The following is a 52,685-nucleotide window of genomic DNA, read 5'->3' as shown; positions in this document are numbered from 1 at the left end:
ATCTATACCTCAATTTGGACCCTATACAACTAAATTATTATAATGTACATTGCTATATTAATGATCTTAAATCATAAGCTCAAATCTTGTTATAATCAGAGGCGATTCTAGAGGGGGGCTGGCATGGGCCCCGGCTCTTCCTAAATGAAAAATTGTCATCTTCCTAAATGAAAAATTGCCATTTAGGCTCTCTCTGTCTTTTTTTTAAAATTTAAATTAATAAAGGTAAAATTATACTTGACCTTAAAACTATAAAAATTTAATTTAATCTTTTAAAAATTATAAAGATATAGACTATAAAAATTAAAATTTTATTCGGCTCCTAAAAATTATTCGGTTTAGCCCTAGTTATAGTATTAATTTACTATAAAATATGAAAAGATAAAACATCCTTACATTAATTTTTGTTAATATGTAAAATAATGATATTTAGTAATTTTCCTATTGGGCAATTGATTTGTCACCGGCTTAGGATTTTAATATAAGTATATATATTAGATAATGGACCCAACGAAAATAATATAATAAATGAAACTTATTTTAATATTTAAAAATTAAAATTTAATTAATGAATAGTTTTTAATATGAAAATTAAAATAATATTATAATTTATACAATTTTCTTTAGAGTTGGGCATAAATTCAGATCAAACCAAAAAAAAAAAAAGTCTAAAAAGTCAAAAATTCATTAAAAGAAAAAAGAAAATAAAAAGTCCCCAACTCCCGACTCCTCGAGTCCCATTATGATTTCTTGAAAGGTCAACCCTCTCAAATTGTCCCAATCACTGTCTTTTGATTGGTTAAATTTTTATTTTTATTTTTATTTCTGTTTTTACAGTTTATGAGCATTCTTTAACCTTGTTTCTTTTAATTTCGTTAAATTTAATTATATTTAATTAAATTCTTATTGACAGACACACTTAATGTTTTGTAATTGCTGGAGATTGGCAAAACACAATGTTTAGCATAATTCAATAGCTTTAGTTTGTTTTAAACATATTTATGTCTTCTTTCCATTATTCACCATATCAATGCCCCAATATTTTAATATTTTTAATGCTTTTAAGATATTAAGGTTTTTGGTTTAAGATTTTGACTTCTTTGGAATTGTTATTCAAGTTTGGAATTTTTATGTTTAAATCATTAGAGTTTTTATTTTTAATTTTTTCTGATTTTGTTACTTTAAAATGAATAAATGTAAAATTAATTATTTTTATTTAATTTTATATTGTTTTAAAATTTTAATTTTGCAGATTTGGATTCAAATTTTGCATATTCATATATTCAACAAAAGGTTGAAAATGTTAAATTCAGATTTTTTACGGATTTTGGTATCCGACGAATATTGCTATTTAACTTGGATTCAGATTTAGATAGTAAAAGTCAAATATTTTACGGATAATTTGCGGATTCAAATTTTAAGACAATTTTACGGATTCAAATAATCCAGAATTTACAGATATCACTAGCGGTGTTCAATCGATTAACCGAACTGAACTAGTATTAATTGAATTAACCAATTTTTTTATCCTTTAACCGTTAATTGAACTGAAAATTTTTCCAAAAAAAGTTAACTAAACCAAATTTTTTTTGTTAATTCAGTTTAAGTTAATTTGGTTAATCAAAATTTATATATATTTTTTTGTTAAAACAAGTATAAAACATATAAAAATAAATAAATTGATAATGTTTATTTGACGAATTAACTGAATTAGTAATAGCTTAATACATATAATATATAATATTATTTATTAAGTTCGATTAATTCAGTTAATTTGATTAATTACCCAATTTCGAACCAAATTAACTGTTAACCAAAATTTCAAAATACCTTTAATTGGCCTCCAACCGAACTAGATCAGTTAACCGATTGATAATCGAATTAAATCGGTTCAACTGGTTAATTCGGTTTTAACCAAAATTTAAACACCTCTAGATATCAGCCCCGTTGCCATCCCTAAATAGCAAGGATACCAAACTATAATTTTATTTTAATTGTAATTTGCATGTTTAATTTTTTTAATTTATCACATTTTTATACAAAGCTTGTTTCTACTTATAACCCTTTCCCACCCTTAAATTAAAAGAAAAAACATGAATAAATATACTCAAAACCACAGCCTCTTAATTGTTGCAATATCAACTAAGACTCAATTAACAATGAAAATAAACTATTATAAAAATAGAAAAATAGTTATGATAATCCCATCTCAATTAAATAAGTCAAATTTGAAATGATTTATAAAGTTTGTTTTGATATAATTTGGATTTAATTTCAATTTAAAGAAATTGATTGAAACTAGAAAATATATTTAAAATATAAAATTTTAGAAAAATAATTTTAATACTAAAATTTGAAATTTAAAATTAATGTTTTGACATTAAAACTAGAAATTAATAATTAATTTGATAATTTTAATACATTAAAATCATAATTAATTTTATATATATTATTGGTGTACATGAAACACCAATATCAATTCTCAAAATACCTGTTTATTTTATGGAAGTTTATCTTTAATATATTTATATGATTTTTCAAAGCAGAGTTATTGTTTTGTCTTTATTCAAACTAAGTTTAAGTTTTGAAATAAAAGCTTTTTTATTTATAATTATTTTATTATTATATTAAAACTAATTTAATAAAAAATTGAATAGGTCAAGTTTAATGAATATTAAATTATACTTTACAATTAACTTTCAGTTACATTTTTATTGTAATTTAAATTATTTAATTTTATTAATAAACAATATATTATTTTTGAGTTAATATATATGGAAGTATTTAAACTTGGTAATTTGTACGTAAAATTTTTTTGAACCTAATCAGTGCCAACACATGAAAAACATAAACTAACTTGGCGCTTTTTTAGGTGCCTACTAAACCATTAAAATATATGTTAATGTAACACTGATGATTAATAACATGACGACATGTCACCAAAAATAAATTTAAAACTTATAATCTTTTTACATAGTGAAAGAGCTTGAACTAATAACATGATTCAGACTTTTTAGTATTTTTATATTTTTTAAATTTTTATATCATTATTTTGAAATTTAAAACATATAAAATCTAGAAAAGTAAAATTATAAGTTTATAAAATATTAGACATTAGAATGAACCTGGACAATATATTGTCCATATACATTTGAACATCGACAACTATTTGTCCATGTGCGTTTCAGATATGGTTTTTAAGTGATTTTATATATTTTATTTTAATAAATTATTAAATTTAAAAAATTTAAAAATACAGTTGTATAAACAATAAAAACTGAGCTAATAAAGAAAAGTCAAATATTAAAAAAAATCCAGCAATGTCTAAAAGTTGAAAATTGAGCTCAATTTTGAGCTTTTAAGGAAAAATAAAAGATACTCAATTTTGGCTATTTTTCATTTAAAAAATTCAATCTAAAGAAAAGAAATGATAATTCTTTCACTTACTTGCCTCTCCTTTTGCCTCTTTTACTCCAACCCTAACTTAGGCTAAAATACAGCTAATTAAACAAAAAAAAGTCAAATATTGACTTTAGTTATTTAATTTGATTAATTTTTATCTTTATATATTTTAAAATTTAAAAATTAGTCCTTAAATTCTAATAATTAAATTTGTTATATCAAATTTTACTATTAATTTCAGTATTATCGTAAATTACAAATTTAGTACGTATTCTTTACTTCAATTATATTTAATTTTTATATTTTAAGAATTTTAAAATTTCAATGTAATATATACTGATTTATTAACTAAAATAACGTGAATTTATTTGTGAATATTATGTGAAAATAATTCACATGGCACTTGAGATTTTGAAAAATATCAAATTAGGGTACATACATTAAATTAGAAAAGTACTCGTACTAGGCCTACTAATTACAAAATTTCACCTTAAATGAGGGATAAAGTAACATTAGGCTATGAATTTGGTAAATTTTTTAAATTTGGTTCAAATTAGTTTTAAAATTTTACAATTTTTCTCAATTTAGTCCATAAATTTGGATTTTGTTAAGATTATGATGTGTAGCACTTTGAGATTATGTCATATCATCACTTAATTTTTTTTAAAATTATAATTTTTAATAATTTTTAGGTGATTGTATGGTATAATTTCATAATGCGGTTGTGCCACATCATTGGATATTAATAGAATCCAAGTTCAGGGATCAATTTGAAAAAAAGATTGTTAAATTTTAGGACTAATATAAACTAATGGGAAATTTAAAGATCAATTTCAGAAAAAAAAAATCTAAATTTAGTAACTAAATGTTGGTTTATATGAAAAAGAAAGGGAAGGAAAACTAAAACCGGAAGAGAATCTCAGTATCTCACTGTATCTCTCCAGCTCCCCTGTTAGAGCAATGTACGTGAAAGTTGCGATTTGTTTAACATTCGCCATTCTCCTTCTGATTTCATGTTCCATCTACGTCGGCACCATTGATGCCAAATCATACTTCTTCCCTTTACTGCAACCGTCGCCGCTTCGTCTCTCGCTATGTGCAACCGACCGTCCCCTCCGTGTTTACATGTACGATCTCCCTAGGAAATTCAACGCCGGCATGATGGACCGTGGGACGTCCCAGGTGGCGGCTCCGGCCACAGTGGAGAATTTCCCTCCCTGGCCTAAAACTTCCGGTTTAAAGAGGCAACATAGCGTGGAGTATTGGCTGATGGCTTCGCTTCTTTACAACGAAGAAGAAGGGAGCGAGGCGATTAGGGTTTCGGACCCCGAAATGGCGGACGCTTTCTTTGTGCCTTTTTTTTCGTCATTGAGTTTCAATAAGCACGGCCATGTTACAACGGATGCTGAGGCGGATGCGGATCGCCAGTTACAGGTACTTTTTATGTTACTTGGTCGCCGTAATGCATATTTGGCAGTTGCTTTGTCTTCCCCCCTCGCCCCCCTCCCCGGGGAATTTTACTGCAGTTGAACTTTAGGTTTTTCTTTTTTAAATAGTAATGTATGTGATAAATGGTTTACTAGGTGCTTCGAGCTTCAAATATGTTGAATGCCATTTCTTAAGGTGGGGCTAAATGAATCAGTTATGTTAGGTCCTTGCTCAATTCCAATGGATTATATTATTGAAATGATTTCTTCAGTTTTTACTTTAAATCTGCTGACTGTTATTTATCATATTACATGAATAAGCTTCAGTTCAATTTTGGGTACTTTTAGCTATTGATCATATTAATGGAAAAGATGCTTTGTTGGAAATTTGAATCCGAATATGCTAAATGTTATCTCTTAAGGGTGGTTCCATGAATCAACCAAGTTAAGCCCTGGTTCAATTTTGAGTACATTTAGCAATTGATTATGTTAACGGAAATGATGCTTTGCTGGAGCTTTTGACTTTAGGATTAGCATTATGGAATGCTAAAAAGGTTGGGTTTATTTGGGAATTGATTAATAAGATATTGAGATGTTGCTTTCAAACATGCATGTAGCCGTACACATAAAAGAACTTAAGTTAATCTTTTGATTATGATGTATCATCCAATCCTTAGCCAAATGGTTCCATTATTGATGATAATGACTACTAAAGAAAAGAGGACCTACTTGTTCTTTTGATATTTTTTGAAGAGTGTAGATTATTTTTCTGTCAATCTTTCTTTTCTATTGTTAAATTAAACATTTATTTGTTGTCTTTTATCATCTGCAAGCAAGCAACGCACAATGATCAGGACCCGGTTTGCTGGAAATATTATCATGCATCCATCATTGGGATTTTGTTATACTAAAAGTACTAATTTGTGCAAGTAATGTGAAGAAATTATTTTCCTCCATTGCTGTGGATGAGTTTCTCTAGTTTGTAGTTCATGCTTTGAGGTTCTCCTCTACCATGTACTGCCACTTTTATCCAATATTTCAATTTTCCAATGTGAATTGCTTCTCGTTTCAGGTTGAATTACTTGAATTCTTGCGACAATCCAAGTATTATCAAAGATCCGGAGGCAGAGACCATGTAATTCCCATGACACATCCAAATGCTTTCCGATTTCTTCGTCAGGAGTTGAATGCATCTATTCTTATTGTTGTAGATTTCGGTCGCTATCCTAGAAATATGTCGAGTCTAAGCAAAGATGTGGTTGCCCCGTATGTACATGTTGTTGATTCCTTCACAGATGATGACCCTCTGGACCCGTATGGGTCTCGAACTACACTTCTTTTCTTCCGGGGAAATACTGTCAGGAAAGATGTACGGTAGTTCATAAGAGACTTGATAAAACTTCAGTTTAATCAATTAATATTGCTCATTCAACATCATTTTCTATTGCAGGAAGGCAAAATTCGAGTCAAATTGGCCAATATCTTGGCTGGTATCGATGATGTTCATTTCGAAAATAGTGTAGGAACTCCAAAAAGCTTTAAAATGGTATGCTACTTATCAATGCTGCACAACGTTTATGTTTTCTTGACATTCAAATCACAAAGTGGTAATCCTTCTTGCCAACTAACATTTTCGGCGGCTTGCTTGTCAATACCTATGTTGCTTCAAATTTTCATTTTTCTTGAAGGACTGTGTCTGTGTCCAAGACCTGTCCAATACATATCTGAACATGGGTATGAGGATATGATCCTTCAAGAATCTTTCAAATACATAAAAATCTTGGAAAGGATTGAGCATGCCTATGTAGGACACATAACTGTGTTTGACACAACCAAGTTCTAGTAACATAGGTCAATACATGTGGTGGCTTTCAACAACCATGAGCACCAAATTTTAGCTGCCTTTCCTGCTACATATACTCACTATTTGGATGTCTTCAACAGTTTAACATGGTCCGATACTTGTAGTTTCTGAGAATAAATTTGTGAAGAAAATCTATTAATGGAAACTTTTTTCGCTATATTGTGTTTACAGATTGCATTACTTGGACTTGAGTGTGAGTGGCGAATACGAATATGTCTCTGACATGGGCATGCTTAATCTTTTTCCAAGTTTTTTTCTTGTATTTGGAGGATTCTTGGAAGGGTTACTTAAACAAAAATGAAGAGTTTAAATAACATAGGTTGCAGATCCTTTCAAACATTTTCAAAATCTAAAATGAAATAGCCTCTACAAGCTGTAGGGAAAGTTTGCATTTAGTTTAACAATAACTTTTATGCTGTAAACTATACTATTCTCTCATTTTTTCTTCTTATTTTTTGTTAGTCTACGAAAGGGATGCGATTGTCGAAGTTCTGTCTGCACCCTGCAGGGGACACACCATCCTCTTGCCGGCTCTTTGATGCTATTGTGAGCCACTGTGTTCCGGTCATTGTCAGTGACAAAATCGAGCTTCCCTATGAGGATGAAATCGATTACACTGAATTCTCGATTTTCTTCTCTATGAAAGAGGCTTTGGAACCAGGTTATTTGATTGATCAGCTACGTCGATTTCCGAAGGATAGATGGATTATTATGTGGATGCGGCTTAAGAATGTTTCTCATCATTATGAATTCCAATACCCTCCAAAGAAGGAAGACGCGGTCAATATGTTATGGAGACAGGTGAAGCACAAGCTTCCTGGGGTTCGGCTAGCTGTTCATAGAAGTAGAAGGTTGAAAGTTCCGGATTGGTGGCGGCGGAAGAGATGATTCTGGGAACCTTTTTATGACACTGTATATTTATGATCTCTTTTGGTTTTTTCATTCATAGTGACATCTCATGGCAGACACAAGAAGCAAAGGTGCTCGGAAATGGCAACCCCAACATCATGGTGCCAGCTTTACTGAGTTAACTGGGTATAGGTTCTGGTTCCAACGTTTCCTCTCTCTTTTCCAGCATTATATAGAGCAAGAGGCAGTCAGTTAAGATCATTCTCAGTTTTCTTATTTCCTGGCAACAGCTAATTTGCAAAAGCTGTTTTAAAAGATGGTATAGGCATGGAGCGTTGGTATCTAAAATCAACGTTCTTCGAATTTGAGTGTGAATGTCAGACAGGACTATATATCCGACACGGATGTTTTCATTTTTTTAAGAAAAAAAAAAGAGGTTTTTTTCACACATATTTTGAGGGTCATATCTCATATTCTTGTGTTGGACACAAATACTTGAAAGGAAAAAAGAAAAGTCAGCAGTATAGTGCAGAAACATACATGTGAGAGGTGGTTTCATATAGGTTCTAGACTTGTACAAGGTTATTCAAAATGGTTTTTGGAACTTGATGAGTTTGGTTAGATCAGTTTATTTGGTATAATTGAATAAATTATTAAAAATTATAAAAATGTATTTAAAAAATAAAAAATAAAAAAATTAACTGGTTTTAAGTCTAATTTAAACGGTTTGTAGGTTAATTGGTCTAATTTTTACTTCTGAACCGATATCTAGGCTAGTTCTCAAGGTAGGTCAATTTACTGTGGGTCTGAAAACTGTGTTATTCAGTGAACTTAGTTCATATACCCTGTGAAACTTAATACTAATACTATTTTTAATCTCTGCCAATAGAAAGAATGAAGGTGTTTTATATATGAGTATAAATTATTTGAAAGGTTACTTTTTAGGTGAATTTCATATTTTTAAAAGAATTTTATTTAATATTATACTAGATCAATTCTTTTTAACAACATTTAATTTTAATTAGTGTTGATTAATTAAATAAAATTAATATAATTTAGAACTATAATATTTATGATTTTTAGAAAGGGTTAAATTAAGGTTTAGGGCTTTAATATTTAGAATTTAAAGTTACATAAGGTTTTTACTTTTTATTTTCAATTTGGTCCTCAAGCACATATTCAGATTTCAAAAACCAACCAAAAACAGCAAGGAAGCAACGAAAAGCATTTGAATTCTGAAAACTGACCAAGTGAGAAAAGAAAAGCTCCAAACCTTTTTTTTTTTTTTTTGGTAAAGGAAGAAGCAGGAATTAGGAAACACAAAACAGAGTATACCACATCGGATTTAGCCTCAAGCGGGAAGCTCATACATTTGACCCAGATAGGCAGCATTTCCATGCGAGTAAAGTTGGCTTATCCATTTTAGTATTAAAATCTCTCAATATTAGGTCTCATATATATTGATAAAAATTTAGGTCCCTCGGCAGATATGTATTATTATATCATCGAATTATCGATACCAGCAAGCAGGGCGTTTTTATTTTTGGTTAAAAGGTATAATTTTAATTTTAGTCCCTTTTAAATTTTAATATTTCAATTGAATTCTTTTAACCTCTTTATTAAATGAAAACTTTTCAATGAACATCACATCTATAATAAAGGTAATTATATGTTATTATTTACTATCATGGTAGGTTAGCTCAAATTAAAAGATACACTAGTAATTAAGTTCTAATCAATTTCTAATTAATGATGGGTTAATTAAGAATTAGGGCTAATGTGCCAAAGTTATATATATTAGAATTATCCCATCTTTAGAAAAGAGAGAGCCACGTTAGATTAATTGTGTGCTAATTTGGAAGATCAAAACTCCAAGATCCGTAGATTTTAAGAAATCAATGAATTCAAGTACTCTTATGTCATATTGAATCATTGAGAATGAATTGATTTTCTATTATTTTGGATTGATTTGTTTTTAGATTTTATAGATATTATATTTCAATTATATATAAGGTTGAATATTTGAATTTCTAGATAATTTTTTAGGTTTTGTTTAATTATGATTGAATCTTTTAGGTTATTTTTAATTTGATTTTCATTCAATGTTGAATTTTCGGATTAATATGAATTTATCATGGCTTTTCACTTTCGGTCAGAAAACCTAAACTATATAAGTGTTGGTTTTAAAAGGAAAATCTGTTAAAAAAAAAGTTTTGAATCTCGAAAGAATTAGGGTAAGCTTTAATGGAATTAAAGCGAGACAATTAATTTAAAATATGAATATATTATTAATGTTTCAACAGTATTACTTTGGTTTTTTTAATGCGATACGCATATATATATATATATATATATATATATATATATATATATATATATATAAAAGGCTTTGCTTGTGTTATATTTTCATTGTAATTAAATAAACGAGAATCAAATTTGGTTTTGAAGTACATTGAATGCAAGTTGTTTTTTTTTCTTTAGTAGATTATTATATATTTAAAAGAAATCGTAAGCATGTATATTTTGAGTATTCATACAACTTCAGTTATTATTTGTTGATTATCTAGATTCAATTATACTTCAATCTTCTTTCATTGTTAATCGATAATGAGGAATTAAGTGAACTTATTATTCTAGAATTTTCAAAATTAAGAATATGTGCATTTTAATTTCATGAAAGTTGGTTTGACTTTTATTCTTCAATTGCAATAATATGTGTTCAAATATTAGAATTAATTTTTTAATTTTGATTATCTATGGTAATATCTTTGAAATTTATGTTTTGAGTATTAGGAATAATAGATTTAGAGTTTGTTATATTGTTATATGGTGGCTATGAGTTTTTATAAGTTGTTGTGCATATGAAAGCTTTTATACAATTTGTGATTCTTTTTATATTTAGTAGTTATGAATTTTTTAAAAATATTTGTGCGTATAAAGAAGTTTTATGATGATGTCTTTAGTTATGAATATAAATTTGAGTTTACATGAAATATGTAAGGCAAGCCAAGTATTATTTTTCTATTATTATAATTGTGTGTGTATATATTATATGCATATCAATGATTTTGAGGATTAATGCATGATTATAGTTTGTGTGAATATGTGCTTATAACCATTATTCAATAAGATATCTTTTATAGTTTAATTGGTGAAATTAAGTTTTAATGGGTATCTTTGAAGTTGTTAATATTTTTGCTATGGTTATATATTTAATTTTATAGGTGCTTTGGTGCAAATTCATATCAACTATATACATATTTAAATAATTTGGTTTTAAGTTTGGTTCTATAATCCTAGGTTTTGGCATCTTATGGTTCCAAATATTTGGTTAAATTATAATGATATTATTTATTGTATGAATTGTGGGATACGCCAACTATTATGATTTTGTTTTTGAGATTTATTGGCTTGAAAATATTTTTCAAGTATTCATGTGAATATCGATTTAATAATAAATACAACTTTGGATTTATATTCAATGTAAGTTTTTCTATTTGATTATGAATACATGTACATGCGTGAATTGCTTTGGTATTTTTGTCCATGCCAAAATTATGAATACATGTGCTTGTTAATTATTTGGCTTTAAACCACTACATTATTTCTGTTTAGTTTTTATATATATGATTTTGGAACAAAAAAAAAAAAGTCAAAGATCAAGGTTTTTGGTGTTTTATTGTATTATTAAGACAACCTTATTTTGGGTTATTTGAGTCTATAAAGTAATAAAAAATAGTTTTGACATTTGACTATTGGGTCAATTTTAAATTTGAATATTTGTATGTTTATATATATTTTAAAATAACTTAATTGAAGCAATGAGTTACCAAAGTGATTTTTTTTATAAATTATTTTGTTTTAAATATAAAAGGTTGTGTGCATGTAACTTAAATTATATTACTATTGATTGGCCCAAATGAAAGATTAATAATATTACATGTGCAACTATGGTAATAAACATGTGACAATTATTCAGTTTACATGTGAGTAATAAATTGGCCCAAAGGAAAATTTATGGTTCGACATGTTCTTATTGTCAGTATTTGATTATTACACCAATATATCACTTACATGTTAATATTTTGTCCAAAGATAAAATATTAATGGAGTGTCAGATATCTTGAGACGAGGTTTAGCTTTTTTCAAATTATTTTGGTTTAAATTTGAAGTCTTACGTGAGGTTGTTTATGATTTATGATTTATTCAACTATTATTATATTTGCCAACATCATTGTATGTTGTTTTGGGATATATATATATATATATACTATTATCTTTTAATTTGATTGAAAGATAAAATTAAGAGAAATATTTTAAAATACATAAATTGATTTTGGCTTTAGGTTTAATTAAGGATGTCTAATATTTTAAATAGATTAGTTGAAACAAAATACCGCCAAAGTAACCTCTTTTGTGTAGATTAGTTTATTTAAAATATCAAGATGATTAAATGTTTTTGTAATTCATGCTTTTATTAATTGACCCAAAGGTAAGTTAATATTTGGCAAAATTTCAACGACATCTGTGGTGATAAATGTGTGACAATTATAAGGTACTTTATGTGAGTAATATGTTAGTCCAAAGATTAATTCATTGTTTGACATAATTTATTGCCAATGTTTGATTGCTACAACAAGAGTACCGCTTACTGTTAATATTACTGTCCAAAGACTTGATATTAATGTTGTGTTTGGTATCTTGAGATGGGATTAGCCATTATCCTGAATCTATTGTTTACTTATGAATATTGATGTCGGCTTATTTTTATTTATTTATTGTTGTATATTCAACTAATTCATCTTCTACTGCCACTATATCTGTTAATATAAATTCTATACCCATACTTAATAGAACTAATTTCAATGAATGGAAAAGGCATTTACTTATAGTGCTTGGCTGTATGAACATAGATATTGCACTAAAGGAAGAACAACCCGCACCTCTCACTGCGAAAAACACCCCTTATGTTAAAGGGATTTTGAGAGGTGTGATCATTCAGGCATGAGTCTAATGATCATGAAGCACAAAATTTCAGAAGTCTTTAGGGGCACAAAATCTGAAAAGATTACTCAGGCCAAGGTTTCCTTGACGAAATTGAAAAACGTTTTGCTAAAAACGATAAGGTCGAAATGATATCATTTCTGACTTCTTTGATGTCTATAAAGTATAAGGGTCAAGGAAATTCTGAGTGACTTAAAGGCTATGAGTTTTATAATCCCACAATTAGAAACATTTTTGAGACAAGAATTGCAACATTCTTTTAAGATGTTGAGTTTGGAAGGTGCTTTTAAGAAAGACTTGAATTCTAACTCAATTCCTACTATAACTTTTGATAGTGTTTAGGTTCTCATACCTATCATTGATTAAGAAGTGAATCTAGAACCACAATAAGACAATGTTGAATAACTTCCTATTCAAGATGAGGTAATTGTTCAAAAAAACAAACTCAACAACCTCAAGAACAAATGTCATTGAAAATGTCTACTAGAGAAAGGGTTATAATAGCTTTAGTGGAATATTTTGACCTTAAGCTGCATTAGATGAATATTAAGTTAATGTTTTCTTAATGGTAACATTGATCATACATTTATATGGTGTAACTAGAAAACTTTGTGTCTGATGATGCAAAGTTAATGATTTGCAAATTAAAGAACTTCATCTATGGGTTTAAACATACTTCTCGTCAATAGTATTACAAATTTTACCAAATGATTATCTCATTCGATTTAGAGATGAATTTTATCGATAATTGTATATACCATAAGTTTAGTGGAAGTAAGGTTCTATATTTGGTTTTATATGTTAATGGCATTAAGGTTTTATATTTGGTTTTATATGTTAATGACATACTGCTTGTCAATAATAAGTATAGTCTCAATCAATACCCAAGAATGATTTTGAGATTACAAAAATGCAGTCTAATATATGTTCAGGTTTGTATACATTGAAATATCGCATACATTATTGGATATTAGGCAGATATTTTAAACAACCCTAGTTTGGACCATTGAATAGCATCTAAGAGGGTTATAAGGTATTTTCAGAGGAAAAAAGATTACATGCTCACATATCGGAAGTCTAATCAGTTAGATATCATCAAGTATACTAACTTCGATTTTAATGGAATATGGTTACAAGATTTTGTTACTAAGGTGCAAATTGTGAAAACAAATTGTAGTCTTTTATTCCAATAGCAACAGGAGCACATCAAAGTCAAAATACATAGACTTTAAGTTCCTGATTGTTAAAGTAGAAGTTTAGAGTGGTTAGGTACCTATAAAGCATATTAGGACAAACTCCATAATTGTGGATCCGCTTACTAAGGGACTACACCTAAGATTTTATAAGATCACACTGCTCATATGGGTGTAATATCATTTAAAGATATTTGGTTTTAGTGGGAATTTATATTTTTAAATACTTTTATGTTATAGACACATTTTCAGTTATTTTAATTTATGGATATTAAGTTTATTTTCTGCAGAAATAAAGTTTATTTGGTTTATTTACACTCTGATTTTGATAATGTTTTATCTCACTAAGGTTTAAGAAGGACCAGTTAGAAATAGACATGTTTAGATCATATTGCATGTAATTTCCATGCTACATATCCATACTTGATCTATGTCATTTGGTTGTGTTAATATATGTGATTAGGGATGGATTTAGTTACTATATATGTAATGAGGCCTTGGTTCTATGTTAACATAATTAATGGATGAGATTGTTCGGAATATCTTTTGGATATGATAGAAAAATTTTGAGCTCATAAGGTTATATAACGATATGTAATTATAAAGTAATTAGTATATATATGTGGTCCAAATGGGAGATTGTTGGAAAATATGAACATCACATATGTAATAATGATAATTACATGTTATTATTTACTATAATGATAGGTTAGCCCAAATTAAAAGTGATCTAATTTGGTTAAGGTTTATTGGGTTTTAATTATTAAATAAAGTATAAGTCAAATATGTGTAGATACTCTAGTAATTAAGTTTTAATAAATTTTTAATTAATGATGGGCTAATTAGGAATTAGCGCTAATGTGCCAAAGCTATATATATTAGGGTTATGATCTCCAAATTACACACAAGCTAACTTTTTCAATATCCTATCTTTAGATTACTTGTGTACTAATTTGAAAGATCAAAACCCAAAATTCGTAGATTTTAAAGAGAGAGTTACATTCTTTAGATTACTTGTGTGCTAATTTGGGAAATCAAAACTCAAAGATCCATAAATTTCAAGAAATCGATAAATTCAGGTACGCTCTTCCATCTAGTTTTGTTCTTTATTTATTCTTAATGGTTAGACGGGATAGATCCTGATTTATAATTTTAATTTTATATTAAATATTATTTACCGTTGTAACATTTCTCTCAACTTTTTGTTTGTGGATGTTAAAATCGAATTCCGTATGCTAGATGCCACCTCTTAATTCACATAAATCCTTATTTTTCTCTTCTTATTTTGGCATAACCAAAATAAAATAAAATAAAAACGAGAGGCGAAAATTCCCTGGATTGGAGTGGGTGGGGACTCTATATTCTGATATTCAGAAACATGTTTTCCATAAAATTTAATTGCATTTGTAGTCAATTTTTACTGATTTTTTTTTAAATTTCTTCAGTGTTTTTCTTTTGGGGGTTCATTATTTATATAATTTAACGTGAGTTGATGAGTATACTTCTCTTAGTATAAAATGAAACGAGATAGGAATGTTGGTGGGTGTAATGTTTCAGAAAGAAGGGTAGTGGAAGGCATACATTGGTAAGGATTGTAGATCATGGCTGATTGGAACCATCCTTAGAAACGATGCCCTTCTACAGGTATCTTATCTCATTCTTTTCTTTTTAACATTCACATTCACATTCATATTTATATTTGATATACTTACGTTAGAATTAAGTATGACAATGGAATGGGATGGAAGCGGATATTACTAAATTCATTATCATTCCTCAATTGTCACACTTTGTTCTATCATCTATCTCGCTCCACTATAGATATATAATCTTGCTACACATTTGAAATATTATTGAATTGCAGTACATCCTGGAAACAAGTGCCTATCCCAAAGAGCATGAGCAATTGAAGGAATTAAGAGAGGCCAGCGCTCTCAAGTACAAAGATTTGTAAGCTTATAAACTCCTTATTTCTTAAATTAAATATGGGAGCGTCATGAATGTGGGTATTGATGAAGCACAGTTTCTATGGATGCTGTTGAAGATAATGAATGCCAAGAAAACAGTGGAAATTGCAGTATTCACCGGCTACTCCCTTCTTGCATTGCCTGAGGATGGCAAGGTAACATCATATCACATGATTTTCAATATTATTTGAGATTAAAGTGGATGTGTTTTTGGCAGGTATAATCGCAATAGATCCAGACAAAGAAGCATACGAGATTAGATTAAATTCATCCCTTCAGATGCTTTCTTAGTTTTACATCATCTCCTTCGTAATGTAAGTATTTTGAATATTTTATATGACAAGTTTTGGGGGAGCAGAACTCAAAATTTACCATTTTATTATCTTAAGAGAATTGAGGATATTTGAAATTTCATACCCCTTAAATATAATCCATATATGCATCAACTTAATTACTTTTTCAAAAAAAAAAAAACTGGGACCACTGTAATATTTGTATTTGCAAAATTTGGAAGGAAGCTTCAACTTCATATTTGTGGACGCCTATAAGAGCTGACGCTGAAACTAGTGAAGAACGGAGGTATTATAGCTTACGACAACACTTTATGGTATGGATCAGTTGCAGAATCGGAGAAAGAGGGTCTCATCAAGAAGTTTAGAAACTTCGTGATCGAATTCAATACCTTAATTGCCGCCGATCCTCGAGTTCAATCGTCGCTGCTTTCCGTCGGCGATGGTCTCACCCTCTGCTGACGTCTCTACTAGTCAACAAAACAACCAACAATTAAATCCGATTTCAATCGCCGCCGACGTCTCTACTCGAGAAAATCAACCAACCTTTCGTCGGTAAGTCAAATTTTCTACTGTTTGAGAGTTTATGTATATAGATGCTTGAATTAGGTTGAATAATGTTTGACAAATTTATTATAACTTGGCGGACATTACCTTGTCAGTTTGCATTTGGATTTTGTTTTGAGGGAAATCTTGCATTGTGATTCCCATGTAAATTCGAGAACCTTGATTTTCATACTTCAACCCTAAACCTTGAGTTTCAAAAACGAGGAAGGAACTCTTTTATTAAAAATGCAACCTTATTAATGAAAAAATGATTAAAATGATTATGTGTAGTTCATCTTTTGAAATTCTACATGTTATTTATTTGTTTAAAGAATAAATTTGAATAAACTTCAACAGGGTGACCCAATTATTAGTAAAAATTTTGTCATATAAAAATTATAAAATAGTCATTTAATTATTAGTAATTTTTTATCACTTAATTATGAAAAATTACAAAATGATCATCTAATTATTTAATTTTATCTTTTTAGTCATCGGTTGACTAACCTAAAAATGAAAATACCCAAAAACCTAAGTTAGTTGGGTGACCAAATAAGATAAAATTGAATAGTTGAGTGACCATTTGTGACTTCTCATAATTTGGTGACTAAAAAAGAAATTTTCTAATACTCGAGTGATCATTTTATAATTTTTCAGTATTGGGTGATAAAAAAAGAAAAAAAATCATAGTTCGGTGACCAATAATGTAGTTTACCCAACAAATTTCTCATGTTCTAAAGAAGGGTTAATGTATTATTTGACACTTAAATTAGGTTTCAATATTGTATTTGGTACTTTAGTTTGGTTTCAATAATTACTTTGGTATATAAGTTTTTCAATTTGAGGCTTAATTTTTTTTGTCTTAGTTAATTACTTGAGTTTAGCTTTAATGTTTAATTTGGTACTTAAGCTTTTTTTCTCTCAATTAAATCCCTACGTTTTTTACTAGAGTACACGTGTCAAACATTTATTTTGATTTGGGTACCAAATTAAATATTGAAACTAAATTTAGTCACAGAATTTGAATAAAGTGGCAAATTGGGACAAAAAGAACTTAGGTACAAACTAACATTAAGACTAAACTCAGGTATGAAATGATATTTTAACCTTTAAAGAATTTATCTAAAAAAACTTGAGATAAAATTTCAATAAAAAATTAAAAAATAGTTAAGGCTAACAAACAAAATCCTAAAAAAGCAAAAATAAGCTGAAACTCTTTAAATTAACATCCAACTTCATTATTTCTTCAAGGAAGTAAATGGGACTTGGCCAACCCCCTGGCTTATTGGGAAATTTCCTTTATAGCCCTTCCTCAAAAGAAAAAAAGAAAAAAAAAGAGAGAGTTAATTTAGTTGTTTTTAACTTTTGATTAAATGAAAAATTTATAGTTTAAATCTTTTGAAAAATTAATAATTTAAGTTTGAAAATTAATAATTTAAGCATTCTTAATATAAAATTTTAGTTTAAGACTTCTAAAATTTATAATCTTATTTCGCCCTTCTAAACAAAATTTCTAACTTCACCTAATGAAAATTAATGGACGAGTTTGATAACGTGGATGACTATAATATAACTGTTGATAATTGAACGAGTAAAACGTAATTGTAGTTTAAAAGTCACTATTGGTATATTTCACCCTTTTACTTTTTACTTTTTATTTATTTATTTGAAGAATAAATTTCACAGAGTTTTAAAAAGGGTTAATATGTTTTTGGTACTTGAATTTGAAGAATTAATTTTAATTTACTTGAATTTGACTTCAATATTCAATTTGGTACCTTAGTTTGGTTTGAATGTTCACTTTCTTGAGGTTTCTTTTTCAAAAAAATTGATATTTAAGTTCTTTTATCCTATTTAAGTATTTTAGTTTAACTTCAATATTTTAGTATTTAAGTTTTTTGTCCTAATTAAGTACTTATATTTTTCTATTAAAACACATGTGTTAAACATTCATTAAGCTATATGATGCTTTTTAATTTAGGTACTGAATTGAATATTAAAGTTAAATTTAGATACCAAATAATATATTAACCCTTTAAAGAATTTGTCTAAAACCTTGAGATATTTTTTCAATAAAAAAAATAGTTAAGCCATTAGAATCCGTATCCAAATGTAGTTGAAAACCTGGGAAAGGAGAACTCAGTTGCCAACTCTAATTGTAGTACTTCATTCAGTAACTCGCTTCGCCCGACTCAGCTGGCTGTTGAAGAAGCCAAGCGTAAGCACGCCACCGCATTCTTCTCGTCGACTCAATCTCAGAATTGTAATCTCCCGGCAAGGAAATGTCTCACTCTCACGAATTGGTGATCAAGTATTACTTAATCCTCCATTTTTCCTTTTTTTTATTTTTCTTTCAAATTTTAACTTCATCGACTATAAATACTTGCATTTTAATTAGTAATTTAATTTCCTTTTGAAATAAAAAAGGTCTTCGATGAGTCGTCCACCACCACCACCGCCACCACCTCCACCAACTACAAACAAGGATCAACAACGTCAAAACCCTTCTCTTCAAGAAATCAATATCAAGGTTTTCGGGTTGCTTTTTTTTTTTTATGTACATATTATTTCTGTAATTGATGCTGCATTTTTATGAATTTTAAAAATAAATTGTAAAATAAGAATCAGAAGAAATCTGCAATGCAGTTGATTCAGAGCGGAGAAAAAGAACGGCTGAAGGAGCTTTTGAGGGAAAGGCTTCTTGAATGTGGTTGGATTGACGAGATGAAAGCTCTTTGCAGGTTTTTCCTTTTATTTATTTATAATTACTTTTATGAAATATTATCATTGCTGCTATTGGGATAATGTTATGGGTAAACTATTCGGATAGTCACTTAATTATTAATGCATTTCTATTTTAGTCATCAAATTTTTTTATTAATTTCCTCACTCTATCATCTAACAGAATATTGATTTAATTCTTTTATTAATATAATAATAATTTTAACTCTCAGACTTTTATTTATTTTGTTACTTTAATCCTACATTTAGAAAATTCAACAAATTTAACCTTCAATATTTATATATTTTGTTATTTTGTTATTTTAAATATATATTTTTGCTAAAATATTTTCACTCCATCTTGTAATGTTGAATATAGTCATACATGATACATGGTTACACTCAAATATTTAACACATCCGTACTAGATACATTCTCATATCCTGTAATCATATCCGATGTTACTCTGAATCCTTTTTCCTTTTGGAAGTATCGAAGTCCTACCCATAGCAGTATTGGCCTATGACCTTCTTAAGACTCTCCAAAATAAATGAAAATACTTGAAAAAATTTGAACACATCCATGTCCGATACCTGTACTCAAGTCTGAGTAATTCGGTCACACTTAAATCTGAGTAACATATATTTGTTTGCATTCCACTATTTGTTTTTGTTCTTAGGTACTCTAAAAACTCCCTATTTTAACATAGTTTATGTATATATAATATTTGGTTCAAGGGCATTTACAAGGAAGAAAGGAAGGAACAACGTTACAGTGGATGATCTAGTTCATGTAATCAGCCCAAAAGGCAGAGGTGAGTATAACTACAACCCTCACTTTCTCTATCCTATCCCTCTCTTTGACACACATACACGAGAAGAACAAATTTTGAGTATATTTATGTTGGATACGATTATGTGCCCTGAGTGTTGGTTAAGATTGGGTATAATCAAGCTTAGAAAAAAGTAAACATAGACGTGTCTTGAACACTCACATCTTGAATCCAAACAATTTTGATTTGTTTTCATTTCACCCTTTCTGTTTGTTCTCAATCTCACCTTGAAAAGCTTTGAGAGAGTAGATTTTTATACCCCTACCCGACGTGACATGTGGCACCATGAGAAGACACCTAAGGGATATCCATGGACAGCCCTCCGCTTACCTCTGAGCCTACAACACTTGGCATATTCTCCACTTGAGTGTTCGGACAATCCTCTACTGCCTGACTGGTCACCCACCTAGGCACCTTATCCTCCAAGCCACTCACTTTTGGCGGGTATGTGCTCATCTCCATGGGGGACCACAAGGGATCACTAGGCATAACAACTTGTACTGTGTCAAAGCCACACCACACTCGACGACAACCTACATATGTATAATGGCCTCATCACCTGGCCGACAGCACAATCACCATGTCCCGTATTTGCCAGTGATGTGGCCTCATTGAGCATGAGACCTCTTTCCTTATATACGCCCTGTAGAGCGAGGAAGAAGGGATCAATCCTTTGAGCCTTTTAGCAACCCTAAACACTTACGAACCCTCTGCAATTTTTGCTTCCCTACCTTCCTCCTTACCTTACCTTCTCTTTTTTTTTATGGCTCTCCACCTATTTAGGTGAACCGGCCCTCTTTGCCTTCTACTCCTTATCTCCTCCCTTGTTGACACCTTATCAACATAGATATTGAAGGAATCTGCTACTTACAATGTTGTATTTGTTTTTCATTTTGGAAAATGGTGCATTGCATTTGCAAACTAAGCTTAAGGTTTCGATTTTGGTCATGAAGTCAATGATATTGAGAATGGAGAGTAAAAGAGTTTAGGATGGGTGTGAACCAAGTAAATCTGACGTTTTATTTTTATTGAATCCTTGTCTGATACAAGTCAAATGCATATCCGGGTTTGAGTATACAGTTATGCCCTGCCAAGAAGGTCCTTCCGAATACATAGAAAAGCTTAAAAAAATAAAAAATACATGTTTCCAAGTAACAAAGGGTGGGAAGATGCTTTTGATCAGGCATTCAAGTTGATTTGTAATTCAATATGAGGGAGAAGAAGGCGGACAAATTCATGGACAATAATAGTATACGAGAAAAAGCATAGACTCTAATCCATTTCCCATTTATTTATGATAGGTGTGATGGATTTTACTACATTTCAATTGTCATGTTTTTCTCTTATGATTGTCTGTCATGCTTAATTTTTTTTGACTTGGGAGCATCACTTCTGTTGCCGTTTTTGTTCTGCAGCATCCGTTCCCGATTCTGTGAAGGCTGAATTGTTACAACGGATCCGAGCTTTCCTTGCATCAACAGCGGATTGATATTGTTGGAGCTTGGATCACAAAACTATTGGAGTTAAGTTAGTAAGGAGTGGTATGGTGTTTGTACATTTTCTCGTATCGTAATTCTTATTTCTATGTAAATAAATTTTGATAAACTCAGTTGAAACCCTATATCAGACAGAATTGTTCATGTCCGGGTTTCTCCAGGTTATGGTCTTTTCTGTTAGGACATTGGATGTTTTCTCTATTTCGATATTCCTTTCAAATAATGGGGGCACATTGTGCCATGTTTAATAGTTTATATCATGTTCATGCATACATGAATTATCAAATTTGAACCTAAAGACGCGAAGCGAATTTACTTGGTTCTGGGTATTCATTCCACCGATGAATTAATAGAAGAATCCTTAGAATGAACATTTAGCATCTACTCATGTAAGTAATCAAATACAGAAAATTCATCATATAGAGGGGACTCGTCCTTTGAATGAAGAAGAGAATAGCAATAATCACAGAAATAACAAGGGTTCTCCCTTGCCCACTTATCATCTAAGGTTACCTTCGAGGCTCTCGTAATTTTACAAACACTGCATTTCTGAACTCGGGGTTTTAGTTGAAAGATCATTATTGGATAAGCTGCTCGGTTTTGTACATCATCTGGATGAATCGACCTCATGTCCCTAATCACGATTGTGTGCTTGCAGTCACCCTTCATCGAACAAAAATAGGCTAAAGATTGATTATAACATATACATTTCAAGTCCCAGCAAATCATTGGGTACCCGATAATCCAATTTAGAGTTTTGAATTCACAAGATGAATGCATACACTTTATGAATTAATGGAAGTAGCGAATGGGAGAAAATGCCGCACCTGATGACAATAGAGATATCTGGCACCAAGTTGAAACCTAAAGTCACAAAACCGAGTCTTGTGCATGTCCGCGGCTTTGAAATGAGGCAATCTTGAAGGTGTCACACTGCCTAAAACTGATCTTTGCTTTTGTTGCAACTCACCAGTTATGATGCTTTCCCATTTTCTCATAGCATCATCTGGAGAGTTTCTAAGCCAATCAAAAATAGGCTCACTGTAATCTATAGCACAGGGATCTCTCAAGTCATTAAAAAATATATCCTGCAGAAACATAACAATCAATCGGATGCTATAGTTGATATCTATATTACTTGGGCTTGGGTGTGACTGCCAAATTTAGGTGCACTTGACAGGGGTATCTTCAACTTATTCCAAATTTTTTCATGTATGTGGATGGTCATACCCACATACGCATGCCCGGATATGTGCCAGACGTGCATAAAAAGGGATTGAGTGTTGAAGCAATATAGATTAACAAAAAAGGTTTCAGCACACAGATGAAGTGGTGAGAAAATTGGGTTTCTTACTTCTATAAGGAAATATCCAGAAGGATCATAACGGCCAGCCTTCTGCATCACCTGGTCAGTCAAGCAACATATCTTGTCCTTAAGTTCGGTTAAGGTTTGACGGCCAAGAACCAAGAACTCTTGGACCTACAACAATTCAAGATGTCAAGTGTCAGTGACATTATATGAACTAAGCGAATTTAACTTTCGATGGCTCTTACATACACCATTACCATCAGAAACAAACCAGTAGAAGTTTATGATCCAATTGATCATAACTTGTAACAAACATAAAAGAAAAATAAAAATCGAATATGAACTGCTATGTGATTTAGAACTGAGAGCACCATACCTTTGACCATTTTCGTATGTTATGGTAGACCTCAACACAGAGAATAGTTTCAGGGTATAACACTGGTATGTGCTCCTTGACATCTGCCGACTTTGCCTGTCATTCATAGAAAGAAATGGAAGAAAGAACACTTCAGTCCTAAATTTGACTGCCTTGGAACCTCTTACAGGTTGTCATTCTAGTCTTATCTTTTAAGGATAAGATAGAAATAAATTTAATTCAAACCGTACGGGAAGGCATCCAAAGGCTTGAATTAGGACACCAGATGAATTTATTATCAATTCAAATTCATTGCTTTATGTAACAAGGTATGTCAAATTATGCTGCCAGCCCCTATACTCAAATGAAATTTGAGATTTAGTCCATGTATTTAAAAAGTTAAAAATTAAATCTTTACTTTTTCAATTTAAAAACCCTAGTCCAATCATTGATATCTTTAATATTTTCTATCAAAATTTACCATCAATATATCCAAGCTATCATACCAATTTTAGAAGCATCATTATGAACTAAGTAAGCATATCTGATAGTATGCAAATTTTGACCCCAAAAAAAAAAAAAAAAAAAATACTAATGGTGTCAATGATTGGACTACAATTTTTAACACGAAAAAGTAAGACGTCTTAACTTCTAACTTTTTAAGTAGAGGGATTAAATCTCAAACTTTTCCAAAGTTCTGGGATTGACGACATATTTTGACCAACAAAGTTTATAAGCTATATTACTCAAGCTTGGGTGTAAACAATGGATACGAGATTGTGTCCAACAGGGTATGTTCAATTTTTCCAAGTTTCTCCATGCATTTGGAGGATTCTTGGAAGGTCATAGCCCACACCATTGTCCAAATATTTGTCTATGTATTTCGAGCAAAGTGAAGAATCTGAGCAATATAGGATATAATAATATAAATGCACCAAATTTGAACACCACATTTATAAGTTCATCCGCAAATTTGTTTAATCAGAGACTTCAGATTTTAGCAAAATGAATTTCAAAAGATCATCTACAATAAATAGACAAAGGAATCTTTGGCAAACCTTTCCACTAGAACTCGTAAACCGGAGAGATTTCATCCTTTCAATTTTATCAGACGATGGAATTGAACCTTCAGAGATCTTGGAGATGGCACTGCACCAAGTTTATAGACGAAGGTCAGCAATGATCAGGAAAAGGTTTATCAGTTAGAGAATACCACAGACAGATCTCAATACAAACTTCAAAGCATGTAGCTTTGCTGTTGCTTTGTCTTCATCCTGCTTTTGTTTAATCTTTGCAAGTTTGTCAACCTTTTTGATATATGTATCCTAGAAATGCAATGGTGAAAACTTTGTTAAGAAGGAATATAACAAGATTACGAGATATGTTTGTGAAGTGTGATTTTTGTTTTAGACCATTAAATAAAATAAGCAATCCGATTAAAAGAATATACTTGCCAAGAAAACACTAAAACTTCTGCAGGAAAACAAACAGTTTAAAAGGCAAAATCGTCAAGTTTGAACGATATAAGGCTAGAATACTAAACTATTATACTCACTAAGATTAGATTATAGTACTTAAAAGTAAAAGAAATTCAATACAACCAGTACCATACTTCAATATGACGGTCATTCATTCTCCTTCTCTTTTGCTTCTTTGAGCCATTCTTCCTATCTGTCGCAGCTCCATCTAAATCAGTACCAGGACACCCATTTAAGGGCTCGATTGAAGTTGAAGCATCCTCTACTGCATGTCCCTTTCTGGATCTTGTATGATAACTGCAGTACAAATGGTACAAGTGAGTGAAACAAAAGCTGAAAATGAATTGGTATTGCTCTGAAAAACTTGAAGATCCCTATCTAAAGCCAAGAAATTAAGACATAACATCAACTACCAGCCAAAAAGGTAATTGTGCTTACTCAAGGATAAATAAGTGAAAATAATCCCAAAATCCGGAAAATATATTAGAAGAAATCTAAAAGCATTTTCAAATATAAGTTGTATTTTAGATCAACCGAAAAGGACAAGATAATAAACGAGAAATATGCATATAGCTCACCCTGAATTGGAGCCGTTTTCTAAACCTTCAGAAGCATTTTCAACATGCTCATCCTCCTACAATATAATCCATAAATAAATTAAATAAAGAAACTAAAAACTAGAGCAATTCTAACTTTATTAGTAGCTTGATACTATCCTTTATGATAATATCAGCAAATACCTTAAAAGCTTCCTTGAGAGCCATTTCTACTAACTCTTCCTCCTTGTGAATTTTAAGGTCGTCAACACTGTAAACCGTAGAATTAATAGAAAAAATGAATCAAAATCATACGATATGCCTGTGCTACTGACTCTTCATTTTTCTTAAGCTACTTGTGTCCAACACATATCTAGGTATTGGTATGGGATATCCACCTCCAAGAACCCTTCAAATACATGACAAAAACTTGAATATACACTTATGTGCCTACACTCGAACCCGAGTCCGAATAACTTTAAAATAGGAGAGATGCAATGAGAATACATTGTTTTGAAAGAGACTAAACAAAAAGTAGAAATGAAGATGGGGTGATACTAACCAAATATCCTCAGACTCAGCAAGTTGATGTGAATCCAATTCAGCCTCTAATTCCTATAAATAACACAAGAAATCATGGCAAAAACAGAACATCAAAGACCAAAAAAAAAAAAAAAACCATTGCAGAGTACTGTGAAAGATATGATATTAAAAGGGATATTGTGATAATAAAAGAATATACAACCTGGAGTTGTCGAAGAACTGAGTTTTGAAACTCAGGCACGCTAGTGAGAGGACTAATGAGATTGGAAATATAAATGGGGCCACCCTTTGGGATTAAACAATTTGCTTCCTCTTCTACCGTGTTCGTCCGATTCGCCTCCATTTTTATTTCTTCAACCTTCTTCGTTTCTGATTGTTCAGAAGAAGGGAAAAAACCGTAAAAACCAATGTTCTCAAAATCAAAATAACAGAAAACTATTGCAGAAAATTCACATTTCATATATATATATATATATATATATATATATAAAGAAAAGAAAATTCCCAAAAAATAAATAAATTGAAAGAAATTGGATTGTGCTTAGGGAAACTAGTTAGACGAAAAAAAAAAAGCAGATTATTTAGAAAAAGGGGAAAATTGAAAAACTGGTACCTTTGAAGTGAAAACTCCGGCAGTGGTTTCCCAGCAGCAGGGACGGCAAGTAGGGAAGGCAACCGAAAAATAACAGAAAAGTGAAGCTCAGGTCAGTTAAGCTTTACTAATGAGCCATGGAGTTTGTTGTTAGGTCGGATGGGCCTATGTTTTAGCTCAATTAGGTTCAAAATGAGACACCCAAATCAAATTAATCACAGTAGCATAACCTTCTCCTGGGTTCGATTTAAACTGGGCATAATATATTTGAAAGCCAACCATGAGTCCATTAAAGTGGTGAAAGCATGAGAGTAGTGGTAATATCATTAGATCTGATAATTTGTAAGTACTACTTGCCTCAAAATTCACTAAGCTGGTTACAGTTTTTATTTTCGAAGGAAGCTGGTAACAGTTTTAATTCTATTGTAATAGTAATTCGTTATTATCATATTTATATATGTCTAAGGAATAAGTCGATATGTCCGAGTGGTTAAGGAGACAGACTTGAAATCTGTTGGGCTAGGCCCGCGCAGGTTCGAACCCTGCTGTCGACGTTTTTTATTTGAGTTTTTTGTTTGGCTATTTTATTTAAGGTTAAAATATGCTATAGATCCTTGTACTCTTCACAAATTTAGAATTTAGTTTCTGTAATTTTATTTTTAGGAATTTAGTCCCTCTACTTTTTAGATTTCAAAATTAAGATTCAGTTATTAACATTGTTAATTTTTTGTTAAATTTGTTAGTGTGATATTTTGAAATAAAAGAAATACTCACTTGGTAACAGTATAACTAAAAAAATACGTTGAAATGAACTTGAATTTAACAAAATAATCTTAATCGAATTAACAGTTGGATCTGAATTTTAAAATATAAAAAATATAAATACTAAATTCCTAAAAGTAAAAATATTTTTGTTTGGCTATTCTATGCACCCCTAGTGAAATAAAAAACAATTCGAAGTGGGTAAAATGAGGTTTTGAAAGATTATAATCCCTTAAATCCAAATATCACATGAGTTTTTTTCCTAGTTTATAATGGATTTAAATTACTTTTTATTGATTTTATATAAAATATAAAAAATTAAAACACATTTCTAATAATATTTATCCATTTCTAAAAATAATTAATTTTTAGTTATTTTTTACTAAATTAATATATATTAGCTTAATCAATCAATTAAATGTAATGATATACACACGAATATATTTACCATCACATGGATGTGTTGTTTCAATGCTTTGTTTTGTGTATTTAGTAAAAAATGAAGTATGGTTGCAATTACGTTTCGATTGCAATTTCTAGACACTTCTAATCTTTTTTTTTAATCTATAATTTAGACTATTTTACCAATAAATGTCCATTTCCAACTTTATTTATGGAAATGGGTCATTTTTTTAATTATTTATCAAAATAGGCCGAAAACTCCAAAACGTGTCCACGTAGGAGCGTTTTAGGGGAAAATTCCAGCAAAACGCGTCCCTGAGGGAGCGATTTTGCCATGTCAGCACAAAACGCGTTGACGTGGACACACTTTGCTGACATGGCAAAATCACTTCCTCAAAAATGCGTTTTAGCCCGTATTTTTTACCAACGGTCATTTAAAATTTTGACCGTTGAGGGGTCCAACGGTAAAAATATATATATAAAAACCCCTCCTGATTTTTTCACACAACATTTCTTCCAAATTTCTCAAAAAAACTCTCAAATTTCTCCCTAAATTTTTTAAAGCTCTCTTTAATTAATTATTTCCTTTATTTTTTTTCTAAATTAGTATTATTTTTTTTTAAATTTCAAAAATATTTGATCTTTTTAGCAATGGCCGGGGAATCAATTCGTTTCGATCATAAACATATCTCTGTCGAACAAAATAGTAAGGGTTAATTTCAATTTTTGAATATTATTTAATAGTTTTTATTTATGTAATTTTAATTAATTTTTATTTTATATTTTTTATAACAGTATAAAGATTGAGTGTTACAATGTTATATTCGTAATATGTTTAGTTCTCCATCACTGTTGATAGAAAATTACTTGAGGGAAGCGAGTTTTTTGCACGTGGCCAATATAAGCTGAGGGTGCAAGTTGAACCCGAAACTCATCAGCGCGTTCATAAAGAAGTGGAGACTCAAGACGCACACATTTCATCTTCTATACGGAGAGTGTACCATCACTTTGGAGGACGTGCAATTACAATTAGGATTGCCGGTGGATGGGTCCGTACTTACGGGGTCCGTTCAATCTGCTGATTGGGGAGCCATATGCTACGATATTTTGAGTGTGATTCTAGATAATATATACGGAGGTCGAATCAAGATAGGCTGGTTATGAGACATATTCTCAGAGTCGGGGAATGATTCGACTGAAGTAGAAAAAACACGATATGCTCGAGTATACATCCTTGAGATCGTTGGAGGTTATCTGATGCCAGACTTATCATGAAACGTTATACATATAAGGTGGCTGTTGAAACTTGTTGATTTTAGAACAGCTGATGAACTTAGTTGGGGGTTTGCCATGTTGGCAACATTGTACAGGGAGATGTGCATGGCGAAACCACCAAATAAAGCCAAAATCGAAGGTTGCCTATCACTACTACAATTATGGGCTCAGTTTCGCTTTTCATTTTTACGTTTTCGAGTGAACCACCCATATACATTCGCACTCATAACGAGATAAAATCTATATTAGATTTTACAATTATTACATAGATTTAAAATATAATTTTATGCTTAAAATTTATTTAATTAGGTGGAACCATTTGGCGAGTTATATTAGAATACCTACCGCTCTTGAAGATATACGGCTTCTATTAGACCAATGGTCGGAAGCGCATGCAAGTATTAAATAAAATATATATACATAACATAGTCATTTCATATTTAGTATTTAGTATTACGTATATAACTAATATTCTTATCACGTTAATATTCTTATCAACTATGCTACTATCGAGATACACCAAACGGATAGAGTGTTGCGGCAATTTGGATTCCAACAATCGATTCCCGTGACACCTGAGGTGCTTGATGATAAGCACAGAATTGACTTATGGCAATCAAATACGAATTAGTCGGTATTCTTCTAGGAATATATCAAAATTTGAGAAAATAGGTATGATCATATACTTACTCGCGAACCGATCATTGTTCCAGAGCTAGCGTGTGCGCCGGATTACATGTCATTGTTTAGGATCCATGACAAGCCATATTTATTCTCAGAAGAGCAGAGAAGTCGGCAAATCCGTGTTGAAGGGAAACTACGGGGCCCTTTAAATCCAATGAGAAGGGATGACGGCATGGGCCTATCAATAGCGCCCACACAATTACTGGGCCCAACGCCTTAAGCGACGACACCTACACTACAGCCCCTTCAGATTATGCCAAGTGCGTATTCTAGCCCTTATATGTATCCTAACCCTTATATGTTTCCTTTTTCCAGTCCTATGCCAGGTTGGAATGCATGGGTGTATCTTTTTTTCCAATAATTCTGACTCAACAGACGATATATAAGCCATCGTCGCAGGAGGGATCGCACGAGACATCGCACGAGACATCATCGGGGAGCTCATCTCATTTTTTATCCCAATCGCCTTATGGGATTCAAACATCTCTGCCGTGGGTGATGCAAACACCTCCGCATTCTTTATTCTATCAAAGTGGGTCATCTTCCCAACACCCACAACCAGAACAACCATAACCCCTGTCGAAGCAACCACAACCCCTACCGGAAGCTGAACCAAGAATCCAACGCGTAACTGTTGACCATCCCTATGTAGCACTAATTTCGACCGGTACATACATTGATTTTTTTAAATATATTTGTACAAACTATTTTTATATTGTTTCATTTAATAAAATAAAAGTTGTTCTGAATATTTTAATAGTAAATTATTTTTATCTTTTGTCATATTTAATAAAATAGAAGTTCTTTTAAATAATGCAATAGAAATAATGCAACATAGTTTCATTTAAACAATTATCAACTATTTCGATTTAGACATGCTTGAATTGTATGACCTAGGTTCTTACACCATCCGCACAACTTCTGTTGGTTTGTTCTTTCCTGAATATCCATATTGTCACGTATTCTACTCGAGTAAGGTCGATCTTTTGGTTTGTGACGTAATTCTCTATTCGATAACAACTTAAACAGAGCAAGTGATACAGACGGTCACTTATGTTCATCTGGGATCGGTAGAAATACATATCTCCACACATTGTACATGTATTCTATTTTGTACACTTCGTCGACATAGCTAATGGGATCCAAACAGAGATTCTGACAAGTTGCAATTGCATTAGCGCATGGATAACGAAGTGCATCAAGCGTCCTAGTCGCAAGTTCTATTTCTCAAGTGTATACAGTATTGTCCACCGGTAATACCTTGGTTCGGTCTGTCGAATTCCATCACATGAATCATTAGTTGTCGTGATCGTGACACACTGTGTGTATGGTGTTGGCTCACTCATTCGTCTTGTTAATTTCTTACAATACCTTCTGGCACCATATATGTCTTCCCTTCAATTGGCTTTTATAACTCGCTACTTGTTTTGGAAAAAGTACCGCTAAACGAAAGTATATCTCTCACACAATTGAGGTTATTGGCAAATGACACATTCCTTTTAGAATAGAATTTATGTATTCAACCAGGTTTGAGGTCATATGACCATATCGTAGGCCGTCGTTATATACTTGTGTCCACTAATCGAAAGGTATGTTACAGAGGTAGTATGCGCTTTGATCGTTAACTGACCGCAAAATTGCCAACATCTCATGAAAATGGGCCTTATTGATCTCATACCCTGTCAATATAAGTTGATAGCGAAAATTACATATCACTCTTCTATTCAGAATAAATTGAATATTACAAACGAAATTATATTAATAGAGATTAAATACCCATGTTTGTCACTTGCTGCCATTTAGCGGTAAACCGATATTGCCCATAGTAGTTGGACACAATATACCTTAAACAATACCGATGGTGTATGTGATCCCATAGGCTTCCCTGCCGCTCAATTGCAACTAGTATTCCAGTGCCCCGATCCAATATAAGGCAGATATCAGATTGGGGGGAGACATGCCTCCTTAACCTAGAAAGAAATAAATCTCAGTCATCACCAAACTCCTCCGATGTTATTTCAAACGCAATTGGAAAGATTCTCTCACCACCATCCTGTGCCACAACTAACAATAGCCGATGGGTATATCTACTATACATAAAGGTACAATCGATTTGTACCAATGGCTTGCAGTACACAAATATGTCCCGGTATTGCTTAAAGCTCCAAAACAGACGTTTGAACACTTGTCATCCACAGAGCAAGTGGTCGTTGTAGTATGCAGGGCCCGTTTCAAGGTTTGTTATGCAACTTGGGACATATCTCTCCAGCACCTGACACCACTGCCACACTTCATTATATGAACCATCTCACCCACTTTGCACCTTTTCCAATGCCTTCTGCTTAGCTATCCAAGCCTTACGGTAAGAGGGCGTGTACCTTAATTGGCTACAAATATTGACAATTAAGACCGACATAGAAGTCATGGGATCCGCCTTCACAATCGATAGTATTAAGCTAGTTATCATATCTAAATCCATCTTAGGATGATCTTGTGAAACACCTGTTAACGAAGTACGTTAAATAATGCAACATTAAGTAATAACAGTATTATTCAAAACCCTAAACACCTAGTGATATTGTAACGACAACACATGTATATGGACCTTTGTAATTTTTTTATTTCCCACAAGATGTCTTTTTCCTAACTGAAGCCGTGATTTTCCATTAACATGTACCGTCTTGTACTATATACTTAGCCTCGAACTTCTCGAATTTGGATTTAACCACGTGATAGTTAACCCTGTTCATGATGCTATGTTGTTTCAACGCACCAAAAAAACTATCCTGACTGGAAGACTCCTTACCAACTTCCAATTCACCCGAATCCAATAACAAACTTATACAGTCACATCTTCTGTGTGGTAGATCTGAAAACTCTAATGCATCATCTGCCGATAGATCGAAATTATGCATGTGAGCTGGAGGTGAGTACACCTTAAATCACAGATCTTCTTCTTCTTCTTCATCTAAACCCTCTTCACCGTCTTCAGGTTCAGTTGGAACAGGCTTCGGTTCAGAAAATAATGCAACTTCTGCACTATCGGGGCCGAGCTCTCGAGGTGGATCTACATCGGACTTATCATCCAACCCACCAGCATCTGCAATGTACAAGGTCCCCTCGCCTGTGGACGTCGTAAGGAATACATCATCCCTACTTGTGGACATTTTGTAACATCCCCAATCAGATGTAGATTACCAACCACTAGATGTTGATGTCATTCCCTAGTACATATTTCCAACATCGAACATCGACCCACCCAAGTGCATGTCTCATCCACTAATTGAATGTCGTGCAGGAATTGTATATTCTATATGCCACCAAACAGGGGCGCTTCCGTGTTTTGTCTCTCACTAATGGAGTGTCGGGTAGGGTTCGTGTATTCCTCTCGAAAAGTAGTAGATGTTGAAGTCGCAAATGCTTCATTTGGCGATGAAAATTGTACATATAACTCAAGATAGGGTGATCTACTAGTGAGATGACTCTGCACCATCGCCTCCAAGCTACAACCACATTTGATATCAAAATATGTCACGGGATCAATCGAAACACAAAATCGATGCTTAATAGACGAAACTCTCATTGGCGTCATTTCGAAGATTTGCGCCTAAGTCTTTTACGAAGTTCTGTCAAATCTATGTTCTGGTTAAAAACCAGTCGCGTTGTGTTCTCTGATAAAAAAATAACGCCGTTCTCGGTGTCATGGACCTTACCATCATAGTAAATAACATCACTAATACGTTCACTCATCTTCAATTTTTCAGGAACTACTGTAGAAAAAGAGCGTCCACATAGAAGCATTTTTCAGTAATTTTGCTGACAGTGCGTCCTGCTTGAAGCGTTTTTGACATTATCTTTTCAGAACTATCTTCTCAAAATTAATTTTTCTAAAACTACTGTAGATAAAAAAACAAAATCCTTCTTGTCAATATAGACCCCTCTAAAACCTTAACCTAAACCCTTTTACAAAAACCCTAAAAGCTAAACACAAAAATTATTTAAAAAAACTAAACCCTAATTTTATTTATTTATTTTAAACCCATAAACCCTAATTTAGTTTATTTATTTTAAACCTTTAAAACCTAATTTAATTAATTTTTAAAAACTCTAAACCTTGATTTATTTTTAAAATTTTTTAAACCCTAAATAAATAAAACCTTAAATTATTTTAACAAAACACTAACACTACAACCCTAAAACCCTAAACCCATAAACCCTAGGCACTAAATATGCAAATAGCCTTAACCCTAGAAAAACCTAGGATAAAACGCGTCCCTGAGGGAGCGATTTTGCCACATCAACAAAGAGTGTCCACATCAGTGCGTTTTGTGTTGACATGGCAAAATCGTTCCTTCAAGGACGCGTTTTGCTGGAATTTCCCCCTAAAATGCTCCTACGTGGACATATTTTGGAGTTTTAGGCTCATTCTGATAAATAATGAAAAAAGTGGCCTATTTCCGTAAATAAAGTTGGAAATGGGCCTTTATTGGCAAAATGGTCTATAATTTATATCATTTTATCATTTATAATTTATATCTATAATCTAGAATATATATATATATATATAAATAATAGCATAAGAGAATTTTTAATTGAAATAACTTATTATTATTTGTTTCATAAGGTATCTACTAGAGTGAATTTAATTATTAATCATCTATGTTCGTAAACCCATTAAAAGAAGACATTGACCACGGATGAAATAATTTATTTTTATTCATTATATTACTAATTTGACACTTAAATAATAAATTTTAAATAAAATCATAATAAAATATTTCTTTATTGAAAATTTAAAAATAATATTTTAGATAAAATCATAGTAATATATTAAAAACAATAATTAATAATTAAACAACAATTATATTATGTAACACCCCTTACCCGCCACGGTACTTTGATCCAAGTAAAGAGATGCTACATTAACATTCAACAATTAACAATCACATTACTAAACAATACATATTTAAAGATAATTGATATTCTATATAAACAAAAATATTAAATTTTAATATGAAAAAAAATTCTAAAATTACTTTGTGGTAAAATTCAAGCTCGGAATAGGACTTGCTTAAAAGAAATTTAAAGTTTAAAATGAAAATTCGTAGTTGGTATCGATACCAAATCGATACCTTTTTGAAAATCTTTTTGAAAATCGATACCAAAATCGAATATTTTTTTTTTTGCAAAACAATGGTATCGATACTTATTTTAGGGTATCAATATTTTATAAAAAAAATATCGATACTCAAATAAAAAAATTGATACCAAATTAGCATTCTGTTTAATTAAAAAACTGTTCAAATGGTCAAGTATCGATACTAAATGTCCAAGTATCGATACTTGTTTTTAAAATGTTAAAACCTCATCTTTAAAAGTTCAACTTATGTCAAAATTTACCTATTTTACAATAGATAAATAAAATAACCTATTCAAACATCTAAAAGACTAACCAATGTGTCCTCATTGACACCACAATTCAATATCCAAACTAAAGTAACATTTCAAACCAGAATAATTGCATTTAAAGTACTCAAACAGATTTAATATCGATACGTACCAAAATACCACCCCTTTCAATCTATAAATCGAATTGTCATATTCACACACTTTCATTAAACTTATACCAGATGTACCAAATAAATTCCAAACATAAATATATATCAAACTAACGACATATTCACATGTACCAAAATATATCTAAAGACAAGCACCATTCAAGTTTAACAACTTCACAAAATAACCTCATAAATTTATTTAACCTATTACATGTCTTATAACCTAATACGAGCATTCAAAAACTACCAATAGATTTTCGGATAGTGTAACACCCCTTACCCGTATTCGACGTCGAAACAGGGTACGAGGCATTACCGGACTTAAACATAAGCAAACATACATTTTCGAGACATACATTTGCGTCCAAATTAAAACCATTCATACACAATCACAATGTCCTTAATATGAGCCTACAAGGCCCAAAACATGCATCGGAAATGGTTCGGGACTAAACCGAGAACTTTAGAAAATTTCACAACAACTTAGAAAATTTTCCACTAAACAAGGGTCACACACCCGTGTGGATATGAGACATGACTGTGTGGGCAGGCCGAGTGGTCACACACGCCAGTGTCCGGAACCCGTGTAATTCTCTGTTTGTCACCCAAGAACAAATTGAAGACACACGGCCAAGTCACACGCCCATGTGCTAGGCCGTGTGGTCGATTTAAAAATTATGATTTTTCATAAAATAGGTAAAGACTTCACAAGCCTAGGACACACACCTGTGCCTAAGGCCGTGTCATCCACACGGCTGAAGCACACGTCCATGTTTCTGCCCATGTGCTCAATTTTGAGCATTCTGTTTTGCAAATATTAGGGTGTAGGGGACACACGGCCTAAACACATGCCCATAGGGTAAGCCATGTGTCGCACACAGCATAGGCACACCCGTATGGACAAAAATAAAGCTATTTACCAAGCCATTTTGCCACCCTTTGTTGCACACACCTACACAACTCAACATAGCACCAATTCAAATATTTACACACAACCAATTCAGCCACGACCAAGACATCAACACATCATTCACATGCTACCATCTATCATACACAAACATCACATACTTATCAACTCAACTCAAGTAAAATTTCACATCCATAAAAGATATCATCATATAGATTACTTATACCAAGGGTAGCCAATTTCAAATGGCCTTATTCAAAATAAACTTTCAACCAATATAAGCCAACACATTTGATCAAACCAATTATGACACATAACAAAATGACCAAGTCCTCTATACATGCCATAACTCAAAATGTTGAAATCATTAGTACCAATATAATTGTTGATTGTATGAATGGATTTCCGATGGTCTCCGATCCTCGAGCTAGCTTGGTGACACTATAAGACAAGGGAAAGGAAGGGGAGTAAGTTATAAAGCTTAGTAAGTTCCTGTGCAAATAATAAGCATCATAACCACACAATTAACATACATTTAACATAATGAAAATTGGTAAGAATGTTATAAAAATCTTAAAGTCATACTTACTCAATCACAACCTTACCAAGGTTTCATCACATATGGAGCTCATTATGTATAAGTTTTACGTACATACTTGAACCAACTCTCAATATAACCATAGTCTTTTACAACTTTGACATTACCGTTAAACATTTGGAATATTAGCGTATACTCAGAAATCTTGTACGCAAGTGCCAAGTATGTAGCCGAGGCTGCCTCATATCTCATAATACATATATACTCGTTTTCGAGCTATTGACGGGCCTACTCACATAAGCTGTCAGTCAAGACGTAGCTACACAGTGCTGCTCACACAAGCTGTTAGGTATTCACAACATATGCCAGACTATCCAACCACTGGTAGGACGTACGAGACCAGCACCTGGATCACATAAACACATGAGCTCCTAGTGACATGTCACTCTTATCCTATTCTATTCTTAAGGCTCAACCGGGTATTTTCGCTTGTCAAAATTTTGTCGAATACTTTCAAAGATTCATTCACAATTCATACAATATTAAAGTATTTAAAACATGATATAACAATACATTATTTACATACGAACTTAACTTGGTACAAAAATAGTAGAATTTGACCTAGTCGTCAAACACTTTGTTTTTCCCCCGATCTAGGTCCGAACTTCGTTTTTGTTTATCTATAATAACAAATTTAACTTATTTAATACATACATTATTCAATTCCATCCAGAAATCATATTATGGCAAAATTATATTTTTACCCTAATGTTTCACATTTTTACAATTTAGTCCCTAGGCTCGTAAAATGATTTTCATCCAATTTATTCATTACCCAAGCCAAACCGAATCTTTATTATACTCATACCAAACCACATTTTCACTTAATCACACTTTTACTACTTATTTTATAATTTTTACAAATAGGTCAATTTTTGACATTTTTACCGAAAATCACTTAGCTAAAGTCGTTTTTCTAACAACCAACATGCATTTTCTACCATTAGCCATCAAAATACACACATTTCTAACATGGTTCAAACCATAGACCTTAATCATACCTCAAATTAGTTTTAGAAATAGGTAGATTGAGTTACAACGACTTTAAAAATGTAAAACGCATAAAAAACGGGGCAAGAACAGACTTACAGTCGAGCTTGGAAGTTTGAAAAACCCTAGCTATGTCTTTTTAGTGATCATTCAACCATGGGAGAAGAAGATGGATAAGATTTTAGCTTGATTTTTGCTTTTTAATTCATTTAATTACCAAATAACTAAAATGTCCTTTTCTTAAAACACTAAAATTTCTCTTACTTCATGTCCATTTTTGTCCACCAACTTAAGTAATGGTCTAATACCATCTAAGGACTTCTAATTTAAAATTTCATAACAATTAGACACCTTTAGCTTTTAGAACTCAAGTTTTGCACTTTTTGTAATTTAGTCCTTTTTGCTATAAATTGAGTGCTTAAACATCAAAATTTTCGAACAAAATTTTCACAGAATCATTCCATAAAACTATAGACCATAAAAATATAAGAAAAATAAATTTTTCTACGTCAGATTCGTGGTTCCGAAACTACTATTCCGACAAGACCCAAAATCGGGCTTCTACAGATAGTGTTAATCTTGAAGTCAATCCGATTGCTCGAAGCCTCAAAAACAAATCTACAAGAAAGTAATAAAAATATCACAAATAAACTTACTTAAGCTTAGTAAGTTCCACGGATTAAACAATTAACTTACCGAATAAACTTAATCAATATATAATATAAAAATGTCATAAATCATAGTCTTATCATTCATAACCAAATCACAGGTGAGTCATAAATTTATATACGAGTGAATTAATTCAATCAAATATGTTATATCATTAACTATACTCGATGAATGTTGTAATGGATTCAGATACACGGTTAACCAACCAAACACACCAAATCACTCAAATGAGCTAACCAATCGAGAACATACTTGGGCACCAAGTGCCAAGCCTGTAAGCTTTACATCCGGCCCTGAAACATACTTGAAACACTATAATATAACGCGATAGTTCGCAACAAATGCTGAACTTCGATATATTTAGTAAACATGAATGAATTCAAATCATCATCTCAACATCAACCAATCCCGTAAAGCGCACGATATAACTTATTGACATGCTAATCGTATCTTATCTTACGTTCATCGGTTCACATATTTATCATTTAGCAACATTTAATACAATTTCTTTCCCAAATCAATTCACATACCATAATTCAATATTTTCAAGTCAATTAATAATTTTCAATCTACAAGCAATTTAATATTTAAATTATACTAAAATTTAATCGTACGAACTTACCAGGGCCAAACTGCAAAAACAACAAAAGTTCAGGGACTAATCCACAACCTTCCCCTTTCCACAATTATCAATTTGATCTTGATCTATAATATAATTTATTTTATTTATTAGCCTCAATTTCACATTCTATTCAATTTAATATATCTAATTTCTTATTTACAATATTTATACATTTTCCCCAAACATTTACATTCCATACAATTTAATCCCTAATATTAAACAAGTAAAATCCACAATTAATACATAAACCTTGTATTGCCAAACACTTAACCTTTAATATACAACTCAAATATCCTTAAATCTATAATGAAATCCTTCTCATTTTACAAATTACTCAATTAAATTCTTAATTTTGAAATTTATACCAAACTACTCTATAAAATAACACAAAGTCAACCTCAAGCACCTAAACAAAATTCTTTCAAGCAAAAGGCTTCAAAAACATTAGATTATACTTTCTAAAAACTAATCTTACAAATTAACCCCTAAACAGGATAGATTTCAACTCAACTAACACAAAAACATGAAATTCATGAAGAAAACATCAAGATATCACTTACATGCAAGACGTATAAGTGACTGAAGCTTCTAACTATCAAAAATGGGGTTTCGGTAAAGAACCAAGTCAAAATGAAGAAGAAACCATCATCTTTTCCTATTATTATTAATATTTTCTTTTTTTACTTTTAAATATTATTATTTTAATAACCTTTAACATATAATAACTTATAAAATTGACAACCATTATTGCATCAACCGACCACTATATTAAATTTTGGCTTATTTGCAATATAAGTCATTCAACCTTAATTAATTAGGCCATTTAACTAAAAGAAATTAATAACAAACCTCTTTTCCAACTTTTACAATTTAATCTTTTTTCTTTAATTGATTAATTAAATGATAAAATTTCTTAATCAAAATTTAATACGGCACTAATAACTTCGTAAATATTAAATAATTAAATTTACAGACTGACACGTCAGAATTATGGTCCTAAAATTACAGTTTCTAACACCACTGAAAAATAAACTGCTACATATTAACTTTAATTGATGAATTAATAGCTCTAACGGCTCTAACTTCCTTTTAATCGATCTAAATGGCTAGAAATCAATGAGGGGTACAAATAGAGCCTCAATACACTTTAGAAAGTAGAAAAAAAAAAGATTTAAAGATTCAAGAGCTTAAATTTCAATATTTATTCTTACTTACTTCTCATGTTCAGCCTTTGTACATAAACACTTGCTGAGAGAGCTTAATTTTGTAACTAACTACCTTAGAGAGGTCTTTATTGTTTACATCTTTTTTACCTTTGTAAAAGGGGAAGAGTTTCTAGTTAAGCCCTGAAAATCTGGGGAAATATTCTATATGTTATACCTTGTCCTTGAAATATATCAATTAGCGAATTGAAGAAAATCCTTAGTTTAGAAAATTTAAGGCAGTAAATGTAAATAATTGAGGCCGAACCATTATAAATTGTTATGTCAAATTTTAATCTTTCGATTTTTATTTTTAAACACCAATTCATTCCTTCTTTATGTTTATTGAGTTTAATAATTGGTATCAGAGCTAGAATTCTAGAGAAGATTTAACCATCAAGAGAAAATATTTAAGAGAAGCTCAAGTTATACAACAATAGAGACAAAAAAGCATAAGGTATTCACCATGGAAGAAATGTGTTTGATGACTTTTGAGCAAAATACAACAATGTTGGGAGAATGTCACTCCACCACGAGACCTCCACTATTCAATGGTGACAACTACTGTTATTGAAAGACAAGAATGAAATTATTCATCCAAGCCAATGATTATAAAGTTTGGAGGGTAATCATCAATGGGCAAAATAATCCAATTAAAAGATAAAGCGATTCCATCATTGTGCCAAAGGATGAAGATGAATGGGATCAAGATGATATCAAGATGGCACAGCTCAATGTAAAGGCCACGTGTACTCTAATTTAGGCTATTGGCTCCAATGAATGCAATAGAATCTTCTTGAAGGTTAAATTTATTATTATATCAATCAAAATCATATAATAAAAAATATTAGTGTTATAATTAATTGTTTTTAATTATTTACTTTCGAAATTGACAGAAAATACAACTCAAAAAGCGTGATTTGTAAAAAAAAACACTTTTCAAAACCTATTATACAAATTTTTACCTTACCAATAATCAAATAAGCAATAACAGCTAGACCTGCACATAGGTTGGGCTACCCGGTCCAGCCTGAAGGCGCACCCGAAATGTGGGAGGGTTTGGGCAAAAATATAGGCCCGAAAAATAGGCTTGGACAAAAAAATAAGGTCCGTTTAAAAACAGGGCCGGGCCTCAGGTAAGATATTTTTGGCTCAGGCCTGAGCTCGGCCCGGCCCGAATTCACTAAATGACAAAAAAAATCTGTTTATTTTATTTTATTTTTGAATGTTATTTTTTTATTATTTTCTCCCTATTTTGCTACCATATTACTATTATGTTGCTACTATTTTGTTGTTATTGTGTAGATATTGTATAAAAATTATTTTATTATTAATTTTGTTATTATTTTAAAGACATTTATTAATTTTATTATTATTTTAGAGGTATTTGCTTATTAAGTTGCATCTATGTTAGTGCTATTTAAGTCTACATATTTTTAAAATTTATTTTCAATTTGTTGAAAAATATTTATTTTAATTTTTTAGTATTTTTAATGTACTATATATATTTAAAAATTATATAAAATAATATAAAAATGAATACTGGTGACGATGAGCCAGTGTTTTAGTATTTTATTTGGATATAACTTGGGCAAAATTTTAGACTTATTTTTTGGGCCTAACCCGACCCAAACTCAATGAATAGGCTTAAATTTTTAGTTGAGCATAGGGCATACCCGACCCGGCCCATAAGCCCCTCTAATAACAGTTTATTTTCTTTAAGTAATCTCAAAACAGGCCTAAAATTCAAAAAAAAAAAAATTATTGGGGAAGAGGTGGGGGTGGCTGCGTTGCTTTGACGCGACGCAAAGAGCGACGACCCCGTGCAAAAATTCAAATAAAATCAACGATAGAAATGCAAGCCAGTTGTTAGGATTTTTATTTTATGCTTCAAATTCAGCCGTTAGATCATTCCCTTCTCTCTCTATATAATCAAAGCCATCTTTCTCTCTATTCCACTTGCGTGAATTTGAAGCGACCGCTCAAACTCAGATCGCTTACAAATAAATAATAATTTTTATATTGAGAAAATTAGTTAGATGGATCCAGACGCAGTAGCCAAGGCGTTCGTCGAGCACTACTACACGACGTTCGATGCGAACCGGGCCGGTCTAGCCAATCTCTACCAGGACGGTTCAATGTTGACCTTCGAGGGTCAAAAGATCCAAGGCTCTCAGAGCATCGTCGCTAAGCTCACCAGCCTTCCTTTCCAGCAGTGTCAGCACAGCATCACCACCGTCGATTGTCAGCCCTCCGGCGCTGGCGGCATGCTGGTTTTCGTCAGTGGTACCCTCCAACTGGCCGGCGAGCAGCATGCTCTCAAGTTCAGCCAGGTAATTATATATTCTCTTACGTCTTTGTTCATCTCGATTTTTCGTTTTTTTTTTAAAAGAAGTTCTAGGGTTTTTATGCGTAGTTAGGTGATCGATCTATGACTTAATTTATGTGTCCTGTTGATATCATCGATCATATCGATGGTCTTAATTTCACTATGCGATTTGCCAGAGAACTGAGTTTTTCATTTCGTAAAAATTGGGGCTCAGGATTGAATCAGTGGAGTCGGGATTTTAACAATTCAATTAGGTGTGATTTTGTTGTTTATAATACTTACTGTTCATTACATTTTCTGGAATTGCATATTCTGCTTTCATTTTGATCTATAGTAATTAAACTCGAGAAGGTTAAATAAATGTAAGATAATCAAATTGGACGTCGAAAATTGTCATGACCACCTTTCAAAAAGATGTCAGTATTTGAACTTCGTGACTTCCTGGATATTCCTATTCGCAATTGGAAGATAGGTTCGACTGATTCTTTCTTTGCTAGTATAAGTTTTCTGCTCGCCTGCATATGTTTTCTTGAACATGATTAATTCGTTGTACTCTATGAACCATTATCCGGGCATATATCTCAATGTTGTTTCTTGGGACTCTGCACGATATAAAAGAAACCCATTATGACATCTCTTCTCCTCATCACCTTGTGGTTAAATTGTCTTGCTTTCGTATTAGCATGCAAGTTTCATCTATATAATGTTAAAGGGTTAAATCATCATTTTTGAAACCCGAACTTGGCAATTGTTCCCACATCCATGACAATTGCTCCCAAATTGAGCTGGGTTCTTGTTTTCTTTTTTCTTTCTTTTTTGTCTGAGTTATTTCACCATATTTCCTTGAAAACTTTAAAGCTTAGCCTCCAACGGGAACAATTGTCAAGTTGTTGGTCAAATGAATTGTCTAGTTCAAGTCAAGTTCTAATATGGGAACAGTGTTTAGTTCAAGTCGCAATATGATAACAATTATCATATCAAGTTCAAGGATTAACTTGGAAAAAGATCAGTGCCATTGGTTCTGATATTTTGGCACCGTATTTTTATTGCTTCTACTAACCGAGATCTCATTGCTCTTTTTAGATGTTTCATTTGATGCCAACACCGCAGGGAAGCTTCTACGTGTTGAATGACATATTCAGGTTGAACTATGCATAAAGATGCAATCCAAGGATACAAAACAAACAATGTTTTGGCTCTCATCTCCCTGTTCAGTTTTAGACGTTCTTAAATGTGAAAACGGAAAATTCTTTTCATGTTTTAATCATGATTTCCTTGTGTCTTCAAAAATTTCAGAGCTTTCTTTGTTGTATGATTGGCGGAGTTAGTGAAAGACTATTTATGAATTGGATGTTTGATTGAAGGTATCCTTTTTAGCTTAGGGTTGCACATTTTCCATCAATGGAATACATATATACGTAATTTGTATGCATAGGGTGCGATCCCTTGATGGGATTATCAGGTCCTAAAAGATAAATCAACCCCATAAGAAATCAAATTACAGATGTTACTAATTACAAGAACATACAGCACAACTGCAGGGTAAATGGGCAAATCAAAGTTACAAACTATGTCAAGATGCTGGCTATTTATACAACAAATCCAGGAAACTATGAAATTAAGGTTTAAATAGAGTGAGGATACTATGGGATATAGAAAATATCGTCGCTTTCCATATCATAAACATCTGTTATGGAAGTTGATGATGTTGGTTCATCTGTATTAACAAGTTTAGCCTGCAATGACTGCATTGTATTATAATCCCTTCCAAAAATTAAAGCTGCTAAACAATAACACTCCCAACTTGTATGATTTGGGCTTATGATTTTAAAGACTCCACTAAAAGTGTATCAAATCATATACTTTATAATATATTTAGAAGTTTGAATCTCATTTAAATGAACCAACCAATTAAATTAGGAATTGAAAATTGACTTTCAAACTAGTTTTAAACCGTTTGTGACTACTAATTACTAATATAAAAAATTCCAGAAGCAGGTGATTAGGTGATAAAATAGGTTTACTTACCTTAGCTTGGCGATACTTTTCAAGCATCCGGCGATATTGTTGACGTGCATCTGGAGAATCAACCATAGACAACACACGTGAGACTGCCTCATCGATTGCTACATCCACTTTCTGTTTGCGGAACACTTTGAGAATGTCCTCTTCTTCATCATCAATGCAATCCGACTCACTGCGAAAACCTCGCAAGCCTACACCTTTACGGCGCCATCGAAGTACAACCTTGTCTAGAACACCAACAGCCCAACAGATAACCTTGTAGTTTTTCCTCACCTGGTAACCTCTCACATGGGCCTGATACCAAATGCCAAAAGTTCTTAAAACATTAAACATCTCCTACACGAACACGGTAAATAAATATGTGACAGTGAAGCAAGAGGAGACTTTTTTTTTTTTTTTTTACCAGAATCCGTGTCCCATGCAATCTAAACATGTGGGATAAAACCCCGTCCAAAGATCCCCATATATGAAAAACTTGGAGGAAACTGAACATATCTGTGTATAATAAAACTTGGAGGAAACTGAACATATCTGTGTATAATTCCACATCTCATACACACCATGGTGAATAAGGAGAGGACAGGGTAGAGATGGGAAGACTACTTTGGTTCAAGTATATTCGAACATATAGGTATGGGGCTATAATCCTCCAAAGATCCTCCAATACATGGAAAACTTAAAAGAAAATTGAACATAGCTGTGTTAGGCACATACTGAAATCTGACACTCACATAGAGAGAAGAAAGGGAAGAAAATCTTTACAACCTAGTAAATTCTGATAAATAGTAAAGATACCTGTATCTTCACAACTTTCTGGCGAAGTGCCAGAAAGTCTTTCCGACCTTTCCAGCCTCGAAATTTCTTCTGAATAGATAAAGCCGCAGAGTTGTAATCACGGGCATTTCCAAAAGCTAGCTTTGACATGGTAGAAAGATTTTGGATTTCACCCAAACTGATACCATACTCATCTACACTAGCTGCAATATCAGCATCTTCTTTCTGTTGTCGCTTCCTGAAAGAATGTGCACGGAAAGCATTTTGTATACGTGCAGCGGCCTGAGCTGCATTCCTGACAGCAGCCAATGTATCTTTAAGTGAAAGTTGATCCTCATTGATGGCAAGGCTCCCCCGTGAGACACTATTAACAGCAATTTCAGCCTGAACTGCAGCCGAGCCTTTGGAAAGCTCACTTTCTTCCAGTGTAAGGGATGAAAGGTGGCTCATAAGAGCTACCTCTGAAAGATAACCAGCGAGTCCCTTATGACCACTCGAGGCAGCAATAGATGCTGGGGTCTCACCACTAGGATCTTGTGAGGTTGGATCTGTCACTGCCCCAGCTGAAGCACCAGAGGCTATAAGTGCAGCAACCATTTTTTCTCTGCTAAGAAGAGAAAGTTCACATCATTCAGCAAATTCGATGCATCGTATTAGCAATCCATATGAAATCTAACAGCTAGACCCCTTAAACTTGCCATTCGACCTCACCCCTCTGCTTTTTTTCTTTGGTTAAAATTCCAAAGAGCATGTGCTAAATTAGGGGATGCCAGTGCTATTGTTATGTTTTGTGAAAGTAATAATCCTTATTGATTCTATTAAAATATTAATTGTGGGAGAGACAGAGTGAATAAAGTTAGAGAAAGTAAATCGATTCTCTTTTACCTTCCGAATCTTGCAGCCCAGTGAAGAGCAGTCCATCCGTTAATGTCTCGGAAATTTATACTGACTCCATGGTTTAGAATTGGATTTAAGGCCCACTCAAAGCCCAATCCAGCAGCCATGTGTATTATTCCTTGCTCTTTCTTGGACATGGTGATGCCTGGCTGATCTCCTGATTCCTTGGATCTAGAAGATAACCATTGTTGCAGTTTGTCTTTTAGAAGCTCTTGCAGAAGCCAATCAATAGTACCAGAGGAAGTCCCACTGCCAATTAAAAGAGCCTCTATGACATGACTCCATGATTCATCATCAGCTTTAAGCTTTTCCGAAAAATGTGCTCCAGAATCTATGCTATCTTTTTGTGATGATGAATCAGTCAGAAGCATCTTTACAAATCTTACAAGTAGCAATAGCTCTTCAAGACTTTTAGGAGCTTCTGCGTGGGATACATTACACCGAGTGCAACTACTACTACTAACTCTATACTCGAACTCTCTGATTTCACTGCAGGACTCACGATTAGCACTAGTGATGCAGAGTGTGACCTTCCCGGGAAGGTGAGGAGGAGCTTTACAACAAATAACACCTTCCTGAATGATCTCAATAGGAACTTCAGTCTCCCCAAACATACATGCCCAGGCAGATTCTGATGGATCACAGAGAAAAGATCCAACAATGAAGACCTGCATATGGAAACCGTGCTTTAAACTTTAAGCATTGACTGCAGGAGTAAAGATAAAGAACTTCAAGAATCAGTGACAAAGAAAAAAGAAGAAATAGAATTCCCTCACACACCCTTGTAGGCTCACTGGAGTAACCCCATTCTGGAGAAATTTCTCGAATTGTGAACTTCTGCTTCTGTGTGATAGTCAAGCTTGAATCTGCTGCAAGAGGAATTCCTATTTCTTCTTGGTTGAAAAACATTCTATAATTATCAGACTTGGTGTCAAAAGATTCTATTGCAGAAGAATATGCAGGAATGTCAACATTTCCAACTTCTTGATGCAGCAGTACGGGAGCTGGTAGGGAAAAAGATAGTCTTAAGAATGTAAGAAAATAAACTAGATAATAATATTTCTAGAATCAAATGCTTATCAAGATAGAAGGAGATCATACAGGCTTCAATGCTCGATCCATTAAAATTCAGCAAATGAGACTGTTCCTGTTGCTCAGCGGCTCTCATCCTCAAAGAAGATAGTGGTTTTCCCTGTTTGAAGGACAAAAAAACTCTCCTTACAGCTGGGGGAAAAAAATCCTGATCTAATAGTTAGTTAAAAAATTAACCATAAGACACAGCTGTGGCTAACTGGGTCAGGTATGCACGGTTAAGAATGGGAGTTACCATAGGTCAGGGTCCCAAATCCCATACCTAACAATTGGGAGATATCCTCCATAACCTTAGTTAAAAGAAAATCTACTATCAAAATAATTACAACAACGATATTTAACAGTTTATTGCAGATACTAGAATAGTTTCCATGCTTTGATATTTCTGTTCAATGGGGAAATGTCTTTACCTTGGAGTTAACAGCTGATTGAGTCTTGCATGAGTCAAATACGCTTTTCCAATATTGAGATTCATGGATTCCATTTGAATTATCATTGCCATAGACTTGACTATGTCCTCCATTTTTACCTACAAAAGTTAGCTATTCTTTTTAGCTTCTTTACTCATTCATCATATTCAAGAGTCAACCAAGAAATACAGGAACAGTAAAGAAAGAAAGGCTAGACATTAAAATTGACAGCAGTCAATCTGTTGGATGTTCATGTTCGCCACAAATTTTTGAAAGCCAAAAAAGTAAGTGCAGTTTCAAACAGAAACAATGTTTTCAAATTGTCTTTCTTCTGTTTTTCTGTTCCTTCCTTTCATTACTCTTTTGCATTTCTCTAAGACTAGAGAGGGGATATAGGGGCAAATTCAAAATTTACACGTTTCCTAAGTATGGTGGTGAATATGAAGGATATAACGCATGTATAATTTGACAATTTTGAGCATCAAAGAAATGGTGAACTAACAAACCTCCATCGGGAAGCAGCATGGAGCTATTTGAATAATTTTCTACTCTAGCCGGTTGGGAATAAAGGTGATCTTGAAAGATATTATCAGGTTCATACAGTAGATCTGCCTGTTGCTCCTGCTTGGTGATCTCCCTTCCATATTCCTGAAACTCCAAATCATTTGTATCCCCATCCACGCAGTAGAATTGACTCATTTCTTTCACGCTGTCTTCATTCAAACTTAGCTGCTCCTCAAGCCTCTTTAAAGCTTGAACAACCTGAAGATCATCTGGACTGGGATACTCTACTGTATTATCTATTCCATTGTTCTTAATGACTATATCAGAGCTAACTTCAGCAGACCCAGGACTAGGTAAGTTCTGATATGATTCATGTACATCACTAGATAGAGAGTTAAATCCAGGATTTTGAGAAGTATATGAGATTGGACTTGGAGTACTAGCAGAATTGGATAATGGTGAGTGCACAGTGGATGCAGAACAGGGCTTAGCCTCATTTATCTCTCTATAATGAACAAGAACAATATGCTCGTATGCCCTGCAAAAGTACTAACCCATTAGTAAATATGCTTCCCCAACGGTCAAAATGACTAACTAAATATTCCGTATCACAAGATGAAACAATGTAAATAAATATACTAGCAAGTAGACTTACGGGTCCAGCATCCAGTAGCTACGTCTCTGAAAACTGGGGTTCTGCTCTCCATGAGCATAGTAACAATTCAAGGTTTCAACATTACCAACCTGGCCATGCATGCAATAACATCACCTCTCTGATTGAAGATATCAATATAAAACTCCATTGACATTAGAACAGTCAAATGTATTAAAAGGTTAATACTAACAAAGAAATACATATCCATCAATTTTCAAGTATTCATGTATACAGATGTTCCCTATGCACCAAGGGTTCACTTTAAATCAAAAAATTGGCCAATGTTTCACCTTTATGATTATTTCGCACAATTCAAGTGGTTCTTTCATTTTCTAAATAACAAAAGCACACATTTTACATAATTTCCATCTAATAAAAGAAAACCAAAATGCAAATTGTGTTTGACAAAACCTTAAGCCTTTCGTGGGCTTCCCCGACAGTTCTTCCATCCTTCTTCTTACGCCAACTATGGCCATCTTTACGAAAGAACCGAAGAACCCTCTTGTTGAAAAGAAACAATGAGCCACCTATACATATAATTCCAGATAATAATACAGACATCCAAATATGTAAATAACAGCATTAAAGCTATCATTAACGAAAGTTCAAGTTCAAATTAAAGTTCAAAATAGAAAATTTACTTGTTGGCTTGTGAGGGGGCTCTTGCTCAAGCTGATACTTCTCATGGTTTTGTAGTATAAACAGTACTTCAGCTGGCTTCAACCACCGAGATTGAGCTTCCCGAAACAGATTATTAATATCATACCCTGAGATCATATTAAAAAGAAAGAAAGAAAACTGTGTTTAAGTGATTCCTAATATAGTTAAAACCCTAAATCTGAGATTTATTCCAACTAAAGCAGTAAACGAAGAAACTCAAAGAACAAACAAAAATCGTAGCTTCACCTGATTGCGCCATCTTCAATTTTCTATAAGAAATTCAAAACACCCACGATCCTTGTCATTTGAACCGTAGCTGTTTACTGGAGCTACGAGGTAATTAAGCTTAATAAATCATCACTGGAACCACAAAGTTGCTACTGCTCGTATGAAACGCGGAGTTTTGGCTTCCATGAGGTGGGACGTTTTAATTGGCTGTTGTATTAGGTAATGTCTTTTCTTTTTCAATTCTTAGTACACCTCTGTTGACTTGTCTAATGTGTCAACGTACAGCCCGCACTGTTTTTAAGTAATGAATTGCTCAATTTTACCCTATATTTTGTAGATTGGGCACTACTGCTTAATTAATCTTATTATTTACTTTTTTTTATTCGCTCAATCATACGAAGATTTACTTCCCTTTCTAAAGAATAACTCATTTTTTACAAAAGCAAAATTTATTTTATGATATCCGTTGAACATATCGGAATATAATTCGAATACACGGATTTTATGAACGTAAGTGTCATACCTGCAGCTAGACAAACTCAATAGCTTGCGGAACTTATGTAGCCAAGCTACTATGTAACCCGCCCATAAGTGAACTCGGACTCAACTCAACGAGCTCGGGCGTTCGCATCCATAAGTGAACTCGGACTCAACTCAACGAGCTCGGATGCCTAGTTACATCTCACGAACTCAGGCTCAACTCAACGAGTTCAGTACTCAACCGTCCTAGTGACATGTCACTTGTATTCTAATCTATTCCCAAGGTTCAAACGGGCGTTTTCCTCGATCACAAATCTTTGCCGTCTTCCACGGAATATCGAAATCAATACTTCGGTGATAGTTCATACTCATCAAGTAATTCACATAATTACATATTATTCAACAATAATCACAAAGCATAATATTTCATGATAATAATCAGCATCATATCATATAAACAACATTAAATTGCTTAAAATGACAATTATGTTACTACATTTACACATAAACTTACCTCGGTACAAAATTATTAGCAATCGAGCCTATTCTTCGTAAACTTTGTTTTTCCCTCGATCGCGACTTGAATCTCGTTTCTCTTGATTATGGAGCTTGGAAGCTTGAAACAAACCCTAACTATGGAGAACCCTTGAAATTTCGGCCTAATGAAGAAGATAGACAAAAACGAAGGTGACATGTTGGTAAGTGTGGTAAATGAGAAAATTTGACAAGTATGTGCTTAAACCCTCGGGTTGAAAACTTGGTATGATGAAATCGTAGAAAGATATTAAATGTAAATGAAACATGAATGTCTTGGTGTTGTTTATGCAAATGATGTTTTATGTGAGATTGTGTGATTATGTTACTTGCTATTTGCATGTGAGCTTACTAAGCATTTGTGCTTACTCCCTCCTTTTCTTTCATTGTAGTTTTGACAAGCCGGCTTGAGAATCGGGATAGGTTGAAGACTCGTTCACACTATCCGAAGGCTCAAATTTGTAAAATGGCTTGTGTATTTTGAATGTGGCATGTATGGCAAAACACTCACTTTGTGTAATTGATCTTATGATATGGCTATGGTTTGGTAAGAAAAGGGTTTCTAAGTGATTAGCCATTGGAATGGCCAATCTAAGTCATATTTGATGTTATGTATGTTTAAAATGCTATTTAGTCCATGAAAATCCTTAGTAAAGTGAAATTTGCCATAAAACAGAATCTGACAGCAGCAGTGATGTAAATTTGAAAAATAACTAAAAATAGTAGAAATGGAATTAAATGATGAGTAAATTATGAAATTGAAGCTTAATTAGTATATTTTCATATGGATTGAACAAAACAGGTATATAAATTATATTTTATGAGATATTTGAATTTTTGTGAAACAGGACCAGAGTGATTTCTAGATCCCCTGTTCTGACTTTAAAAATTCATCATAAGTTGTACAAAAATAATTAAAAGTCATGATTTATATTTAAAGATTCCTTATTGAGTCTAGTTTTAAGAGAAACAAACTTTATAGTCATTTAAATTCTGTACAGAGAGATATCTGATTCGTAATATACAGAGATCAGAGCAGTCAAACCCTGAAACATGGGAGACTTTAACTAATAAACTGTACTAATTGGCTTGACCAAAAATTCTAGAAAAAAATTAGTAAATATATATATGAGTCTAGTTTCAGGAAAAATTTACGGAATTGGATTTCGAGTTTCGGAACTCAAGATATGAATTTTTAAGCGACTGTGACGCAGATTACTAGCTTGACTGAAAATTTTAAAAATAAATTGTTTGAGCTATTTAAGTAATGAATTAAGTCTATTAACACCTCGTGTTCGACTCCGGCGACGGTCTCAGGTATGGGGCGTATCTTTTATCAATTTGGCTCTTTTTTCTTTTTTTTTTAAGTTAAATAACCCTTAACCTTTTAAAAAAAATTAAATTAGTTTTTTAATAAAAATACTAACTAAAACATTATTTTTTAACGATATCGGTGTGGCAGTACACGTGTACTTCATGCTAACATAACACTATTTATCTTATATATCATGCCAACAAATAATTTAAAAATTATAAAGAAAATTTAAATTATAAAAGGTTCAAAATTTTCAAAAAATATAACATGAAGTACATGTTGATTGTTATGCGAACTACCATATAACAATACTTTCCGAAAAACCCAGAAATTTTTTTAGACTTGTAGAACGATGCCAGATTTTTATTAAAACAATTTCGATTTATTTTCAGTGAAAACATCCTTCATAATTAATTTGTAAATTGTATCAATTAGACCTATATTTTTAAAATGCATTTATTTGCAGCGGAATCCTTTAGTTAAATTCATTTTGAATACACGAGTCGTATTTTGAAAAGTTAAATGTTTTGTTAATTATGAATTCTTTTTGTTTTTAAATCGAAAAATGGTTTAAAGCAGTAGATAAAAGTTCAAACCAAACAGTCTCAAAATGTTCAAATAGTCCAACAAAACAAATTAGAATAAACTAGAACTTAAAATAGCAATATCTATCATAAGTTTTTAACCGAGTTCCCTTCACATCAACGGG

At 32.3% G+C, this 52,685-nt stretch overlaps 5 protein-coding genes, 1 long non-coding RNA gene and 1 other non-coding gene across 11 annotated transcripts; 5 read left to right on the top strand and 2 right to left on the bottom strand.

The window, feature by feature from the left end:
- The first annotated feature begins 4,275 nt into the window (after positions 1-4,275).
- On the top strand, positions 4,276-8,146 carry LOC108452276 (probable arabinosyltransferase ARAD1). Of its 2 annotated transcripts, XM_017750050.2 has the most exons (4): positions 4,276-4,836; positions 5,902-6,198; positions 6,280-6,375; positions 7,156-8,146. In XM_017750050.2, exons 1-4 carry the CDS (start codon positions 4,363-4,365, stop codon positions 7,579-7,581), a joined length of 1,293 nt encoding a protein of 430 aa, XP_017605539.1. In that variant the 5' UTR covers positions 4,276-4,362; the 3' UTR covers positions 7,582-8,146. The 2 variants fall into 2 exon arrangements, 1 of the variants encoding a protein (XP_017605539.1); XR_008283266.1 differs by lacking the exons at positions 4,276-4,836; positions 6,280-6,375; positions 7,156-8,146 and adding an exon at positions 5,575-5,828 and having other exon boundaries at positions 5,902-5,964; positions 6,041-6,096.
- Positions 8,147-15,243: 7,097 nt separating this feature from the next.
- Positions 15,244-16,763, top strand: LOC108451731 (uncharacterized). The gene is made up of 4 exons (XR_008283117.1): positions 15,244-15,383; positions 15,604-15,861; positions 15,924-16,020; positions 16,221-16,763. It is a non-coding gene; the product is annotated as an uncharacterized LOC108451731 (long non-coding RNA).
- Positions 16,764-18,600: 1,837 nt separating this feature from the next.
- On the top strand, positions 18,601-21,814 carry LOC108489899 (uncharacterized). 2 transcript variants are annotated; one of them, XM_053028391.1, is made up of 5 exons: positions 18,601-18,845; positions 18,970-19,072; positions 19,189-19,283; positions 20,001-20,077; positions 21,511-21,814. In XM_053028391.1, exons 2-5 carry the CDS (start codon positions 18,977-18,979, stop codon positions 21,582-21,584), a joined length of 342 nt encoding a protein of 113 aa, XP_052884351.1. In that variant the 5' UTR covers positions 18,601-18,845; positions 18,970-18,976; the 3' UTR covers positions 21,585-21,814. The 2 variants fall into 2 exon arrangements, with proteins under 2 accessions (XP_052884351.1, XP_017650113.1); XM_017794624.2 differs by having other exon boundaries at positions 18,609-18,853.
- An 88-nt stretch (positions 21,815-21,902) lies between these two features.
- Positions 21,903-26,814, bottom strand: LOC108489897 (snRNA-activating protein complex subunit). 2 transcript variants are annotated; one of them, XM_017794622.2, is made up of 12 exons: positions 26,426-26,810; positions 26,015-26,181; positions 25,832-25,884; positions 25,474-25,540; positions 25,312-25,367; positions 24,868-25,030; positions 24,492-24,580; positions 24,314-24,404; positions 23,277-23,372; positions 22,946-23,071; positions 22,419-22,679; positions 21,903-22,254 (listed from the first exon to the last, which is right to left on the bottom strand). In XM_017794622.2, the coding sequence occupies exons 2-12, from the start codon at positions 26,153-26,155 to the stop codon at positions 21,973-21,975; spliced, it is 1,425 nt and encodes a 474-aa protein (XP_017650111.1). In that variant the 5' UTR covers positions 26,156-26,181; positions 26,426-26,810; the 3' UTR covers positions 21,903-21,972. The 2 variants fall into 2 exon arrangements, with proteins under 2 accessions (XP_017650111.1, XP_017650112.1); XM_017794623.2 differs by having other exon boundaries at positions 22,143-22,274; positions 26,426-26,814.
- Positions 26,815-26,876: 62 nt separating this feature from the next.
- Positions 26,877-26,958, top strand: TRNAS-UGA (transfer RNA serine (anticodon UGA)). The gene has a single exon. It is a non-coding gene; the product is annotated as a tRNA-Ser (tRNA).
- Positions 26,959-42,004: 15,046 nt separating this feature from the next.
- On the top strand, positions 42,005-43,765 carry LOC108453073 (nuclear transport factor 2B). Of its 2 annotated transcripts, none has more exons than XM_053028779.1 (2): positions 42,005-42,406; positions 42,579-43,518. In XM_053028779.1, the coding sequence occupies exons 1-2, from the start codon at positions 42,113-42,115 to the stop codon at positions 42,600-42,602; spliced, it is 318 nt and encodes a 105-aa protein (XP_052884739.1). In that variant the 5' UTR covers positions 42,005-42,112; the 3' UTR covers positions 42,603-43,518. The 2 variants fall into 2 exon arrangements, with proteins under 2 accessions (XP_052884739.1, XP_052884738.1); XM_053028778.1 differs by having other exon boundaries at positions 42,006-42,406; positions 43,486-43,765.
- Positions 43,511-49,859, bottom strand: LOC108453072 (calmodulin-binding transcription activator 4). The gene is made up of 12 exons (XM_017750971.2): positions 49,666-49,859; positions 49,401-49,526; positions 49,171-49,286; positions 48,760-48,848; positions 48,107-48,642; positions 47,601-47,719; positions 47,200-47,290; positions 46,879-47,102; positions 46,087-46,766; positions 45,223-45,805; positions 44,431-44,721; positions 43,511-44,138 (listed from the first exon to the last, which is right to left on the bottom strand). The coding sequence occupies exons 1-12, from the start codon at positions 49,676-49,678 to the stop codon at positions 44,046-44,048; spliced, it is 2,961 nt and encodes a 986-aa protein (XP_017606460.1). The 5' UTR covers positions 49,679-49,859; the 3' UTR covers positions 43,511-44,045.
- Between the last annotated feature and the right edge of the window lie 2,826 nt (positions 49,860-52,685).

Source organism: Gossypium arboreum, chromosome 5 (assembly GCF_025698485.1).
Source record: "Gossypium arboreum isolate Shixiya-1 chromosome 5, ASM2569848v2, whole genome shotgun sequence".
NCBI lineage: Eukaryota > Viridiplantae > Streptophyta > Magnoliopsida > Malvales > Malvaceae > Gossypium > Gossypium arboreum.
This window is presented reverse-complemented; position numbering and strand designations above follow the sequence as displayed.

What these genes read in the sequence shown, in the direction of transcription:
- LOC108452276 (XM_017750050.2), top strand. Translation starts at nt 4,363, where the DNA reads ATGTACGTGAAAGTTGCGATTTGTTTAACATTCGCCATTCTCCTTCTG. An exon ending in GAAATACTGTCAGGAAAGAT is followed by an intron (nt 6,199 to 6,279) that starts GTACGGTAGTTC and finishes TTTCTATTGCAG; the next exon opens with GAAGGCAAAATTCGAGTCAA. An exon ending in CTCCAAAAAGCTTTAAAATG is followed by an intron (nt 6,376 to 7,155) that starts GTATGCTACTTA and finishes ATTTTTTGTTAG; the next exon opens with TCTACGAAAGGGATGCGATT.
- LOC108489899 (XM_017794624.2), top strand. Translation starts at nt 18,825, where the DNA reads ATGTCTCACTCTCACGAATTGGTGATCAA. An exon ending in GAGATGAAAGCTCTTTGCAG is followed by an intron (nt 19,284 to 20,000) that starts GTTTTTCCTTTT and finishes ATTTGGTTCAAG; the next exon opens with GGCATTTACAAGGAAGAAAG. An exon ending in AATCAGCCCAAAAGGCAGAG is followed by an intron (nt 20,078 to 21,510) that starts GTGAGTATAACT and finishes TTTGTTCTGCAG; the next exon opens with CATCCGTTCCCGATTCTGTG.
- LOC108489897 (XM_017794622.2), bottom strand. Translation starts at nt 26,155, where the DNA reads ATGGAGGCGAATCGGACGAACACGGTAGAAGAGGAAGCAAATTGTTTA. An exon ending in CAGTTCTTCGACAACTCCAG is followed by an intron (nt 25,885 to 26,014) that starts GTTGTATATTCT and finishes TGTTATTTATAG; the next exon opens with GAATTAGAGGCTGAATTGGA. An exon ending in GAAAACGGCTCCAATTCAGG is followed by an intron (nt 25,031 to 25,311) that starts GTGAGCTATATG and finishes TTTGTACTGCAG; the next exon opens with TTATCATACAAGATCCAGAA.
- LOC108453073 (XM_053028778.1), top strand. Translation starts at nt 42,113, where the DNA reads ATGGATCCAGACGCAGTAGCCAAGGCGTTCGTCGAGCACTACTACACG. An exon ending in ATGCTCTCAAGTTCAGCCAG is followed by an intron (nt 42,407 to 43,485) that starts GTAATTATATAT and finishes TGCTCTTTTTAG; the next exon opens with ATGTTTCATTTGATGCCAAC.
- LOC108453072 (XM_017750971.2), bottom strand. An exon ending in ACTCCAGTGAGCCTACAAGG is followed by an intron (nt 46,767 to 46,878) that starts GTGTGTGAGGGA and finishes TTCCATATGCAG; the next exon opens with GTCTTCATTGTTGGATCTTT. An exon ending in AAAAGTATCGCCAAGCTAAG is followed by an intron (nt 44,139 to 44,430) that starts GTAAGTAAACCT and finishes CAGTCATTGCAG; the next exon opens with GCTAAACTTGTTAATACAGA.